The sequence below is a fragment of the Musa acuminata genome, chromosome BXJ3-11 (genome assembly GCF_036884655.1).
Source record: "Musa acuminata AAA Group cultivar baxijiao chromosome BXJ3-11, Cavendish_Baxijiao_AAA, whole genome shotgun sequence".
Classification (NCBI taxonomy): domain Eukaryota; kingdom Viridiplantae; phylum Streptophyta; class Magnoliopsida; order Zingiberales; family Musaceae; genus Musa; species Musa acuminata.
The window spans coordinates 22235607-22307246 of record NC_088359.1 but is presented as its reverse complement, the minus strand read 5'-3'; the positions used below and the strand labels follow the sequence as shown (position 1 = coordinate 22307246).

Sequence of the window (71640 nt, the reverse complement as noted above, 5' to 3'; positions counted from 1 at the left end):
TCCTCAATTCTCTCAAGTTTTTGGTGGAAATTACGTCGAGAAACCGCTGTTTCTTCGACGACAATTCTGCTCTTACAAGACAGCACATACTTGCTGCAACTTCCACTGATTTCTCTCAAACCTTTGCTGCCACCTACCACAGATCCAAAACTTTCATCCACAGCCCTAAAACTCCACCAAACCACACCCTCAAACTGCACCCAAAACAGCCACAAAACATGCCTAAATTGTAGCCTACATCCACCGATCCACCAACCCTTTCGACCATCACTTCTCTCAACCTATACATGCCTTTAACCTGACAACAAAAGAGATATCTTAACATCATAGATTTGGAGGCATATACTATGGCATCTAAAGAGGCAATCGATGCTAAATTCAAAGCCTTGGAGGCACAAATGGAGGATAAGATTCGGACGCTCTTTACCAAACTCAGATTGGGCCGACTACTAAGCCCGAAAAAATCATATCATGGAGAGAGCTTTGCCCAATCGCACCAGGCCCGAAGAGATGAGTTCAAAGGGAGGGGAGGCTCTATGATCGATCCCAACTATCCACGCATAAGGGTGGACTTCCCTAGATGGGAAGGAGACCCGATTGGTTGGATCTTGCACGCGGAGCGATATTTTCGGTACCACAAAACCGCGGATGCATCTATGGTGAAAATTACAGCTATACATCTTGAAGGGGATACTATACAGTGGTTTGACTGGTTTGAACATACTTATGGTGTCCTTTCATGGCAACAATTCAAAGAAGGACTGCTGATCCGCTTCAAACCAACCGATTACGAGAATATTGACGGACAACTAGCAAAGATCCGACAAACCTCCACCATTCAGGAGTACTAAACCAGGTTTGAAAGGTTATCTAATCAAACTCTTGATTGGTCTCAAAAACAGCTATTGAGGACCTTTATTGAGGGCTTGAAGCCGGAGATCCGAGGAGAAGTTAAAGCGCGACAACCGTACACGCTTATGGCAGCCATCTCTTTCGCACGACATCAAGAGGAGCAATTGAACCATGAAGCTCGAAGGACTAGGGTCACTCCTCAACCAGTAATATTGAAGCCCTTAGCCCCCCCTACTATTGACCGAGTCCCTGCACCAAAAAGGTTGACAAGAGAAGAGCTTCAGGAGCGATCTGCGAAGGGGTTATGTTGGCATTGCGACGAGCCGTGGAGCCATGAGCATCGCTGTAGTAAAGGGAGACTTTTTATCATTGAACCAGTAGAAGAAGAGGTCATTGAATATCCAGAAGAGAGCATTGAACATAAAGAAGAAGATGCAGAAGAAGAGCCACAACCGACCGAAGTTACGGTACATGCACTAGCCGGCTACTCAAACCCGCAAATGATGAAAGTTGGAGGCCTTCTCAAACAACAACTGATCACTGTTTTCATCGACACGGGCAGCACTAATAATATCTTAAATAGTAAGGTTGCTATCCGACTGGTATTACCTATCGAGAATCATTGCAGGTTTGATGTTAAGGTCACCGACAGACGGATTTTGAAGTGTGATCGTAGGCGCCCGCAGGAGAAACTATTGCCGCAGGACCAAGAGATAATTGCATATTTCTTCCTTCTCCCTCTTGATGATCATGAGGCCATGCTCAGAATTAAATTGTTGACAATATTAGGTGATTTTTCTTGGAATTTTATGAAACTAATTATGAAATTTTACAGTAAGGAGAAACAGGTGATAATGCACGGGAAACGTGGGGGCGACGTAACGATGATTTGCACACAACAAATGAAGAAGGTTTTGCATAAAGCATGCAGTGGCTTTTTGGTACAACTTGAGCAGCAAACTAAGGGAGAGCTAACAAAATTGGAAGATCCAAATCAACTTCCTTTGCTTGCTGAATTTTCAGACATATTTGACGAATTACGCAACCTACCTCTTACCCGTCGGCATGATCATTGTATAACTCCAGGCCAATCTCCAGCAAATGCTTAGCCATATCAGTATCCACATCTCCAGAAGGATGAAATATAAAGGATTGTAAAAGAGATGCTCAAAACAGGAGTTATTCGGTCATGTTGTAGCCCCTACTCTTCACCGATGCTCCTCATACGAAAGAAGGATGGAATATGGCGATTATGTGTTGATTACCGAACTCTCAATGGCATAACCATCAAGGATAAATACCCTATTCCAGTAGTAGATGAGTTGCAAGATGAAAGGGAGCATAAATCTTCACAAAGCTGGACCTTCGATCCGGGTATCATCAAATACGAGTATGCGAAGAAGACATACCGAAAACCATCTTTTGAACACACAATAACCACTATGAATTTTTGCTTTCTTCAAAAGAAGGTGGAATATCTTGGGCATATCATATCAGAGGAAGGTGTGGCAGTAGACCCCTTCAAAATTAGAGCAATGCAAAACTGGCTGACCCCGAGGAACATAAAATTGCTACATGGCTTTCTGGGTTTAACAGGCTACTACTGCAAGTTCGTGAAAAACTATGGAGAGATTAGTGCACCACTTACTTCCTTACTGAAAAAAGATGTCTTCCAATGGTCGGACAGAGCCTCCGCTGCCTTCGACAAACTTAAGGCAGCCATGACGACGACGCCGGTGCTAACACTACCAGATTTCAATCGACCCTTCATTATTGAGGCCGACACATCTGGAGTCGGAATTGGAGCCATTCTCATGCAAGATGGTCGACCACTCATATACACTAGCAAGGCATTATCTCCCTCCCATCAAAATAAGTCAACATATGATAAGGAGATGCTCGCCATTGTGCGCGCAGCAACGAGGTGGAGACCCTACTTGATTGGCCGACGATTTCAAATTAAAACCGACCATAAAAGCCTCAAGTACTTTTTAGTGCGAAAAATATCATCCCCTGAGCAGCAAAAAAGGGTAATAAAACTTCTCGGATTTGATTATGAAATAACTTACAAAAAGGGGAAAGAGAATGCTCTTGCAGATGCGCTTTCGTAGCTACTCGAGCAAGTTGAAGTTTCGGCCGTTTCACTTTCGACCAGCGACTTTCTTAAGGATACTAAGATGGAATGACAAGAAGATTCAGAGACTAGTAAGATTATAAAAAAATTGGAGGAAGCACCAAGCTCCGTAGCTCATTACAATTGGGACTCAAAAGAATTACACTATAAGAGTACTAAATTGAAAAGGAGTATGGCATATCACTCACAAACCGACGACCAGACAGAAGTTGTAAATAGGTGCTTGGAGATAGCCCAAAGCCACCCACCAAATATGATTACCCAAGGAGGACTTCAGACTCAGCCAAGTGACATTATTGATCGACGGATTATGACTCGACGACGACGATCTACTACTGAATTGCTAATACAGTGGGCAAACCTACTAACATAAGATGCCACTTTGGAGAACTATGATGACTTGAAGATCAAATTTCCAAAATTCATGAATCGTCAGCCTCGAGGACAAGGCTGATTTGAAGAGGGAGGGTTTGTTAGGACTCTAGCTAGGAGAGTCCTAATTGAGAGGGACATTCATGTAAAACTGTTAGGACTTTAGATAGGAGAGTCCTAATCGAGAGGGACATTCTGTTAGGACTCTAGTTAGGAGAGTCCTAATTGAGAGGGACATTCATGTAGGAGGTTTTTTCTTAGAGAAGAATTAAGAGTTGTAAGGGAATAGGAGTCTTGAGTAGGAGTCCTATTAGGAGATGGTTAGAAGTAAGAGTCTTAAGTAGGAGTCCTATTAGGAGTTAGGGTTTAGAAGCCCTATAAATAGCCATGTATTCCTCCTCTTTTCTTAAGCAATAGATGAATCTTTTCTGCAGCCTTTGAGCAGCAACTTGGAGGGAGGAACCCCTATAGAGTTCCAAGGAGGCCGATCCCCTAAAGAGATCAACCCCAAGTTTAGAATCTGCAAGGGTTCTAACACTATCCTTCTGATTCGATTTTCATCGAACGTACGAAATATTTTATATGAAAATCAAAGAATTTTCCGCTACACTGATTCATCCCCCCTCTTAATGCCGCTCTTGATCCTAACAAGTATAAACTTGCAAAATTTACAATCTTGTACATCTTTAAAATTAATGATGATTTGGTAATTAGGCATGTTGTAAAGTGATAAAAAACTTGTTAGCTTCTATGTTACAAAACTTACATATCTCTAAAACTTGCTAAATGTACTTCTCCTTTTTGTTGATGACAAAGAGGGAGAAGTTATGTTGATCATCATGCATGAAATAATGTATTAAAAATTTGATTATACATGATATTATGTTGCACATATTTATGATGAAATATTACTTTCACTTGAATTCAATTTGAATTCAAGGTTCTATCAATATGGCAAATTGATAGAGGGAGTTAAAGTTAACTCCGTCATCAATTGGTTATCATTATAAAAAAGGGGGAGATTATTGAATCTTGGATTTTGATAATGAAACTAATTGATAGTATTTATCTGATGTGTATTTAAGTGACGTAGGACTAACTTCGATCAGAAGAGGCAAATCGATTGAAGTATGAGGAATCATTGTTGAATCTCGGATTTTGATGATGAAATCAATTGATGGGTTAATTGATCTAATCCATATTATTGAGTTAAGTGTGCAGGATTAACTACGATAACCAGAAAACACAAAGCAAGAATACTGGAGTCAAGATCGATGGACGTTTAAGAGTCCGAAGAATCGTCGGAGATGCTGCCGGAACCAACCGAGAAGAAATCGGGAACCTATCGGAATTTTCGGAAGTTCGCCGAAGAGATCGTCGGAGGTTCACGGAGATCACCGAGAAGGCTCGGCTACTCGTTAAAGTCATCACAAGATCGGGAGCTTGATGGGAGTCCGTCGGAAGAAGCTCGTCGGAAAGCTCGCCGAAACAAGACTCGACGTTCGTGGTTGAAAGCTTGCTTAGGATGTGTTTTTGTTATGTAGTTCACTTGTAATTAGGATTAGGATTAAGAGATAATCCTATATCCTGGTTAGGGGCCAACTGGGCCCAAAGTCAGATATGGTATGGGCTTAAATTAAGCTAAACCAGTGAAATCGGAGTGCCAGGCGGTGGCACCGCCCAGCACCCGAGAGCTGGGCGGTGACACCTCCTTGGCTGGGCGGTTGCACCGTCCAGCACCCGAGCGCTGGGCGGTGGCACCGCCTGGCTGGGCGGTGGCACCTCCAGCACCGGGAACCCTAAGAAAATTCAAATTTTGGAGCCCAAAATTTGAATCCTCTTGAGGCCTATAAATACCCCTCAAATCTCAGCTGAGGTTACAACTTTTGAGAAGCATTTTGATTGAGAGAAAAGTCTTAGAAAGTCTTAGCAAGTCTTGTTTTCAATTTGCTAGAGAGTTCTCCTCCTCCTTTCTTATTGAAAATTTGTAAGAGGTTGAGCTGCTTGTAAAAGGTTGTAAGAGGGGTGTTTACCCTTCCATTTCAAGAGATTTGCTAGTGGAAGGTGGGAGCCTCATCGAAGAGGGGCATCGCAAGTGGAGTAGGTCATTTGACCGAACCACTCTAAAAATTGGCGTAATCTCTGGTTTGCATTTTATTATTGTCATTTACATTACTGCAAATCTTCTTACTGCTTTAGTTCCTTATTACCCTTGCTGCGCAATTTTAAGAATACGCTTTCAAGTTAAACTTTTCAAGTTCCATTCTTATCGTACGAAAGATTTTGTTAAAATCGAAGTTTTAATCCGCTGCACTAATTCACCCCCCCCTCTTAGTACCGCTCCGATCCTAACAAGTGGTATCAGAGCAAGGTTATCTCTCATATTTGGTTTAATACCCAAGAGAGATGGCTTACTCCGGCATGCAAGAGGACCATTCTATTGCACGACCACCTTTGTTTAATGGGTCGGATTACACATATTGGAAGACTCGCACGAGAATCTTCCTCATTTCTATGGACTTTGAACTTTGGTCTATTGTCGAGAATGGATTTCAAAAATCTTCTCTTCCGATGAGCGAATGGAATGAATCGGAGAAGAAGGTTTTTGCTTTAAATGCAAAGGCTATGAATGCCTTGTTTTGTGCATTAGACAAAAACGAATTTAGTCGTGTTTCAATGTGTGATTCGGCTTTTGATATTTGGAGAACTCTTGAGGTCACTCATGAAGGCACTAGCCGAGTGAAAGAGTCCAAAATCAACATCCTTGTGCACTCTTACGAACTTTTCCGAATGAAACCAAGTGAGTCCATCGGAGACATGTACACCCGGTTTACGGATGTCATCAATGGACTCAAAGCTCTTGGTAAAGATTTTACTAACTTTGAACTAGTAACTAAAATCTTAAGATCCCTCCCTAAAAGTTGGGATCCAAAAGTTACGGCCATTCAAGAGGCCAAAGACCTTAAAGCATTCCCTCTTGAAGAACTCATTGGGTCTCTAATGACCTACGAAATGACATGTCAAGCTCATGACGAGCTCGAGAACCCCCTTCCAAAGAACAGGAAGGATATGGCACTCAAATCACAAGAAGACCACTTGAAAGGAACATCAAGTGATGAGGACAGTGACAATGACATTGCACTTTTGACTCAAAAATTTAAAAAATATTTAAGAAAGAACAAACTTAAAAATAATGTAAAAAATAAATTTGAACAAAAGAAGGACCAAGTGATTTGCTATGAATGCAAAAAATCGGGACACTACAAGAACGATTGTCCTCAAGCCAAAAAGAGGACATCAAAGAAGAAAGCGCTCAAGGCAACATGGGATGATTCAAGCGCGTCCGAAGAAGAGGAGTCCAACACCGAGCAAGTTGCTCATTACGCGCTAATGGCTTTAGGAGAAGAGGTATGTGATTTATTTAATGAAGATTTATCTCTTGAAGAACTCTCTATCGCTTTTCATGAATTATTTGATGAATGTAGAACTGTTAGCAAGAAGTTAAGTATCTTAAAGAAAGAGCATGCTTTGCTACAAGATAAGTTTGATAGTCTTCAAACTCCTCCATGCTCTAAGTGTGAGCATTTAGAAGTAATAAAAAATAAAAATTTGCTTCTTAAGGAAACCTTAAACAAGTTTAAGGTTGGTAGCAAAAGATTAGATATGATCCTTGCACACAAGGGTCACATCGCAAATAGAAATGGAATTGGATTTGTAAAAGGATTACATCAAAATCCAACCACTTTCATAAAAGGACCTACATTACATGTTTCCTCTTATATGAAATGCAACTTCTGTTGCAAATCCGGACATATTGCCTACAAATGTCCATTTAGGAAAATTAGTTCACAAAAATTAATATGGGTTCCTAAAGGAACTATAAAGGATTCAAAAATAAATAACAAGGTTAGTGGGTCAATTTTTGAGGCACCCAAAATCAAATGGGTACCTAAAAATCATCCTCTTTTGTAGACAAACCCACAAGCTAGGAGCAAGAGATGGTATCTCGATAGTGGATGCTCAAGACATATGATTGGAGATCCATCTCATTTCTCTATGCTCACTAGCAAAGAAGAAGGGTACGTCACCTTCGGAGACAACAACAAAGGCAAAATCATTGGCAAGGGAACTATTGGTAACAAATTTAGTTTTTCCATTGATGATGTTTTACTAGTTGATAGATTGAAACATAATCTCTTGAGTATTAGTCAACTATGCGATAAAGGTTATATCGTTAGATTTGAATCAAATATGTGCATTATTGAAAAACCAAATCATAACATGACTATGATTGCTTTAAAGCAAAATAATGTCTATACCATCAATCTTGATGAACTAAGTAATGAAATGTGTTTCTCCGCCATAAATAATGATGCTTGGCTTTGGCATAGGAGATTAGGTCACGCAAGCATGAAAACAATATCTAAAATCTCATCTCAAGAATTAGTACGAGGGATTCCGAATATGAAGTTTATTAAGGATAAGGTATGCGATGCATGTCAACTAGGCAAACAAATAAAAACAAGCTTCAAACCAAAAAATCAAATTAGCACCACTAGACCATTACAATTGATCCATTTGGACTTATTTGGACCAATTGATACAACAAGTCTAGGTGGAAGCAAATATGCTTTTGTGATTGTGGATGACTACTCTAGATACACTTGGACCTATTTCTTAGCTCACAAAAGTGATTGCTTCAAGTGTTTCTCTAAGTTTTGTAAACTCACTCAAAACGAAAAAGGCTTCATGATTTCATCAATTCGGAGTGATCACGGTGGTGAATTCCAAAATCGTGACTTTCAAAGTTTTTACGAAGTTAATGGGTACAATCATAACTTCTCAACTCCAAGAAATCCTCAACAAAATGGAGTAGTTGAAAGGAAAAATAGAAACCTACAAGAAATGGCAAGAACTATGTTAAATGAACATAGTTTACCCAAATATTTTTGGGCCGAAGCCGTAAATACGGCTTGTTACATCATGAATAGGGTCCTTATAAGACCATCTCTATCAAAAACTCCCTATGAATTATGGAATAATAAAAAACCAAATATTTCTTATTTTAAAGTTTTTGGTTGTAAATGCTTCATTTTAAATGAAAAGGATACCCTAGGTAAATTTGATGCTAAATCCGATGAAAGCATTTTTCTTGGTTACTCCTCCGTTTTTAAGGCCTTTCGTGTCTTTAACAAAAGGACCTTAGTAATAGAAGAGTCTATTCATGTAGTTTTTAATGAAATTTCTGATTTAAAGAAAAATAATTTTGATAATGATCTTGGTTTTGATAATTTGAATTTAAACGAACCCCCTCCTCAAAATAGCCATTTGAATGCATCTTCTTCCGAAATTTCTTTACCCAAAGAATGGAAGTATGTAGATGCTCATCCAAAGGAGCTAATTATAGGAGATACAACAAAAGGGGTTCAAACTCGTTCTTCTTTCAAGAATTTTTGTGCTAACGCCGCTTTCCTTTCTCAAATTGAACCTAAATGCATTGATGAAGCTTTAAAAGATGATTTTTGGGTCATTGCAATGCAAGAAGAATTGAACCAATTTGAGAGGAATGAGGTATGGAAGCTTGTTCCTAGACCAAGTGACCACTTAGTCATAGGTACTAAGTGGGTCTTTAGAAACAAGCAAGACGAAAATGGTATCGTGGTTAGAAACAAGGCTAGATTAGTGGCCAAAGGTTTCAACCAAGAAGAAGGTATCGATTACGAAGAAACCTTCGCTCCCATGGCTCGATTAGAAGCCATAAGGATGCTCCTTGCCTATGCTAGTAGTAATAATTTTAAACTATTTCAAATGGATGTTAAAAGTGCTTTCTTGAATGGTTTTATTTCCGAAGAAGTATATGTCGAACAACCTCCCAGATTTGAAAATTCTCTTCTTCCTAATCATGTATTCAAATTGACTAAAGCTCTCTATGGCTTGAAACAAGCTCCTAGAGCTTGGTATGAAAGGCTTAGTTCCTTTCTTATTTTAAATAATTTTACCAAAGGCAAGGTTGATACTACATTGTTTATTAAATATTTTAAAAATAATTTTCTTATTGTGCAAATTTATGTTGACGATATTATTTTTGGCTCTTCGGATGAATCACTATGTGAATCATTTGCCAAATGTATGAGTCATGAATTTGAAATGAGTTTAATGGGTGAATTAATCTTCTTTTTAGGATTACAAATCAAACAACTTAGTGATGGTATATTTCTTAACCAATCCAAATATACATTAGAATTGTTAAAACGATTTAACATGGATAATTCAAAAGCAATAAACACCCCTATGAGTACTACGACTAAGTTAGATATGGATGAAAATAGTGAAAATTTCGATCAAAAAACATATAGGGGAATGATAGGTAGTCTACTCTACCTCACCGCGACTAGACCAGATATTATGTTTAGTGTAGGACTTTGCGCTAGGTTTCAATCTAATCCTAAATTATCTCATCTAAAGAGTGTTAAAAGAATATTTAGGTATCTTAAAGGAACTCTAAATTTAGGATTGTGGTATCCAAAATCTGAAAAATTCGATCTAATAGCTTATGCAGATGCCGATTTTGGCGGATGCAGGATAGATAGAAAAAGTACATCCGGAACATGCCAACTTTTAGGACATGCACTTGTTTCTTGGACTTCCAAGAAACAAAATTCAGTTGCACTATCTACGGCGGAAGCCGAATACATTGCTGCAAGTGCATGTTGTGCACAAGTCATTTGGATGAAAAATACATTAGAAGACTATGGAATTCACTTTAAAAATATTCCCATAAAATGTGATAATACTAGTGCCATATGTCTTACTAAAAATCCAATTCAGCACTCTAGAACTAAGCACATCGACGTTAGGCATCATTTCATACGCGATCATGTCCTTAACAATGATGTTGTTCTAGAATTCATTGACACAAAGCATCAATTAGCAGATATATTTACAAAAGCTTTGAATGAAGACCAATTTGAATTCATTAGAAGGGAATTAGGTATGTTAAATTGTCCCTAAGAATAAACTTGGTTGAATGGATTTTCCATAAAGTTTTTCATTCTTTCTCCGTTCCTCGGTGACTTGTTAAATTATCTTATCCTATCTTGAGTCAAACACCGCTTCCATCTGATCAAGATTAATGATTTTATGATATTTTGAATCTCGAAATTGATTTTGATGGCTTGATTATGAGTTTCAAGTTGACGAATTGAATTTGAATGGATTTGTATTCGAATTATGATCTTGACTTATTGGAGTTACTACTTAAAATTTTTTTCTTATCCCAATCTCTTCTTTGTACATCTACAATTTTTGTTATTTATAAAAAGAAGAGATTTGATAATATGGATGAATGCTGAATTTTCCTTTAAGATGAACTCTGCGTAAATATTTTAGCATACTTAATTTTGAATGATAAAATCTTTGTATGATCAATGATAATATAGATGAGTGATGTATGATCAATGATAAAATCTTTGTATGATCAATGATAATATAGATGAGTGATGTATGATCAATGATAAAATCTTTGTATGATAAATTATGTGCTTCAAGTCTCATTCCCTTTTTGTTGATGACAAAGGGGGAGAAAAGTGATGACTTGTATCATTTTAATAGCATGACTTATATGAATTGCAAAAACTTGTGTGATATGAATGTCTTATATGCCTTGCAAAATCCTTGAGAATATCACAAGATTGATTGATCATATTGAAAGCATGCCTTACATCGATATCATGAAATTCATGTTGAAAATCTTTATCTCCTATCGTAGTAAAAATTGTCCCATATCATTTGACTTATGATTTTCATCGAAGTTTCGCATTTACTATTGCTTAATGAGAATAACGATAAGCTCTACGGTTAGAACTTATCGGTTTATGCTTGAATTCAATGGATGAAATTCAAGTGTTTTCATCTTCTCATAATATGGCATATAGATAGGGGGAGTTATGTTTAACTCTGTCATCAATTGATTGTCATCATCAAAAAGGGGGAGATTGTTGAATCTCGGATTTTGATGATGAAATCAATTGATGGGTTAATTGATCTAATCCATATTATTGAGTGATGTGTGCAGGATTAACTACGATAACTAGAAAACACAAAGCAAGAATACCGGAGTCAAGATCGATGGACGTTTAAGAGTCCGAAGAATCGTCGGAGATGCTGCCGGAACCAACCGAGAAGAAATCGGGAACCTATCGGAATTTTTGGAAGTTCGCCGAAGAGATCGTCGGAGGTTCACGGAGATCACCGAGAAGGCTCGGCTACTCGTTAAAGTCATCACAAGATCGGGAGCTTGATGGGAGTCCGTCGGAAGAAGCTCGTCGGAAAGCTCGCCGAAACAAGACTTGACGTTCGCGGTTGAAAGCTTGCTTAGGATGTGTTTTTGTTATGTAGTTCACTTGTAATTAGGATTAGGATTAAGAGATAATCCTATATCCTGGTTAGGGGCCAACTAGGCCCAAAGTCAGATATGGTTTGGGCTTAAATTAAGCCAAACCAGTGAAATCGGAGTGCCAGGCGGTGGCACCGCCCAGCACCCGAGAGCTGGGCGGTGACACCTCCTTGGCTGGGCGGTTGCACCGTCCAGCACCCGAGCGCTGGGCGGTGGCACCGCCTGGCTGGGCGGTGGCACCTCCAGCACCGGGAACCCTAAGAAAATTCAAATTTTGGAGCCCAAAATTTGAATCCTCTTAAGGCCTATAAATACCCCTCAAATCTCAGCTGAGGTTACAACTTTTGAGAAGCATTTTGATTGAGAGAAAAGTCTTAGCAAGTCTTGTTTTCAATTTGCTAGAGAGTTCTCCTCCTCCTTTCTTATTGAAAATTTGTAAGAGGTTGAGCTGCTTGTAAAAGGTTGTAAGAGGGGTGTTTACCCTTCCATTTCAAGAGATTTTCTAGTGGAAGGTGGGAGCCTCATCGAAGAGGGGCATCGCAAGTGGAGTAGGTCATTTGACCGAACCACTCTAAAAATCGGCGTAATCTCTAGTTTGCATTTTATTATTGTCATTTACATTACTACAAATCTTCTTACTGCTTTAGTTCCTTATTACCCTTGCTGTGCAATTTTAAGAATACGCTTTCAAGTTAAACTTTTCAAGTTCTGTTCTTATCGTACGAAAGATTTTGTTAAAATCGAAGTTTTAATCCGCTGCACTAATTCACCCCCCCTTTTAGTACCGCTCCGATCCTAACAATCATACGTTAGGTCGGCGCAAACATGTTAGAAGATTGAATGTCGAGCTGGAGGATCGGTTGATGAGTCGGCAGAAGGCTTCCATCCATTAATTCAGGCATCGGGCCAAGAAGATCGGACATTGTGCTAAGGAGATCAGAAGTTGTGAGAAGACAACATGCTGATTGGGCAATACGCCGAAGGAGAGGATGATACGCCAAAGGATCGGATGAAGCATCGGAAGAACCAACGATATATCGGACAACATAGATTCACTTGTAATCGATTATGTCTAGATTGAGTTAATTTAGAGTTTAATTGAGTTAATTTAGAATGTAATTAGGCCAACTCAATTAGAGGCCAACTGGGCCCAAGTTTGGATTGTGTTGGGCTAAGTAAAAAGGCTCAAACAGTGATCCAAATGGTGAAACCGTCATGGCAAAGTCTCTAAGACTATATGTCAAGCGATGGTACCGTCAGTCTGGGTGATGATGCCGTTAGTCTGGGCTATGGTACTGCCTAGTGTTAGGCTGTAGGTGGTGGTACCACCTATCACAAACAGTTATCACACACTCACAATAACTCCGTTCAACAAATCGTTCATCACTTTTGCATACTTGAACAGAGACATGGTAGCCTATTTTGTCTTAGTTTTGTATGTTTTTGCTTGTAAAAATACATGTTCGAATAGGTTGCTGCACACAGTGCGATCGCACACTACGTTGAGCCAAAAAGCCCTAAAATGGCTCCGTTTTCATATGTCGCAGGTTGTTTTCTGCAGCGTGTGAAATGTCAGCCATCTCAGCACTCTAGAACCCATCAGGTGGCACAGGGCTGGATGGGGCTTCAGTATATTGTCGGGCGTTGAAAAATCTTCACAAGTTCACACATTGACTTGACGGGAACTTGCCTTCGCGCTTGACACCTGATGAGCAGTTGTTTATGGACTTGCAACTGTTCATTCTACCTTCTAAAGTCCTTGTTTTCCTCCTTTCTCTCTTTTTTCCTGTGCACACAAGGTGCCTGCTGAATTACTTGTAAAGCTTTCTTCTTCGCAAGACGCCGGGACTTGTCCATCGCTCGTTTTCAATCTAATCAACTTTCTATTTTATAGGTCCTTCGGGACCTACACAAGGTTGCAACTAGGCTGAACCTTTGTGGACACATATATCACAAGGGTGCCTCATGACTTAGGCAATCCCAGCTAAGTCCGGAGAAGTTAGCGCAAGGGTGCGTCGCGACTTAGGCAACTCAAGCCAAGTTCGCATCTTTGCCGCAAGAGTGTCTCATGACTTAGGCAATTCTAGCTAAGTCTGTAATATTGTGGTATCAGAGCGGGCAAGCAATTCGAGCAAGTAGTGAAGGAACTTCATAATTTCGCCATAGCAAAGCATCGTGGCAAATCAAGCAAGGTGGGGCAAGCCAGACCTTTGCCCCAAACATCTGCAGGTGGGCTGCAAGTGCAAACTTGCTCTCATATCGTTGGAGCTGCTTTGGAGGATCATGGCTGTGAACATGACGAGCGAGAAATTGGTTACTCTCCGCGAGTGGAAGTGGCACAATCCGGAGTGCCAACCAGGAAGAGACTCACGGCGGTGGAAACCCGCTTGGATGTTCTTGAAGCGAGCTTGGAGGAACCCTACCAAGGCTAGCGAAGGCTTCTTAGGCAAGATAGCTCGCAAGAAGAAGCCGAATCCTGAATCAACAAGGTTGAGGCCCTAGTCGATCGTGTTGGGAAATCTTGGGGGCGACATCACATGCGCAGCGGAAGAACAAGAAAACAAAATCCCCGATTCCCAAAACGATGTTCGTCGTCGTGCGAAGATTGGCGCGCAAAATCTGCGAAACTCAAAACTGCGTATAGAGTATATTGTGTTACCTAAAGAGATCGTATATCCATGTTTCCTTGCAGATCCTTAGGAGAGGGTGAAGGAGGTCAAGCGTCCTCCTCTCTAGCGGTGATCCACACAGCAGGGTTGCGATGACGCTCCTCAAAACTCCAGGCCTGCTCTGAGGTGGAGAGGGAGATGAGAATAGGAAAGGCAAGCAAAGACTCTAGCCTATGAGGCTCTGAATCCCTCCTATTTATAGAGGTCCCCTATCAAACCCTAATGGGTCCTCCCCTAGTGGGTATTGGATCTGCATCCAATAAGACAAGGGCTCTGTCGGATATCTCATATTCGAACCTGTACTCATCGCAATGCCTACCATATGTGTGTGACCCTCTAAGCTCAATATCGAGCTGGCCGTGAGTCACACCTGTCAGAACTCCTTCTAACTCAGTGAATTATTATCTCTGTAATAATTCACTCGACTCATCGACTACGGACGTACTAGGCCACTACGCCGTAGTCCCCAAACGATACAGGGGAATCCAATCCATTGAACCTGTCTATCCTAAGTTACCGTGTACCTATAGTCTCTCATCCATCTAATATCCCAGAAACTGTATATCGAGCATGGTGTTGTCAGACCTATACGGTTTCTACTCGAGTCTCGCTCTAATCGGATTCTCCCGGAGAACTTTTTCTCTCTCAACCCGAATGACCCTGGCTAGGGATTTGTCTGAGCAAGAACACATGGGATATTCCTCTCATGACGCCGAGAGTGGATGATCCTCTATCGATACTCAATAGCCCTCGTAAGGTTGACTACCACTCCCAATGACCAGTTGTACTAGATCTGGGACAGCCAAACCTATAAGTCTGGTATCAAAGAGTGGAGCACTCATACAATATATCCTTGGTGTCTCAAGTCTAAGGACTAGATACACCACTAGGACTACGGAATCGCTGTCTGACAATAAGGCATCATCAACCATCCAACAATCCGTAAGCGGATCAATCAGTGAACTCATTCTCCAATGAGCACCTGTACTGTATCCCTAGTGTCCCTACACGAGTAGCTATGAGACCAGCTGCATCCATCATATAGACGGGTATACAGCACACCAATCTGTCCGGTTATCACGATGTCCCTCTCGAGTAACCTATGACCGGGATTATTTAGGATATGTGTTTAAAGGTGAATCGATCTCATTATCGTGATATCATCACGATCCGATTCCCATTGCACAAATCCAAGGACATCACAATATATATATGCATTTATGCAATAGTTATAAAGTGATATACGTCAAAATATAATAAGCAAAAAGATTCTGTATCAAGTCACACGTGTCATCACTCACGTGATTGGCTTGCTGGACACCTATGACTAGCAGATCGACTGTCGGACGACACCAAAGTCTATTGAATCTCGGATTTTGATGATGAAGTCAATTGTCATTTGTTGATCGAATCTATATGTTGAGAAAAGTGTGTAGGATTAACTACGATGGCAGTAAGACATGCAGCAGGTGTTATGCTGGAGTTAAGACCAAGATCATATTGGGAGTTCAAGAGTTCGTCGAAAGTCTAAACGTTCATCGAAAGTTCTATGGGAACCAGCCGAGAAGTCTAGGAGCTTGCCATAGAAGCTCATCGAAACTCGCCAAAAAGATCGTCGCAAAGTCCAAGAGCTTGCCGGGAGTCTGCCGGAGCATCGTCGAGGGTTCATTGGATGTTCGCCGAAAGTTCGCCGGAAGTTTGCCGGAAGAAGCGATTGATGCACCGAAACATGAATTACAGTAATGATGTCTTAATTGTCATAGTTAGACTATAAATTAAGTTAGGATTGGGAGGTAATCCCACTAATTTAATTAAGGGCCAACTAGGCCCTTAACAGACCCAAATTGGGCCGAATGGAATAGCTCATTCGGTCCCTGAAATCTTGGCCGACGATGGCACCGCCTGGGAGACTCGGTCTCCCAGGATTTCTGGGTGGTGGTAACGCCCTTGTTAGGTGGTGGTACCACCAGCAGTTATTGTTGCCAGCGGTGGTACCACCCCTGTCAGGCAGTAGTACCGTTAAAGCTGATCTTCGAGCGATGTTAGGCGGTAGTACCGTCCAGACTGAGCGGTAGTACCGCCTAGTGCCTGATGATAGGTGGCAATACTGCCCAGTAATGGTGGTGGTACCGTCAAGACCTTGGAAATCTAGGAATGGACACTTTTAGGCTTCATTTTTGAACTCATTGGGGTTTATAAATACCGCACTCTTTCCTGCATGAAAGGGCATCGAAATCTTGACATTATCTTAAGTCTTTGAGGCCTTAAAGTGTTGTAAAAGCTAGAGTTCTCCTCCTTCTTTCTAAGTGTTGAGATCATCCAAGAGAGGAGTGAAAACTTGTAAGGGTTGTCTCGTAAGCCCGTCAAAATAAGAAAAGCTGTAAAAGGGTGGTTAGCCTTCGCCTATTGAAGGAAGCCCTCTAGTGGATGCCGGTGACCTCGTCGAAGGAGGAAGCCGATAGTGGATGTAGGTCACGTTGACCGAACTACTCTAAAATCTCGGTTTGTATTTACTTTGAGCATCTTTCCTTTATAGTAAACTGCCTTCCCTCCTTACTGTGCTTTAAATACGTCTACATTTACTTTGACATAAAACATCTTCTGAGATCGGCTTTCTATGAAGACTTTATGAAATCTATATTTTTTTTCATTTGTGTGATTTATATTGCTGCAAATCACCTTAGTCTTCTCTTGTATTTTCACTTAAGACCTCAAGCTCAAATTCCTTCCGAAACGAATTGAGTTGAAATCATTCCTGATCGAAGCATCCTACATCACTCAAAATGCAGATTAAATCATAAACATATATCAAGTGGTTTCATCATCAAAATACGAGATTTAACAATCTTCCCCTTTTTTATAATGACAACTACTTGATGACGAAGTTAACCTTAACTCTCGGAGTTTAAACAAACTCCCCCTATCAATATGCCATATTGATAGAACCTTGAATTCAAACTGAATTCAAGTCATTGCAATATTCATCATGAATACTTGCAATACGTCATCATGAACTTATGCTTAAACTTATGCATAACATCATACTTCTCCCCCTTTGTCATCAACAAAAAGGATAAGTTCCAACTCTAATGTTTTTGTAGTATTAATTCAACTTATTGCATGAAAAATATAATATCAAGTTTTATCATCATGCAGTTTTGAAGCTAGAAAATTTAGCAAGTATTACATCATGCTTAGAACATTCAAGCTATCAAGTTTTAGATATGCAAGTTTTACAAGATAGCACTTTTGCTTCTTTTAAGATGGCAACTTCTACATCATGCAAGCTAGCAAATTAGAGATGTTCAAGAATGCAACTCTTGCTTCTTGAAATATGTAAATTTTGTCAACTTTGCTAGATATGCAAGTTAGCATGTTTTGCTTCTTGAGATAGGCAAGATAGCACTTTTGTAATTTTTGTTTCTTAAGATGTTCAAGATAGCAAGCTCTATATCTTGCAAGCTAGCAATGTTATAATATTTTAGAACATGCAAGCTAGCAATTTAGAGATGTTCAAGAAAGCAACTCTTGCTTCTTGAAATATGCAAGTTTGCTAGATGTGCACGTTAGCATGTTTTGCTTCTTCTTGAGATTTCAAACTAGCAATTATCGGTGATATTCAAGATAGCAATTTCTTCTCTTTTGAGAAGTGTAATTTTTGCTTTCGTCTTGAATTGTGCAAGCTAGCTAGTTTGCCTCTTTTCATGATGTCCATGCTAGAAATTCTTGCTCCCCCTTTGTCATTATCAAAAAGAAGGGAAGACCCTTATATCAATTTTCAGATTATGACAAAGGTAAGTATCAATCTTATTTGTGCATCATTATATATTTAAATTAAAACATACACAATTTCAAAAACCTTATTTTTCATGCACGATACAGAAAAATAAATCAATCATCATTAATGAGCATATCATACATGATACTCAAATATTAAAAGTTTTGCATTTATCAACATGTTGATCATGATACCAAACATTCATCATTTAAAGCATTCATGATACACATCATATGCAATACATCATGTACATCATTGTCATAAGTATTGCATGCATCATTTCAAATTCATGAATATTTCATCATTGCATGCATCATACCAAATCATAAAATATAAAATCATTATTAATGCATGATTCCAAATCATCATTTATTTCACATCATGATGGTACCAATTTTGTCAAATTACATCCTACCATACATGATCGAAACTTCTTATTTGTATACATCAAAATAAATTAATAAATATTTCATGTATTCATATCATCACATAAGGAATATCAAGAAGAATTATTAGGTGATGAGATGTATTTCATTCATTCAAAGAATTTTACATAACAAAATTCAAGTCATAAGCCTTAAAAGATGTCATGAGAGAACATATAAACAATCTTGATTTATAAAATGAATACTCAAGTTATAATTTCAAAAAATCAAAAGAAACCATGATTCATTTTAACAAATCTCCTCTTAAATAAATAACATAAAGAATTCTTAGAAGATCATGAGAAAGATAGAATTCATTCAATTTTGTAAGAGAACAAGATATTAATTCATGCATTCGGACATGGTTTTGTCATATATTTTTCAAATACACTCATGAAAATAACACATGCTTATCATCATGTATAACTTAAAATCTCATGCATAAAATTGTCAATCATGGTATCAAAATATTTAATATTACATCATTATGCATTTCTTCAAACATGATTTTATTTAATCAAAATCGAGAAATAACAATGGAAATCAACATGATACATATTATTACTTCTTAACCACATATAGCATAATATTAAACTTCTTAATACTTTCATTAAGACATCAAGCATGGTTTTAATCAAAATCGGAAATAATCAAGATATACATTTTTCTTCTTAAGAAAAACATACATATGATCATTAGATTTAAATCTAACATTTTATTCCATTAGCATAAAACATGTAATTTTTATTATTATTTTCAAAATTACGAGCATGATCATATTCTTACATTTTCAAAAAAAAAATTTAATATGTAATTTTCAAGAAAAATAATTATTCTAAAAAAAAAAGCATCATGGAAAACATCAAGTAATTTCAAAATAAATTAAGAGGGTTTTGATTACCTCATTGTTGAATGTCATTAAGGCGTAGTTTGCCACCTTGCCTTTCTTGATTTTCTCCTCGTCTTCGGAGGAGCTTGATTCATCCCAAGTTGTGTTCCTTTTCTTGCGTTCAAAGCAAGTAGTTCCGTTCTTTTTGCTTTTTAATTTTTGTTTTATGAACTTTTTAGATTTCATTTGTAATTTTTGTTCACCATCACTTGAGCTTATACTCGAGTAGTCTCTTCAAATATTTTATGTCCCAAATCCTTCCTATTCTTTGGAAGATTATTTTGTTCATCATGTGCATTATGCACCATTTCATATATCATCAACAAACCAATTAGTTCTTTAAGTGGAAAAATATTTAAATCTTTTGTTTCTTGTATTGTCGTTGCTTTTGATTCCCAAGCTTTAGAAAGTGATCATGAAACTTTACTAACAAGTTCAAAATTCGAGAAACATTTACCAAGAGCTTTTAAACCATTGACGACATCCATAAAATGGGTGTACATGTCAACAATGGTTTCGCTCGGCTTCATTCGAAAAAGCTCGAAATCATGCATTAAAAAATTTACTTTAGAATTTTTTACACTACTTGTGCCTTCATGTGTGATTTCAAGAGTGTGCCAAATATCAAAAGTCGTTTCGCACGTAGAAATCCAATTAAACTCATTTTTGAACAAAGTATAAAATAAGGCATTCATAGCCTTTCTGTTTAAAGAAAAATACTTCTTCTCCAAATCCGACCATTTGTTCATCGGTTTAGAGGGAGGTTGAAAACCGTTTTCAATAATATTCCATAAATCCAAATTCATAGAAATCAAGAAAACTCTCATTCGAGTTTTCCAATAAGTGTAGCCCAATCCATTAAACAATGGTGGACGAACAACCGATAAGCCCTCTTGAAAGCCATGAAGAGTCATTTCTCTCGAGTGTAAATCCGAAATGAGAAATACCGGGTGCTGATACCAATTGTTAGGATCAAGAGCACTAAGAGGGGGGGGGGGGGGGGGGGGGGTGAATTAGTGTAGCGGAAAATTTTTGACGATTAAAACTGCATTCGTACGATAAAAGCGATTTTGGTAAGAAAGCCGATTCGTAAATCACTTTAACTTGTGATCAAGCGAGATACAGTTAAAGCAAAGATATAAAGGCAGTTTGCAGTTATGATGGAAATCAGAATGTAAGCGCAAACTGAAATATGATGTTCGTACGATAAAACTGATTTCCATCTTAACGTCAATTCGGAAAATACTTAACTATGAAACACGCTCGTAAATGAGCAGAAGGCAGTAAGCTACTGAGGAGGTTTGCAGTAAAGATAAGATGCTCAAAGTAAATGCAAACCGAGATTTAGAGTGGTTCGGTCAATCTTGACCTACATCCACTTTTGGCTTCCTCCTCCGATGAGGTCACCGACGTCCACTAGAAGCCTTCCTTCAATAGACAAAGGCCAACCACCCTTTTACAGTTTCACTCCTTTTGATGGGCTTAGGAGACAACCCTTACATAATTTTCTCTCCTCTCTTAAAAGATCAAAACTTGGAAGAAAAGAGGGAGGAGAACTTCTAGCCTTGACAACACTTTTGAGCTCTAAAATCACAGAGTAAGATCAAGCTTTCGGTGCCCTTTCATGTAGGAAATGGTGGGGTATTTATAGGCCCCAAACCAGTTTGAATTCCGAGCTCAAAACTGTCATCTCCCGGAATTTCGGGGTCTGGCGATTGCACCACCTGACTAGGGCGGTTGCACCGCCTGGCAGAGCTCGGAGACTGAGCCTCTAGGCGGTGCCATCTCCTGTCAGGGGCGGTTGCACCGCTTGGCAGAGCTCGGAGACTGAGCCTTTGGGCAGTGCCACCTCCTATCAGGGGCAGTTGCACCGCTTGGCAAAGCTTAGAGACCGAGCTCAAGCGGTTCCACCGCCTGACAGGGGCAGTTGCACCGTCCAGTCTCGCTCGGAGACTGAGCCCAGGTGGTGCCACCGCCTGACTAGGGTGGTTGCACCGCCCAGCTTTCCTAGGAGACCATCTCCTGGGCGGTGCCACCACTGACCCTAGCGGTGCCACCGCTTGGCAGGAATTCTGGTCCGAATGGGTTGATTCATTCAGCCCAATTTGGGTCTATCAAGGGCCCAATTGCCCCCAGATTAAGTTAATGGGATCACCTCCTATTCCTAACTTAATCTATAGGCTAACTACGATATTTCTTAAGATATTTACTGCAACTTGCTTCGGTGCGTCAATCGCTTCTTCTGGCGAGCTTCCGGCGAACATCCGACGAACCTTCGACGATGCTCCGGTGGACTTCTGGCAAACTCCTGGACTTGCAATGATCCACTTGGCGAGTTCCGATGAGCTTCTTTGGCAAGCTCCTGGACTTCTCAGATTTGTCCCCGTAGAACCTCCGACGACCGTCCAGACTTCCGTCGAACTCTTGAACTCCCAATGTAATCATAGTCTTGACTCCGGAGCAACTCATGTTGTATGTCTTACTTCCATCGTAGTTAATCCTGCACATGTAAAATAAAACTCCGATCGAGACAATTAATCTTAAACAATTAACCAAGTTGTCCGGCATGTCATTGGTCCCTCGACGCTTCGTCCGATTCCTCGACGCTTCGTCCGATTCCTCGACGCTTCGTCCGATTCTTCGACGCATCGTCCTCTCCTGCGGCCTATTGCCCAATCGGCTAGTTGACTCCGCAACTCCAATATCCTTGGTGCAATACCCGCTCTTCTTGGCCCGATGCCCGGGTCCATGACCCGAAGCCTTCTATCAATACGTCGATCGATCCACCGACCAAACGTCCAATCTTCTGACATGTTCCTCCGGCACAACATGATTTTTTCTGCTTTAATTGTCTCATCTAGATCGAAGCATCCTACGTCACTCAAAATGCAGATTAAATCATAAACATATATCAAGTGGTTTCATCATCAAAATACGAGATTCAACATTCCACTGTACTAATTCACCCCCTCCCTCTTAGTGCGCTCTTGATCTTAACAATTGGTATAAGAGCGAGGCTCACTCTTAGTTGGATTAAAACCCAAGAGAGATGGCAATTGTCGGAAACCGAGAGGGTCGCTCAATTACACGTTCGCCCATGTTCCTATTAGACCTATTAGAAGAATAGAATGAGAATCTTCCTAATTTCTATGGATTTTGAGCTTTGGAATATTGTAGAAAATGGATTTCAAAAGTGTTCTCTTCCAATGATCGATTGGAATGAATTAGAGAAGAAGACTTTTACTTTAAATGTCAAGGCGATGAATGCCTTATTTTGTGCTCTAGATAAAAACGAGTTCAATCGAGTTTCGATTTGTGAAACGACTTTTGATATTTGGCACACACTCAAAGTGACTCACGAAGTCCCTAGTAGAGTGAAAGAGTTAAAAATCAACCTTTTAGTACATTCTTATGAATTATTTCAAATGAAACTGAGTGAGACCATTGGAGATATGTACACCCGTTTTACGGATGTCGTCAATGGTCTAAAAGGACTTGGTAAAAGTTTTTTGGATTTTGAGCTCATTAATAAAGTTTTAAGATCTCTTCCAATGAGTTGAGACCCTAAAGTCATGGTCATTCAAGAGGCTAAAGATTTAAATAACTTTCCTCTTGAAGAATTAATTGGGTCATTAATGACCTATGAAATGACATGCAAAACTCATGAAGAGCTTGAGGACACCCTTCTAAAGAACAGGAAGGATATGACACTAAGAACACAATAAGACCACTTAAGAGAAAACTCAAGTGATAAGGACTTTGATGATGACTTGGCGCATTTAACAATGAAATTCAAAAAATTCATTAAAAGAAACAAAGCTAAAAATGACACTAAAAATAAATTTGAACCTAAGAAAGAACAAGTAATTTGCTATGAATGTAAGAAACCAGGACACTACAAGAGTGAATGTCCCTAAACTAAGAAGAGGATACCGAAGAAGAAGTCGCTCAAAGCAACATGGGATGACTCAAGCACATCCGAAGAAGAGGAGCCCAACACCGAGCAAGTTGCTCACTATGCACTAATGGCCCTTGGAGAGGAGGTATCAAGTTCAATTGATGCGAATTTATCATTTGATGAATTATTAAATGTTTTTTATGATTTATTTGATGAATACAAAATAATTAGTAAAAAATATAAATTGTTAAAAAAATAAGCATGATTCTCTTGTTAGTAATTTTGATAAATTAAAAATTGAGCATAATGATACTTTAGCTCCATGTACGAAATGTCATGATTTAGAAATACTTCAAAATGAGAACTTGCTACTCAAGGATACCTTGAAGAAATTTAAAGTTGGTAGCAAGTCATTTAACATAATCCTTACCAATAAGGGTCACGTTCATAAAAAAAAGTGGAATCGGATTTGTGAATAGCTCTCACCAAAATCCAACCACCTTCGTTAAAGGCCCTATCTTGCATATTTCGCCCCAAAACAAATACAACTTTTGTTGCAAATGTGGACATAAAGCTTATCATTGTCTGTTTAAAAAGTATAGTCCAAATAAATTGATTTGGGTTCCTAAAGGAATCGTAAAGAATTTCATGCAACATGATAAGTAATTTAGATCGATTTTTTAGGCACCTAAAGTCAAATGGGTACCTAAAAATCATCATCTTTTGTAGAAACATAAACCATCACAAGCTAGGAGCAAGAGATGGTAACTTGATAGTGGATGCTCAAGGCATATGACCGGAGATCTATCTCAATTCTCTGAGCTCACTAGCATAGACGAAGGATATGTCACCTTCAGAGACAACAACAGGGGTAAAATCATTGGCAAAGGAACTATAGGTAATAAATCCAACTTCTTTATTGAAGATGTTTTGTTAGTAGATGGTTTAAAACATAACCTAGCATTAGTCAATTATGTGATAAAGGATATATTGTTAAATTTGAATCTAATGCTTGCATTATTGAAAAACCATACAAAAATACATCTATGATTGCATTAAAACAAAATAACATATACACTATTGACATTAATGATCTTTGCAATGAAATGTGTTTTTCGGTTTTAAATGATAATGCTTGGCTTTGGCATAGGAGATTAGATCATGCTAGCATGAAACTAATTACCCAAATTTCGTCTAAAAAACTAATAAGAGGAATTCCTCATATCAAGTTCATCAAAGATAATGTGTGTGATGCTTGTCAATTAGGAAAACAAATAAAAGTAGCTTCAAACCTAAGAATCAAATAAGCACCTCTAGACCTTTGCAATTGATCCATATGGACTTGTTCGGACCAATTTCTACATCAAGCCTAGGAGATAGCAAATACGCTTTTATCATTGTAGATGATTATAGTAGAAACACATGGACTTATTTTTTGGCACACAAAAGTGAATGCTTTAGATATTTCTCTAAGTTTTGTAAACATGTTCAAAATGAAAAGGGTTTTATGATTTCGTCAATTCGAAGTGATCACGGTGGTGAATTTGAAAATCGTGATTTCCAAGAGTTTTGTGAATCTAATGGATACAACCACAACTTCTCTACTCTAAGAAATCCTCAATAAAATGGAGTAGTAGAAAGAAAAAATAGAAATTTAAAAGAAATAGCAAGAACCATATTGAATGAACATAGCCTACCCAAATATTTTTGGGTCGAAGCCATAAACACAGCATGCTATGTCATGAATAGAGTTCTAGTAAGACCCTTACTCACCAAAACTCCTTATGAGTTATAGAATGTTAGGATCCTTTTATTTTTCCTTTTATTTTTTATGCTTTCCTTTTATTTTCTGCGTATTTATTAAGTTTGTTTAGTTTAGCTAAAGTCGGAACTCTATAAATAGGGATGTAATTGCTTCTTTTCGATCATCTATGAAAAATACTATTTTTGTCTTTTGACAAACCCTAGGAGGCCGATCCCCTCGAAGCGATCAAGGAGGGTCGATCCCCTCGAAGTGATCAAGGAGGGCCGATCTCCTCGAAGTGATCAAGGAGGTCGATCCCCTCGAAGTGATCATCCCCTTTCTCTTCTTCTTTTTTACAATAAGACTTTAGGGTCTTATCATTTGGTATCAGAGCCTACGATAAGACTTTAGGGTCTTATCATTTGGTATCAGAGCGACGATCCTTGGCGTTCTCGCTGCAACGAAGCTATCAAAAATAAAAAATAAAAGAAACGAAAGAAAGAAAGAAAGAGAGAAGAAGAAGCAGCAACCACACCACGCACCCCTGCTTCCCCTGCTTCCGGCCAGCCCACCCGTCGCCCGTCGCTGCTTTCCGGCCAGCAACCGGCTCTGCCCCACTTCCGACCAGAGTCCACGTCCGCCTCCCACTCGAGCCACCACCGCTGCCAGGAGACGACGCTGCCAGCGTCCCACTCTGTCGTAGCCCTACTCGTCTTCTCTATCGCCGTTGCAGGGCAACTCCTTCTCCACCGCTGCCGCTGCTTCCCGGTCGATCGATCACCGTCGCCCACCTCCCAGCTACAACCCTAGCCATGCCCCACCCCTTGGGTCGCAACTGCAACTGCCGGTTGCCCCCCTCCTCACGGTGATCGAAACAGGGCAACTCATTGCTACTGCCCTTGTTTCCAGCCACGCCTCCTCCAGCACTCCTCTTCCCCTCGAGCGCTGTCGCCACCCAGCCAACCCATCACCGCTGTGGGCCACCGTGCGACGACCGCCGCTCGCCTCCCAACCGCCGCCGCACCACCTAGCTTTGCATCTAACCGAAACAGAGCACACTTGCTCTACCCTAGTTTTCAGCCATGCCACAACCGCGTGGGGTCGCTTGCTGCTGCCGGCTGTCGCCATCGTCGCTGCTACTGCCAGCTACTGTGCAGATGCCCTTGACTATACATCAGAAATAAGAACTGGGGATTACCGACTTGCAATCATACGCAATGGCTACCGATAACTCAGTGAAGGCACAAATGGAAGCGTTGGAAACCAGAATTGAAAATCGACTACAAGAAACTCTTCATGATGTCAAAAAGAGCTTGTTGGAGCACTTTAGCGGGTTTCAACAAGATGGGAGCTCAATTTCTACACTAAACATATCGGGAGATACAGGAAAAGGGCCCCGAGATGGTGACACACACTACCCACGTATTAGGGTAGAATTTCCACGATGGGAAGATGGGGATCCGACTAGTTGGATCTCTAGTGTGGAAAAAAATTTTCGTTTTCACAGAACCCCAGAAGAATCCAAGGTAGAAGTGGCCTCAATCCAGCTCAATAGAGATGCAATTCAGTGGTATGATTGGTACGAAACTTGCCATGGAATTCCGTCGTGGGAGTAGTTTAAAAGAGGACTTCTTGTTCGCTTTGGCCCATCCGAATATGAGAATATTGATGGCCAACTCGCCAAAATTCGTCAAACTTCTATAGTGTTGGAGTATCAGAGTATATTTGAAAGATTGTCCAACCAAGCTAGAGATTGGACAGAACGACAACTTCTGGGTACATTTATTGAAGGACTTATTCTCGAGATCCGGTGCGAGGTTAAGGCTCGTCAACCCCGCACTATGATGGCTGCAATTTCATTTGCATGCCTACATGAAGAAAAAATTAGTGTGGAATATCATCGAAACAGAGGCGCCAATAAACAGGTGATTAGCAGGCAACCTACTTCATCTACTCCTAGTCGAAACCACAACACTAGTAGACTAACCCAAGAGGAACTCAAAGAAAGGTTAGCGAAGAGTTTATGCTGGCATTGCGATGAAAAGTGGAGTAAGGAGCATCGATGCAAACAAGGAAGACTTTTGATGATTGAACCGATCGAGGATGAACCGGAAGTAGAAGTATCAGATTCCGATCATGAAGAAGTGGAAACTAATGATGATGTTGAAGCCATCACACATACAGTGCATGCATTGGCTGGCTACTCTAATCCACAAACTATGAAAATTGGGGGAACTCTGAAACACCAGTCTGTCACTGTTTTGATTGACACGGGTAGCACTAATAATTTTATGGATAGAAAAGTTGCAACCCGATTAGCTTACCACATCGAATGTTGTGACAAATTTGAAGTCAAGGTCGTCGATGGACGGATTTTAACCTGTGACAGCAAGTGCTCAAAGATAAAACTAAATTTGCAAGGTCAAGAATTATTTGTGGATTTCTTTTTATTACCCTTGGAAGACTATGAAGTGGTGCTCGGAATTGAATGGCTATCAACCCTAGGTCATGTCTCTTGGAATTTTTCTAAACTGACTATGAAGTTCTTTATTAATGGAAGACAGATGACTCTCAAAGGAAGACGTGGAGGTAAGGTTACAACTATCACTAGCCATCGGATGGAGCGGGTCCTTCGGAAGACACACGCCGGATTTTTGTTGCAATTGCATAACATTGAAAAGGAAATGACAATGAACATTCCCGTTAAAAATATTGAATCATTGCTAACAGAGTTTGCGGATATATTTGTAGAGCCACACGGACTTCCACCTCTTAGATGTCATGATCATCGGACCCCACTATTACTCGAGAAGGCACCAACCAATGTCCGACCCTATAGATATCCACATTTCCAAAAGGCAGAGATAGAGAGGATTGTCACAGAGATGCTCAAAACAGGAGTTATACGAGCTAGTGTTAGCCCATATTCTTCCCCAGTCTTACTAGTCAGAAAGAAGGATGGCTCATGGCGGATGTGTATCGACTATCGAGCACTTAACAACATTACAGTAAAAGATAAATATCTTATTCCAGTAGTGGATGAACTGTTGGATGAATTGGGAGGAGCTAAGGTCTTCACTTAATTGGACCTACGATCGGGCTATCATCAAATCAGAGTACATGAAAGGGATGTTCAGAAAACTGCCTTCAGGACGCATAACGGCCATTATGAGTTTCTAGTAATGCCTTTCGGGTTAACCAATGCGCCCTCTACCTTCCAGAGTTTAATTAATGACATATTTCGGGCTCATCTCCGTAAGTTTGTTTTGGTTTTCTTTGATGATATTTTAATATACAGTCATTCTCTAGAAAGTCATTTATTACATTTACGAATTATCTTTAATATTCTTCGTGAGCATGGTCTTTTTGTCAAGAAATCCAAGTGCAGTTTTGGGCAACCTGAGGTTGAGTACCTCGGCCATATCATATCTCAAAAGGGTGTTGCAGTTGATCCTTCAAAAATCCAAGTGATGACAGACTGGTCAATTCCAAAGTCAATCAAAGCTTTAAGGGGGTTCTTGGGACTAACAGGCTATTATCGAAAGTTTGTGAAGAATTATGGCAAAATTAGTGCCCCCTTGACGTCACTTCTAAAGAAAAATGCATTCAGATGGTCAGAAGAGGCAACTCAGGCATTTCAATTCTTGAAAACTACAATGACTACTACACCCGTGCTGGCTTTACTCGATTTTAATAAGATGTTTATGATTGAATCTGATGCTTCTGGAGCTGGAATAGGGGCTGTATTAATGCAGGAAGGTCGGCCTATCGCTTATGCAAGTAAGGCTCTTTCCCCTTCCCATTTGAGTTTATCTATTTATGACAAGGAGATGCTAGCTATAATATATGCAGCCACAAAATGGAGACCCTACCTAATTGGTCGACGGTTTCAAATACGCACTGATCACAAAAGCCTCAAATATTTTCTAGAGCAAAAGATTTCTTCTCCAGAGCAACAGAAATGGGTCACAAAGCTACTGGGATTCGATTATGAGATCATTTATAAAAAGGGAGTGAGAATTTAGTAGCAGATGCCCTCTCACGCCTTCCAGAACAAGCTGAACTAGTAGCTATTTCTATTCCTATTTGCGAGACTTTGGAAGTTATCAGAAGGGAATGGATAAATAATCCTGAGATCCAAAACATCATTAAAAGATTAGAAGAAGCCCCAGGTTCTGTCTCAAATTATAGTTGGGATTCGGTGGACTTATGCTATAAAGGCCGAATAGTGGTTGCCCCACATTCTTCTTGCCAGGCAATAATTCTGAAGGAGTTCCATTCATCACCAATTGCTGGTCACTCGGGATTTCTCCGCACTTATAAGCGAGTTCGACAACTTTTTTTACTAGAAAGGTATGAAAAATTTTATCAAGAAATTTGTTACTGAATGTGATGTTTGCCAACGTCACAAAAGTGAGATAGTAGCCACCCCAGGCTTACTACAGCCCCTCCCTATTCTTGATGCTACTTGGACCGACATATCTATGGATTTTATTGATAGTCTCCCATCATCTCAAGGAAAGAGTACTATACTTGTAGTCGTGGATAGACTTACAAAATATGCTCATTTCTGTGCTTTACGACATCCTTATACTGCTACAAGTGTTGCTTGTATTTTTGTGGAAAACATAGCTAAATTACATGGGAGTCCCCGTTCCATTGTTAGTGACAGAGACAAGATATTTACTAGCTCCTTCTGGATAGAACTTTTTCGTTTACAAGGTACTCAGCTGAATATGAGCACTGCTTATCATCCGCAAATAGATGGGCAAACTGAAGTGGTAAACAGGTGCCTAGAAAATTACCTCTGATGCTTTACTAGCGACAAGCCGAAGGAATGGGTCAAATGGCTTCCCTGGGCAGAGTGGTGGTATAATACCTCTTACCATTCTTCTATTAAAATGACTCCATTTGAAGCAGTTTATGGCCAACCCCCACCTACAATTACAAAATATGTACCCGGTTCTTCTAAAGTTGATCAAGTGGACAAGGAATTGATGGATAGAAATAAGATTATTCAGCTTTTAAAGGATAACCTCACAACCGCACAAGCAAGAATGAAACAATAAGCTGATAAACACCGAAGTGAACGAGAATTTACTGTGGGTGATTGGGTTTTCCTTCGTCTTCAACCCTACAAGCAAACTTCCATAAAGGTCCGATCTTCCATGAAGCTATCTCCTCGTTTTTTTGGGTCTTATAAGGTATTAGAATGCATTGGACCAGTGGCCTACCGCTTGGATTTGCCTGCTAGCTCTAAAATACATCTAGTCTTTCATGTTGCATGCCTTAAAAGGAAATTGGGTGAAGATACAATAGTGCAGTGCCATTTGCCGGACACTTCTACTACTGGGGAAGTTCAAGCTCAACCATAAGTCATACTTGATCGACGAGTTGCAATGTACTATAGACATCCTGTAATTGAAGTGCTAGTGCAATGGGCCAACTTACCAAAGGAAGATGCCACTTGGGAGTCCTACAGCATGCTAAATGAGAAGTTTCCAGAATTTGATGCTGCTCAGCCTTGAGGACAAGGCTGAATTAAAGGAGGCGGGATTATTAGGATCCTTTTATTTTTCCTTTTATTTTTTATGCATTCCTTTTATTTTCTGTGTATTTATTAAGTCTGTTTAGTTTAGTTAAAGTCGGAACTCTATAAATAGGGATGTAACTGCTTCTTTTCGATCATTTATGAAAAATACTATTTTTGCCTTTTGACAAACCCTAGGAGGCCGATCCCCTCGAAGAGATCAAGGAGGGCTGATCCCCTCGAAGCGATCAAGGAGGCCGATCCCCTCGAAGTGATCATCCCCTTTCTCTTCTTCTTTTTTACGATAAGACTTTAGGGTCTTATTATTTGGTATCAGAGCCTACGATAAGACTTTAGGGTCTTATCATAGAACAACAAAAAACCTAATGTTTCATATTTTAAAATTTTTGGGTGTAAGTGTTTTATCTTGAATGAAAAAGATGCCTTAGGAAAATTTGATGCTAAATCCGATGAAGGAATTTTTCTTGACTATTCTTTGATTTCTAAAGTATTTCATATATTTAATAAAAGAACCTTGATTATAGAAGAATCCATTCATGTTGTTTTTAATAAGATTTTCGAAATTAAGAAAAATGATTTTGATGATGATGTTAATTTTGATACTTTGAATTTAAATGAAACCCCTTCTCCAACTAGCAACTTGAATGTATCCACTTCCGAAATATCCTTACCCAAGGATTGGAAGTATATAGATGCTCATCTTAATGAGCTAATCTTAGGAGACACATCTAAAGGGGTTCAAACATGTTCTTCTCTTAAAAATGTTTGTGCCAACGTCGCTTTTTTCTCACAAATTGAACCTAAATATATTGACGAAGCCATGAAAGATGATTAATGGATTATCGTAATGCAAGATGAGTTAAATCAATTTGAGAGAAATGAGGTGTGGAAGCTTGTTCCTAGGCCAAATGACCATTTAGTTATTAGTACTAAATGGGTCTTTAGAAACAAGCAAGATGAATCTGGTATCGTGGTTAGAAACAAGGCTAGATTACTAGCCAAAGGTTTCAACCAAGAAGAAGGTATCGATTACGAAGAAACCTTCGCTCTTGTGGCTCGATTAGAAGCCATAAGGATGCTCCTTGCCTATGCTAGTAGTAATAATTTTAAGTTGTTTCAAATGGATGTTAAAAATGCTTTTCTTAATGGCTTTATTTTCGAAGAAGTTTATGTTGAACAACCTCCGGGATTTGAGAATGATAGTTTCCCTAATCATATGTTTAAACTGACTAAAGCTCTTTATGGTTTAAAACAAGCCCCAAGAGCTTGGTACGAGAGAATTAGTTCATTTCTTATTGAAAATAATTTCTTTAAAGACAATATCGATACTACATTGTTTATCAAAAATTTTGAAAATAATTTTTTTATTGTTCAAATTTATGTTGATGATATTATTTTTTGTTCCACGATTGAATCTCTTTGTGAATCATTTGTTAAAAGTATGAGTCTTGAATTTAAGATGAGTTTGATAGGAGAATTAACCTTCTTTTTGGGCTTACAAATCAAACAACTTAAGTAATAGCATTTGTCTTAGTCAAACAAAATACGCTTTAGAATTGCTAAAAATGTTTAATATAGATAGCTCAAAATCTATAAACACTCCTATGAGCACCTCTACTAAGTTAGAAATTGATGAAAGTGGAGAAAGCTTTGATCAAAAAACTTATAGGGGTATGATAGGAATTTTATTTTACCTCACTGCAACTAGACCGGATATCATGTTTAGTGTAGGACTATGTGCTAGGTTTCAATCTAATCCTAAGATATCTCATCTCAAAGCAATTAAAAGAATACTTAGATATCTAAAAGAAACCACAAATCTAGAACTATGGTATCCAAAATCCGAGAATTTTGAGTTAATTGCTTATGCTGATACGGATTTTGCTGGATGTAGACTAGATAGAAAAAGCACATCATGAACATGTCAATTTTTGGGACACACACTTATTTCTTGGTCATCCAAGAAATAAAACTCGGTTGCACTATCTACAACCGAAGCTGAGTACATTGCAGCTAATGCATGTTGTGCACAAGTTGTGTGGATAAAAAATATTTTAGAGGATTATAAGATTTATCTTAAAAATATTCTCATAAAATGTGATAACACAAGTGCAATATATTTAACAAAGAATCACATTCAACACTCTAGAATAAAACATATTGACATTAGATATCACTTTATACGAGATCATGTCACTAATCATGATGTAATCCTAGAGTTTATTGATATAAAACATCAATTGGCCGATATTTTTATAAAACCTTTAAGTGAAGAACAATTTGATTTTATTAAAAGAGAATTAAGAATGTTGATTTGTCCGAATGCATGAATTTGTTAAATTTCGGACTTTCTTGACCCTTTGATTATTCACTTAAATTCTGTGTTGAAAATTGTGTGCCTTGATGCTAAAAGTTTCTATGATCATGCAATATCATGTTTATCTTCATGATTGTGATTGAAAAGCTATGACAAAACATTGTCCAAATGCATGATTTTGTTGTATTTTTCTTCCGGACTCAATGTATTTCTTAAATGGAGCTTTCATGAGTCTATGCCATATCAAGTTTATTTCATATCCATGCTCCATCACTTAATAAGTTTTACATGGAATAAATTGATAAATGCATCTCTCATGGATTTCTCTTTTGTGAATTTTAATTAAGAAATGGATTTGACGTAATGATTCTCTCACATGAATTCCTTCTTGATGAAGGAAGATTTTTTTAGATGAATCCTTGCAAGGATTTAATTTCACATGTATATCTTGATCCTTGTGAAAAATGAAGCATAATGAAATTCTCTTATCGATCTTAACTCCATTTAAAGTTGGTTCTCAATGGCTTTACCTTCCTTACTTTCCTCCATGCAAAGCCTTGATGATAAATAAAAGGGGAGAAGTAATGAAAGTTATCTCCTTAATGTTGAGAACTTTTGAATGATACCATGTCATGAATGCTTGAAATATGATTGGTATGATTTTGTGACATGAATTTTTTTTTTAGCACACTTGCATTTATTGTTGAATCGTTCTCCTTTTTGTTGATGACAAAGGGGGAGAAATATATGATAAATTGATGATAAATATATGTAATTTTATACTTGAAATGTTTACATTATGATAAGATATCTAGAGCTTAATTTGAAATATTACAAATTGATATCTTATCATAGAATGAATTGTTATGATTGTTATCCTTCATATTTGAATTATAAGACTTGAAAATGGATGTCATGCCTTGACATCATTTTCAGAAAGTTACATCATGATAGGAATTATGATGGGTATATTGATAAGTTTAAATGAACTTAACTTATCAATATATCTCTTGAATTCAAAGGCTTTGAATTCAAGAATAACTTTTCTCAAGTATGGCATATAGATAGGGGGAGTTAAGGTTAACTCCGTCATCAATTGATTATCATCATCAAAAAGAGGAAGATTGTTGAACCTCGAATTTTGATGATGAAGTCAATTATCATTTGTTGATCTAATCTATATGTTGAGAAAAGTGTGTAGGATTAACTACGATGGCAGTAAGATATACAACAGGTGTTATGCCGGAGTCAAGACCAAGATCACATTGGGAGTTCGAGAGTTCGTCGGAATTCCGAACGTTCGTCGAAAGTTCTGCGAGAACCAGCCAAGAAGTTCAGAAGCTTGCCATAGAAGCTCATCGGAACTCACTAAGAAGATCGTCGCAAAGTCCAGGAGCTTGCTAGGAGTCCATCGGAGCATCTCCGAGGGTTCGTCGGATGTTCGCCGGAAGTTCATCAGAAGCTCGCCGAAAGAAGCGATTGACGCACCAGAACATGAATTGTAGTAATGATGTCTTAATTGTCGTAGTTAGAGTATATATTAAGTTAGGAATGAGAGGTAATCCCACTAACTTAATTAGGGGACAATTGGGCCCTTAACAGACCCAAATTGGGCCGAATGGAACAGCCCATTCGATCCCTGAAATCCTAGCCGGCAATGGCACCGCCTAGGAAACTCGGTCTCCCAGGATTTCTGGGTAGTGGTACCACCCCTGTCAGGTGGTGGTACCGCTGGCAGTTATTGCTGTCAACGGTGGTACCACCCCTGTTAGGCGGTGGTACCGCCAGAGCTCGGTCTTCGAGCGTTGTCAAGCGATAGTACCACCCAAACTGAGTGGTAGTACCGCCCAGTGCCCGATGACAGGTGGTAGTACTGCCCAGTAATGGCGGTGGTCCCGCCAGGACCCCGAAAATCTAGGAATGAACATTTTTAGGCTCCACTTTTGAACTCACTGGGGTCTATAAATACCCCACCTTTTCCTACATAAAAGGGCAATGAAATCTTGACATTATCTTGAGTCTTTGAGGCCTTAAAGTATTGTAAAAGCTAGAGTTCTCCTCCTTCTTTCTAAGTGTTGAGATCATCCAAGAGAGGAGTGTGTTAGGACTCTAGCTGGGAGAGTCCTAATTGAAAGGGACATTCATATAAAATCTACTTAAGCCAGTCTCTATTAAAGAGGTGAAGAGGTCGGCTAGGGTTAGGAGGTTGTTTCTTAGAGAAGAATTAGGAGTTGTAAAGGAATAGGAGTCTTGAGTAGGAGTCCTATTAGGAGTTGGTTAGAAGTAGGAGTCTTGAGTAGGAGTCCTATTAGGAGTTAGGGTTTAGAAGCCCTATAAATAGTCATGTATTCCTCCTCTTTTACTAAGCAATAGATAAATCTTTTCTGCAGCCTTTGAGCAGCAAATTGGAGGGAGGAACCCCTATAGAGTTCAATGGAGGCCGATCCCCTAAAGAGATCAACCCCAAGTTTAGAATCTGTAAGGGTTCCAACACTTAGTATCAGAGCAGCATTCTTGGCATCTCGCTGCCTTTCCACAGTAATCCATCAACCCTCCACAACCGTCCAAAGCAATTCCCACAATTGCTTAAAAAATCATCGCCAAATTCCACCGTCATCTCCACCACCACGGATCATCCTTTGATCTCCCCGTGAATTGCAACAGGTTCTGGTTTCCTACCTTACTGCTGCTACAATTTAGTTATCCTTATTTGAAAATCCTAAACAAATTATTCCTATATTGCTGCATAAACTTTTCGTCATAAAGTTTTCATCTCTACGACGAAAGATACATTGCAGAATTCCAACCGTATAGCACCGTCTGTTTGATCTTGCTACTATGTTTTTTCTATCCAAATCTCTACGAAATTTTTATGACATCTTTAACACTTCCTAACAGCAGATTTTCCTTTAGTTTTGTCAAAAAATTCTCAATATAAACCATTGATATTTTACGTCTAATCTGCTATACTAGAAAATCTGCATTGTAAAATTTCAGTCGCATAGCACTGCTTGTTTGGTCTTGATACTATGTTGTTTCTATCCAAATCTCTACAAAATTTTTATGATAGCTTTGACACTTCCTAACAGTAGATTTCCCTTTAGTTTCATCAAAAAATTCTCAATATAAACCACTGATCTTTTACGTCCAATCTGCTATACTTAAATATCTGTGCTGCAGAAAATTTCAGCCGCAAATAGCCTTAACCCTTCTATTTGCAATCTTTTTTGAATGAAATTTCTTATACACTTCATAGATCATCTTGGCTTCCATTTAAGATTGATCTATTGAGGAATTCAACTCTAAAAACGATTTTATGTTGCTGCAAATTTTTGTCATAAACCATTGAAATTTTTCGACGAGAATTCTGCTATCGCAACTTGCACCAATTTCCTTGCTATTATACTACCGAAATTTTCTTGATTAAATTGGACATCCTTACTGTCATATAAACTAAGATATTGTTGTCAATTCCCTCCTCAAATCTCTTAAGTTTTTGGTAAAAATTTCGTTGAGAAACCGCTATTTTTTCGACGACAATTATGCTCTTACAAGACAACACATATTTGCAGCAACTTCCACTGATTTCTATCAAACCTATGCTGCCATCTACTACTGATCCAAAATTTTCATCTATAGCTCTAAAAATCCATCAAACCACACCCTTAAACTGCACCCAAAACAGCCACAAAACGAGCCTAAACCGTAACCTACATCCACCAATCCACCAACCCTTTTGACCATCACTTCTCTCAACCTATACATGCCTTTAACCCAACAACAAAAGAGAGATCTTAACATCATAGATTTTGAGGCATATACTATAGCATCTAAAGAGGCAATTAATGCTAAATTCAAAGCCTTGGAGGCGCGAATGGAGGATAAGATTCAGACACTCTTTACCGAACTCAGATTGGGCCGACCACTAAGCCCAAAGAAATCATATCAAGGAGAGAGCTTTGCCCAATGGCATCAAGCCCGAAGAGATGACTTCCAAGGGAGGGAAGACTCTATGACTGACCCCAACTATCCACGCATGAGATTGAACTTCCCTAGATGGGAAGAAGGAGACCCGATTGGTTGGATTTCGCGTGCAGAGCGATATTTTTGGTACCACAAAACCGCGGACGCATCTATGATGAAAATTGTAGCTATACATCTTGAAGGGGATGCCATACAGTAGTTTGACTGGTTTGAACACACTTATGGAGTCCTTTCATGGCGACAATTCAAAGAAGGATTGCTGATCCACTTTAGACCAACCGATTACGATAATATTGACGAACAACTAGCAAAGATCTAACAAACCTCCACCATTCAGGAGTACCAAACCAGGTTTGAAAGGTTATCTAATCAAACTTGTGATTGGTCTCAAAAATAGCTATTGAGGACCTTCATTGAGGGCTTGAAGCCAGAGATCCAAGGAGAAGTTAAAGCGCGACAACCGTACACGCTTATGGCAGCCATCTCTTTCGCACGACATCAAGAGGAGTAATTGAACCATGAAGCTCGGAGGACTAGGGTCGCTCCTCAACCAGCAATATTGAAGCCCTTAGCCCCCCTACTGTCGATCGAGTCCCTACACCAAAGAGGTTAACAAGATAAGAGCTTCAGGAGCGATATGAGAAGGGGTTATGTTGGCATTATGATGAGCTGTGGAGCCGTGAGCATCGCTGTAGTAAAGGGAGACTTCTTATGATTGAACCAATAGAAGAAGAGGTCATTGAACATCCAGAAGAAAGCCTTGAATATGAGGAAGAAGATGCAAAATAAGAGCCACAACTGACCGAAGTTATGGTACATACACTAGCCGGCTACTCAAACCTGCAAACAATGAAAGTTGGAGGCCTTCTCAAACAATAACCGATCACTGTTTTCATCGACACGAGCAGTATTAATAACTTTCTAAATAGTAAGGTTATTGTTCAGATGGCCTTACCTATTGAGAATTGCAGTAGGTTTAACGTTAAGGTCGTCGATGGATGGATTTTGAAGTATGATCGTAGGCACCCGCAAGTGAAACTGTTGCTGATCATGAGGCCTTACTAAGAGATAATTGCATATTTCTTCCTTCTCCCTCTTGATGATCATGAGGCCATACTCAAAATTAAATGGTTGATGACATTAGGTGATATTTTTTGGAATTTTATGCAACTAATTATGAAATTTTACAGTAAGGAGAAACAGGTGATACTGAACAGGAAACGTGGGGGCGACGTAACGACGATTTGCACACAACAAATGGAGAAGGTTTTACACAAAGTATGCAGTGGATTTTTGGCACAACTTGAGCAGCAAACTAAGGGAGAGCCAATAGAATTTGATGATCCAAACCTACTTCCTTTGCTTGCTGAATTTTTAGATATATTTAACGAACCGCACAACCTAACTCTTACCCGTTGGCATGATCATTATATAACGATTCTTTCAGGCAAACCTCCAGCAAATACTTGACCATATTAGTATCTACATCTCCAGAAGGATGACATAGAAAGGATTATAAAAGAGATGCTCAAAACATGAGTTATTCGGCCAAGTTGCAACCTCTACTCTTCACCGGTGCTACTTGTATATAAGAAGGACGGAACATGGCGAACATGCATTGATTACTGAGCTCTCAATGGCATAACCATCAAGGATAAATACCCTATTCCAGTAGTAGATGAATTGCTAGATGAAAGGGAGCATAAATCTTCATAAAGCTGGACCTTCGATCCGGGTATCATCAAATACAAGTGTACAAAGAAGTCATACCGAAAATTGTCTTTCGAACACACAACGGCCACTACGAATTTTTACTTTCTTCAACAAAAGGTGGAATATCTTGGGCATATTATATCAGAGGAAGGTGTGACGGTGGACCCCTTCAAAATTGGAGCAATGCAAAACTGGTCTACCCCGAGGAACATAAAATTGCTACATGGCTTTCTGGGTTTAACAGACTACTACCGTAAATTCGTGAAAAACTATGGAAAGATCAGTGCACCCCTCACTTCTCTACTAAAAACTGATACCTTCCAATGGTCGGACAAAGCCTCCGCTGCCTTCGACAAACTTAAAGCAGCCATGACGACGATTCCGGTGCTAGCGCTACCAGATTTCAACCGACCCTTCATCATTGAGGCCGAAGCATCTGGAGATAGAATGGGAGACGTTCTCATACAAGATGGTCGACCACTCACATACATTAGCAAGGCATTGTCTCCCCCCTATCAAAACATATTAACATATGATAAGGAGATGCTTGCCATTGTGCACGCAACAATGAGGTGGAGATCGTACTTGATCAGGCGATGCTTTCAAATCAAGACCGACCATAAAAGCCTAAAATATCTCTTGGAGCATAAGATATCTTCCCCCGAGCAGCAAAAATGGGTAACAAAGGTTCTTGGATATGATTATGAAATAACTTACAAAAAGGGGAAAGAGAATGTTGTTGCAGATGCGCTTTTACGGCTACCTAAGCAAGCTGAATTTTTCGTCATTTCACTTTCGACTAGTGACTTCCTTAAGGATATTAAGATAGAATGGCAAGAAGATTCAGAGACTAGTAAGATCATAAAAAAATTGGAGGAAGCACCAAGCTCTATGGCTCATTACAATTGGGACTCAAAAGAATTACACTATAAAGGACGCATTGTGCTTATGACAAATTCTACTTGCATCTTCATGAACAGATTTTGAACAAAGTTATTCCATATACAGGGTACTAAATTAAAAAAGAGTACGGCATATCACCCACAAATCGACGGCCAGACGGAAGTTGTAAATAGGTGCTTGGAGACAGCCCAAAGTCACCCACCAAATATGACTACCCAAGGAGAACTCCAGACCCAGCCAAGTGCCATTATTGATCGATGGATCATGACTCAACGACGATGACCCACTACTGAAGTGCTAATACAGTGGGTGAACCTACCAACAGAAGATGCCACTTGGGAGAACTATGACGACTTGAAGATCAAATTCCTAGAAATCATGAATCGTCAGCCTCGAGGACAAGGCTGATTTGAAGAGGGTGGGTCTGTTAGGACTCTAGCTAGGAGAGTCCTAATTGAGAAGGATATTCATGTAAAACCTACTTAAGCCAACCCCTATTAAAGAGGTGAAGAGGCCGGCTAGGGTTAGGAGGTTGTTTCTTAGAGAAGAATTAGGAGTTGTAAAGGAATAGGAGTCTTGAGTAGGAGTCCTATTAGGAGTTGGTTAGAAGTAAGAGTCTTGAGTAGGAGTCCTATTAGGAGTTAGGGTTTAGAAGCCCTATAAATAACCATGTATTTCTCCTCTTTTACTAAGCAATAGATGAATCTTTTCTGCAGCCTTTGAGTAGCAACTTGGAGGGAGAAACCCCTATAGAGTTCCAAGGAGGCCGATCCCCTAAAGAGATCAACCCCAAGTTTAGAATCTGCAAGGGTTCTAACAGAGTGAAAACTTGTAAGAGTTGTCTCCTAAGCCCGTCAAAAGGAGAAAAGCTGTAAAAAGGTGGTTGGCCTTCGCCTATTGAAGGAAGGCCTCTAGTGGACGCTGGTGATCTCGTCGGAGGAGGAAGCCAATAGTGGATGTAGATCACGTTGACCGATCCACTCTAAAATCTTGGTTTGCATTTACTTGAGCATCTTTCCTTTATAGCAAACTGCCTCTCCTCTTTACTGTGCTTTAAATACGTCTACATTCACTTTGACATAAAACATCTTCCGAGATCGGTTTTATACGAAGATTTTACAAAATCTATGTTTTTTCATTTGTGTGATTTACATTGCTGCAAATCACCTTAGTCTTCTCTTGCATTTTCACTTAAGACCTCAAGCTCAAATTCCTTTCGAAACGAATTGAGTTGAAATCATTCTCGTTGAATCGGCTTTAATCGAAATAAGGTTTTTGAAATAGCAAAAGTTTTCCGCTGTACTAATTCAAACCCCCCCCCCCTTAGTGCGCTCTTGATCCTAACAAAGACTCCATTCAACATCTGCAGGAAGTCGTGGCAAAACTCACTTTAAGGGTGACCATGCTCACCTGGGCATTGAATGCAGGAGGAAGCAACACCCGCGTTGCGCCGCCACAAAACTTGAGAGCACCCGAGCCACATTATTATGGAGGTGCCCGAGATACTAAAGAGCTTGAGAATTTCCTGTTCGACATGGAACAATACTTTTGAGCTACGAGGCCTGATTCTGAAGAAACCAAAGTTTCGATTACAACCATGTATTTGAATAGAGATGCAAAACTTTGGTGGCGAACTCGTTGGGAGGAGATTCAATAAGGTCGGTGTCAGGTGGACATATGGGAGGACTTAAAGCGAGAGTTGAGAACTTAGTTTCTACCTGAGAACACATTATTTGTCGTAAAGAGAAAGTTGAGACAACTTCACCAAAGTACTTTCATTCAAGACTACGTGAAGCAATTTTCTGCGCTAATGCTGGACATACAAGATATGTTCGAGAAGAATAAGTTATTCAGCTTCCTCGATGGTTTAAAGTCATGGGCGCAACAAGAACTACATCGAAGGAATGTCACCAATTTGATCAGGGCAATTGCTGCTGCAGAAAGGCTCACCAACTTTGTTTCCTCTAAGGACCCGGGAAAAAGAAAACAATCTTTAGGAAATTGCCCCTCAAAATATTCTTGAGGGAAGGAGCCCGGGGGCGAACAAATGAAGAAGAGTTCCCACAAAGGCCAAGCTCAAAAGGCAAGGCCCCAAAACCTGGCGGATGCTTCTTGCGCGGAGGGCTGCACATAGTGAGAGAGTGCCCACAAAAGCAAGCACTCAATGCCTTAACAGCTTCTATCCATCCCCCCAAATCGAACAAGGGCAAGGTTGTCGCTCTTAGTTCAAGTAGTTCAGAATCCAACAGCGACGATGAGGAGTCGCAAGGACCCTGGATGGGGGCAATGCGTTTGTTGAATGCTATACGGGATCAAGTGGGGGAGAACATAAAGATAAGGCCACAAAAAGTAGAAAGTAGTGAGCTGATGTACATAGACATTAAGGTTAATGACCAAATGACTCATGCAATGGTGGACACGGGTGCTACCCACAACTTTATTACCGATCGAGAAACAAAGCGACTTAGGCTGATCTTGGAGAAGAACCCAAGTCGAATAAAGGTGGTGAACTCGGAGGCCAAGCGAATCTCCGGGTTGGCAAAGGGAGTTCCCATCAAGATCGGAACATGGAGCGAGAGCACAAACATGATAGCGGTGCCACTAGACGACTTCCAAGTGATTCTTGGAATGGAATTCATGCACGTGATGAAGTTGGTGCCAATGCCGTTCCTAAACTCCCTATGTATGATGGGAGGTGATGACCCTTGTGTGGTTCTCGTCTCTTAGAGAGGAACTAGGGAACCCTAACAGATATCAGCATTACAACTGAAGAATGGGGTACGAAAAGATGAATTAACATTCGTACTATAAAGCTAGAACCACTCGACGAGAAGGTTATTCATGAACCTATTGTGGTGGCAAACGTTCTATAGGAGTTCATAGATGTTATGCCACCTGAGTTGCCGAAGACTCTGCTGCCATGTAGAGACGTGGATTATCATATCGAGCTGGGGCCAAGAGTGAAGCCTCCAGCGAGACCACCCAACCGCATACCCCCTCCAAAGTTGGCAGAGCTCATAAAGCAGTTAGGTGAACTGGTAAGTGCTGTCTCATCCACAGTTTTAAAGCACCATTCAGAGCTCCAATTCACTTCCAAAAGAAACAAGATGGGAGCCTCCGACTATGCATCGATTATCAAGCCCTCAATAAAGTGACGGTGAAGAATAAGTATCCCATCCCGCTCATCATGGACTTGTTCGACCAATTGGGCAAAGTCAAGTATTTCTCCAAACTTAACCTCCGGTCGAGGTACTGACAGGTGTGCATTACTGAAGGCGATGAAGCGAAGACTACCTATGTGACCAGGTAGGAGCGTTTGAGTTCTTGGTGATGCCTTTTGGCTTAACCAACGCTCCGGTCACATTCTGCACTCTTATGAACCAACTATTCAAGGAGTATTTGGATAAGTTTGTGGTCGTCTACTTGGACGATATCGTCGTCTACAACTAAACACTCGAGGAGCATATCGAGCATCTTCGGACAATTTTAGAGGTTCTCAAGGAGAACACTTTGTTTGTGAAAAGAGAGAAGTGCTACTTTGCTCAAACGAAGATCTTATTCTTGGGGCATCGAATCGGTAATGGCTCTATTCGGATGGATAAATCGAAGGTACAAGCTGTTGCGGAATGACGAACTCCAAAGAAAGTGCCAGAGCTGAGATCCTTCCTTGGTTTTATCAACTACTATCGAGGCTTCATAGCGGGGTATTCGAAGCGAGTGACTCCACTGATAGAGTTGCTGAAGAAGGAGCAGCCTTGGAGGTGGTCTGATAAATGGGAAGCTGCATTCCAAGATCTGAAGGCTACTATGTTGGAATAATCGGTGCTCAAATTATCGAAATATGGGGAGCCCTTCGAAGTCCATATAGATGCTTTAGACTTTGCTATTGGGGGAGTACTTATGCAGGGGGGTCATCCGGTGGCCTACGAGAGCCACAAACTCAATGAGACCGAGCGATAGTTTCCGATGCATGAGAAGGAGATGACAATAATGGCCCACTGTCTACAAGTTTGGCAACACTACCTTCTTGGATCGCGATTTGTGCTTAGGACAGGTAACATCGCTTTAAGCTATTTCCAAACTCAAAAGAAACTCTCCCCATAACAAGCACGATGGCAGCACTTCCTGGCTGAGTTTGATATGGCAATGGAGTACAAGCCCGGAAAGGCAAATGTCATGATCGATACATTGAGTCGGAAAGTGGAACGTGTGAATGTCATACAATTGGAGAGCAAAGGCCAAGCAAGTCGGTTGCACTCCAACTTCCTTTCCAAGATCAGGGATGGACTGTATAGTGATTCCCAAGCAGCAACGCTGATGCAGCTCATCAAAGAAGGTAAGGCATGATGATTTTGGGTCCAAGAGGGACTCCTTTATACAAAAGAGAATAGGGTTTATGTCCCTCGAGTGGACAATTTGAGACGTGAGCTCTTAAGAGAGTGTTATGATTCCCTTTGGGCCAGACATCCGTGCATTCACAGAACCTTGACTCTCGTGGAGATGGCCTTCTACTAGCCGAAGATGAGTACTGATGTGGAGGAATATATTTGAATGTGCCTCACTTGCCAACAAGATAAGGTGAAGCAGCGGAAGCCGGTAGGACTTTTGGAGTCGTTGCCCATACTAGAAAGGTCGTGGGAGAGCATTTCCTTGGATTTCATATTAAGCTTGCTGGCAGTAGGGGGACTTGGATCGATACTCATAGTAATCGATCGATTTTCAAAGTATGAAACTTTCATTACTACACCCTTACACTGTTCAGTTGAAGAGGTAGCCAAGCTGATGATGAAGAATGTGGTGAAGTATTAGGGAGTCCCACACAATATCATTAGTGATCGAGATGCTCGGTTCTTGGGACAATTCTAGATTGAGCTATTCAAATTATTGAGGTCTAAATTATACTTCTCCACAAGCCTCCACCCCCAGACGGATGGCCAAACCGAAAGGATAAACTCACTCTTGGAGCAATATCTTCGGCACTATATGAGTGCCAACCAATGAGATTGGGTGAAGCTATTGGACATAGTCCAATTCTCCTACAACTTGCAGCGGAGCTATGCATCCAACAAGAGCCCCTTCGAGATCATTACGGGATAACAACCATTGACTCCTCACACCTTGGCTATCGGATACACTAGGAGTAGTTCGTCAGCATATCACTTTGCAAAAGAATGGCACTGAAATACAGATATTGCATGGGCTTACTTGGAGAAGGCGGCCAAAAAGATGAAGAAGTGGGTCGACTTGGGAAGGCAACCGCAAGAGTTCAAAATCGACGATTTGATGTTGGTGAAGCGCCAACCAGCATCACTCCAATTCTTTAGAAACAAAGTATACAAAGGATTAGTGCATAAGTAAGTATAAAGGGCCCTTCCCAATTATCAATAGGGTGGGCAACGTCTCCTACAGGTTATAGCTACCAGCATGGCTTAAAATTCATAATGTTTTTCACACCAGCAACTTGAAAACCTACCGCTCAGATCTGCAAGATGCTTCTCGAAGTGTTCTAACTTGGCTACCCCCTACCAGAGTCTCTTACGAGAAGCGAGTTGAAACCATTCTAGTGGATCGCAAGATAAAGCTGCCCAATGGAGCTGAGCAGACCGAGTATTTAGTGAAGTGGTAAAAGCTTCCCTGAACTGAAGTCAGTTAGGAGCCCGAAGATGCCCTACGACATGAAAAAGTAATCATCAACAACTACCAACAAGCGTCGATGAGGGCGTCGACAATTTAAGTGGGGGAGAATGTCAAGAACGGTCATCGCGCACTCGCAACAACTTCGTTCAACGAATCATTCATCGCTTTTGCATGCTTGAACAAAGACATGGCAGCCTATTTTGCCTTGGTTTTGTATGTTTTTTCTTGTAAAAATACATGTTCAAATAGGTTGCAATACATAATACGACCGCTCACTGCGCCGGGCCAAAAAGCCCCCAAATGGCTTCGTTTTCGTATCCCACGGGCTATTTTCTGTAGCCGTTATAGCATATGAAATGTCAGCCATCTCAGTACCCTGGAACCCCCCGGATGGTATAGGGCTAGATGGGGCTTCGGTATATTGTAGGGCATTGAAAAATCTTCATAAGTTCGCACATTGACTTGACGAGAATTTGCCTTCGCGCTCGGCACCAAGTGAGCAGTTGTTTGTGGACTTGCAACTGTTCGTTCTACCTTCTAAAATCCTTGGTTTCCTCCTTTCTTTTTTTTCTCCTATACACACAAAGTGCTTGCTAAATTGCTTGTAAAGCTTCTCTCTTCGTGAGATACTAGGACTTGTTTGTTACTCATTTTTAATCTAATCAACTTTCTATTTTACAGGTCCTTCGGGACTTGTACGAGGTTGTAACTAGGTTGAACCTTTGTGGACGCATATGTCACAAGGGCGCCTCATGACTTAGACAATCTCAGCTATATTCGGAGAAGTTGGCACAAGGGTGTGTCATGACTTAAGCAACTCAAGCTAAGTTCATGTCTTTGCCGCAAGGGTGCCTTACGACGTAGGCAATTCTAGCTAAGTCCATAACTGCCTGCACCCCGAAATTTCGAAGATTTGAATTTTGGCTCCAAGTTTTGAAGCCATTTGGGGTCTATAAATACCCCAACGATTCCTGCATGGAGTAGGAAGAAAAGTGAACAAAAACTCTATGTTTCTAGAGTTGAAAACCCTTGTAAAGTATAGAGTCCCTCCTCCTAAAATTTAGAGACCATTCCAGGGAGAGTGTGAGGGAAGCTTTGTAAAAAGAGGGTGTAAAGGTTCTCTCCTAAATCTGTCAAAAGGATAATCAAGGTGTAAAAGGGTAGTTGATCTTCACTCATTGAAGGAAGATCAGTAGTGAAAGCTGATGGCCTCGAGTGAAGAGGAATCGGGAGTTGATGTAGGTCACGATGACCAAACCACTATAAAATCGATTTGTTGTCTTTTACTTTGTTGTTTATTTTTGCTGCAAATCATTTTACTTGCTCACTACTCTACTTCCTCATTACATGCTTACGAATGTGTTTTTAAGTTAACATCTTTCGAATCGATTTTCAACGAACGAATATTTTTCGAAATCTATGACTTTTATCCCCTGTACTAATTCACACCCCCTCTTAGTACCGACTCATTCCTAACGTAGCTTTCCATCCTACAATTTCCATCCTAGAATTTTCATCATACACATAGATGGGTATGATTATTCGTTGGATGTGATATATATTTTTTACATAAATTCATTTAGATTGTTACTGATCCCATACAACTGATGACAACTGAATATTTTTAGTGCTTAGAACCATCTAATTCTCTTGTAGTAGATATGGTAAACTGATTTTATTTTCTCTAGAAGTCTTTGGTTCAATTATGTTCTTAGTATTTTGGCTGATAAAGATTTTGATAATATAGTCCAAAATCTCATCTTTCTTATTTATCTAAAAATAAAAACCCATCTAATTCTCTTAAATTCAGGTTGGAGAACATTTTAGTCAAGTTTATGATTCATTCCAATAAAAAAGATAAATTTTTAAATTGAAATTTATTTGGATTTGAATATTTAAATGGCTTGATAGATTTAGATTTGAAACGTATTATTTATTTATTTATTTATTGGAACACCATATTAAATCTGTTCAAATTGCTACAATAACAAACAACAAACATAAATTGTCCCAACTGTTTGAGTTCGCTTATAGGAATTTTGATACTCTTTAACCAGAATAATATGTTTTACTACTGGAAAAATGTAAAAGCAGAGCTCTCACAGATTTCGTAACACAGCAGTAGATACTCAACCATCTTAACAATGTTGCAAATGCAAAAGCAGAACTCTCACAGATTTCATAAGACAATTGATGATACTGAACCATCTTGACAATGTTACAAATAAGATGGCAAACTTTTATGGATTGTGATCATAATGGGGTTTCCAGTAAATATATACATGATCCCCAATATTCTGTACATGGTTTGATGATCTTATTTTGCCAGCTGAACTCCACGAATTAGTCAAGCATTCCATATAGAAATTGTTTCAATCCTGCAAATACAGGAGTAGTAATTTTTCCATGATCAGAACATCTTATTGGCTTACCTACAAATATCAGATCTGCAGGGTTGCATATTCTTGGAGCATTAGAACTTGATGATCTTCATTGTAATGAACAAGAACATTTTCCGATAAGAATCTCCAGGTTTGCTTGCACGAATGTTAACAGATGGATGTTAGATTCTTCCTGATGCATCAAGAGGGAAAACATCCTCGTAGATCACAAAAGGCTGAACAGATGAGCCTTTCTCCACTACTACTCTTCCTCATTACTGAGCCCATTATCACTATAACTCGTCCTGCCTGCTCACCACAGTAACCTGGACTTCGTCAGATGCTGATACTATAATCCTATGAACAGACTAATCGAAATAAAATTGTTCAAAGCATGGTAAAGAACTTGATTGTGCTGGTCACAGATATGACTTACTTCCTGATCAAGTCACTGACGTTCTTTCTTTGGTTGACTACAACTGTTGAAAAAGAGAGATCATTTTGCTTTCCTGGAGCATTTAAGTGAAAATAGTTTTTTCTGATTTCATCCTTGGATTTGTCAGATATTGAACCAAGGATCTGGACAGCTAAGCTGCTACCTGATAATGAAGAAAAGATGGGTCAGCAGGATAAACATGGGAAGGCAGCAAAAAGCAAATCAAATACAGTCCAAGATAAAAAATGTAAAATAAGATCAGCAGCTTGACAAATCATTTTATTTATTTAAGACTGCTACCATCACAAAGTTTTCTTTCACAGAAACTTCACACAAGATAGCAGCTACCAGGTAAGTGTAAACATAATTAGAATAACCAAGGATGATGGTTCGAAGATAACAACAATAACAAAGTCACAATATTTCAACTATTTAAGATAGGTTATGTGGATCTCTTGTTTCAATGCCATCGAGTCATGTAAGAAACCAAATCCTAGTCAAATTAAGAGTTTTAATTTTTTTTTATGGTTTCTAGTAAAATGTTTTTAAGTCTTCCTCTATCTCACATACCAACAATCATAATAAATTCATTTTTTTCTAACAACAACATTTGTATGTATCCTTAGAACATGTTAATATCATTTTAAATGGTTTTTTATCATCATATCCCCTATCAAGACCACACCTAATAGTTGATGATTGAAATCTTTTCTTTTCCTATAACTCTTCACAGAGAAATTATTGTCTCAAATTTGTAATTTGAATCAGGATTCATTGGTCTGTAAAAATTGCAACCCTAAGTTCTTATCATAATTCTGTAATTTCATACTTACACAATACAAGAGTGGCTCCAATCCATTCATTTTTTCCCCACCTCTCGCCCAATAGAAACCATGCAAAAGCAGCACCCCACACTGGCTCCAACCCATAAATAATTGCAGTTTCAGTCGCCGATACATTGTTCATAGCATTCATCTGCAGAAAATAAAACATTGCTTCTTTCTCTCTTTCTCTAAATTACATTTTCAAAAATGTAAGCCTTTAGGAAAAGAGAATTGAAAAAAAAAAAGGGATAGACAGACCTCCGCCCATAAGCATAAACCAGTAGAGAACACCCCTGTGTACAATGCAGGTATCCAAGGGAATGAATTTATCCAATCCCACATCATGGACCATGTCCATGTACCTAGGTTCAAGTAATGCACATTGCCAAAAATATCTTTCAGTAGAAACCAGATGACCGATGATAAGGCCACAGTGAACACCTAAATCCAAAAGACTAATTTGAGAATGAAATTTGTATGAGAGATGTTGAGGAGACACAATGTGTAAGATGCTGCAAAATATAGAACTAGCATTAGCTGAACCAACCTCGTAGCCAAGGAGTGCCATAATTTTCTCCTTTTCTGTAGTTCGTGAAATGTGTTCAGTCCTAAGCATATGGATCCCAAAGAACACCGCACTTAATATGTTCAAGATATCACCGGCCTTTAAGGATAAGAAGTCCATTACACAAAACAATGTCAAACATATAATCCAGCATAGTCATGAATCTGTACGTAGACATGGCTCCAAATATGTTATTTTCATGTGAGTTTCCTACCTGAAGAATGCTATGTTAACATCCCAACTTAGTGATGTTATCAAGTGCATCAAAATGCATAACATAACATATTCATGGTTGGGTAACAAGGTAGTCCATCTTCATTAATGAACAAGTAAAACAGATGCAAATTGGTGACGACATGACTTAGCTAGATGAATTATTTCCTTTCTCATTACAGAGATATGCAGTACTTACACAAGGCGGAGAGCCACCACATTCTAGAAATCCAACCCCTATGAGAGATACAATTGCTCCAGACCATATGAGCGCAGGCACAGCTGCTCCAAGCATTCCGTCCACCAGTGGAACAACGATCACCTGTTGATTATCATGTAATTCTTCAGAACTTCCCTGTAGTTCATCATTGATCTTTCTTTCTTCTAATCCAGAAATGCCAATTGGGAAAAGCAAACAAGCTGAAAGAAGCAGAACTTACCGTAAAGGCAGAGATGAACGACGCATGTCCGGCTTCAGATGTTAGCAAACCAAGAGCTTGACTAAGATAGCCACAGCTCACCCAAAAACCTAATTCTATTCCAGTGGATCGAGTATGACTATCCCGTCGTTCTTGGAGGATAAATGGTAGGAAGGGAATCGCTGAAACAACAAAGCGCACCATATTAAAGGATGCAGGCTCCATAATGGCTTCAACTTCTTTGAGAACCGGAATATCACTGGCTGAAAAATAGAAAGGTTTGTAAAACATTTAAAATAGTTACTCATAACCAAAGACAAGAAAATAATTTATGCTAATGCTATTAAACAACCAACATAAAAGTACTTGTAGAAATTCACATATGGAAATCCAAAAAACTTGACTGCATCAAGAATTTAATTAAGCAAGGCTTCTGTTACACAGGCCATGCTCAAGCTTGGTGGAAACTTCAATTAAGACAATTTTTGAAGTAGTTTGATGAATTTCAAGATGAATTCAGTTGCTTAAAGCAATTAACAATTTGATGTGCTACAGCTTGAATTCATGCTTCTATTATTTCTTTTTTGTTTCAAAGAAATGGATGTAGTTTGATTTTTTTTTCCATCATTATATTCCAGCAGCTGATAGACTTTTTTTTTTTAAGTACCAAATTTGAGTGGATTCAGTACCACATCCAGAAAAGAACAATTTCCAACTTAGAAAGTCTTGAATTTTAGATTGTGAGCTTGAACAGCATCCCAGCTCTGGATCACAAAAGAAACAGCAGAAAAAACAGATAAAAGATGTGACCAATAAGTTAGGAGAATCAAACAAAAGTAAAGGGAGGATAACAAAAAGATTGCAGGTATCTACTTTAGATAAGACTAGTAGAGAATAATTGAGGGTATCAAAGAAAGAAGACCACTGGAGAATGAATCACTGAATCATTCATCTTTGTGCCAGTAAAACTAGGCCTAGTTAAAATCCTCATATCTAATCGGCTCCAAAATACATATCTTTGAGATAGCTATGTTCTTGTTTCACTCAATTTCTTCTAACCTCTCATCTTTTCTAAGATGATCTAAATTATAATACCTCCAATTTAGTCCTCCATTAGAAGTGCAAGAAGATTTAAGTCGGTTTGTAAGATTGGTATACTAACACTAACTTGAGCCTAAGTATTTTAGGAAGATTTAAGTTGGTTTGTAAGATTGGCATACTAACATTAACTTGAGCCTAAGTATTTTAGGTCAATGGTTGAACTGAATAGATCGGTTATCCTATTGGGTCGGATCGTGACAAATGGTATAACTAATCTAATATTGGACATGGTGAGAAGCTTGAGTATTAAAGAGTTCATCGTTAATGGAGTTCAAAATACATTAATGCTTGGAGCCACCACTTGGCCAGACCTCATAGGTACCATAGAGGAGACTTAAATTGGCTTATAAGATGGATGGAGTTAAGTATTTTGGTCTAATGATTCAACTCAACAAGTTAATTTGTTAGATATTTCACTTGGCTGGATCATGATACAAATTTTCATGAATTTTCTGAAGCGACAACCATGAAACCCTATCTCACCTATCTAATTGCAGCAAATCAACAACAACAAATCAAATTAGCAATTAACAAATACGATTTAGCTAGGAGTTAAACCAAACAATTAACAGACGAGGGGCCAAGGCCAATTAATGTACCATAGATGACAGTGAGGACGTTGAGCAGGATGATGCTCCTGACCTTCTTGGAAGCAAAGAAGATCCTCGCCCACAGCGGACGCCTCCGCACGGGCTTGGCCCGCAACCTGAACCGGGGCCTCCGGCTAAGAGGAGCGAACCTCTCGTCTCCCACGAACGAAAACATAGCCAGCCACTTCTGCCCTTTGTTCACCTCAACCCGCACAGGCTCATCGGCCGCAGAAGCGAACTCGGCTCGGTCGCTGGAATGAACCCGATGGGGCAAACGAGGAGCAGACTCGCCATTCAACGAGCACCTGGCGAGTCGATTGGTCCTCTTCACTCCTCTATTCGCGTCAGGAATCGAGAAAGAGGAGGCGGAGGAGGAGAGAGTGGAGACGGCGAGAGGGGAGCCGACGACGGCCTTCCAAACCCAAGCGGAGGAGGAAGGCATCGCCTCGCCCCACGAGTAGCACTGCTCGAGGGAGGCCTAACAGTCGTTCTTCGTCGTGTACGAAAGACCGATGAAGTGAATCGCTTACTGTGTTCATCGGAAATCCGCTGAGAGGTGGCTTCCGATAGCATTCGGATTGGTGGAGGTGGGCATTTTGACGTGGATGTAACAGCCTCAATTGACCCGTAAAAATTTGGTGTACAGAAAACAAAGAAGGAAAAAAAGAAAAAGAAAAGGGAAAGCACAAACAATAATATCATAGAATTATTTTTTATTATCTCAATCTTCGATGATAAAGAAGTAAAAAAAAAAAAGAGAACAAACAAAAAATACATAGAGAAAAAAAATAAAAGAATAAAAAGGAAATATGAGATAACAGAAAATTTACCTCTTCTTCAAATTTATTACTTAAATTTGATTGATGAACTAACTCCATTCTAACCCAATGACATAAAAATTGATGGGTCAGACAACTCTGTTATGATAATTATGCTTATGTATGATTCATACAGAACAGAGAAGGAATAAATAAATAAAATTAAATGAAAAAATATCGCTTTATGCAAACATATTACTTTTAATTTCGATCGATTGACTCACTAGTGAGATCAGTGACCCGATGGAGGGCTATGACCTATTGCTTTTAAAGGTATTTTCCACATCACCAATGCTGTTCTGGAATGTGTGGTACGGTGAGATAAGGCATTGATCAAATTTGATTGAGAGAGTTTGAAATGGAGGAAATCCATACTAAAATGCAACCTTTAAATTCCATCAAATGTAATTTCGATGGGATCCCAGTTCTCTTTTACGAGAATACAAGTCTTGAGGTTGCGCTCATCTTTTCATCAATCCAGACTAGCCTTCATTTGGTATTTGGTGAACAAGTCAGCCAAATCCATAATAATATACAAAAATATAAAAATAAGAAATAAAAATAAAAAGATCTGTTAGGTGAATTATAAAAGCATTAAAAAAATCAAAATTAGAAAATTATTCACCTGCTTCGTCGTCTCCTCCGGCGGTTTCATCTTCGGATACGCAATCGACATTTCTGGTGATCTTTGTGGGATGTTGAAGCTTCTTGTTGGTCTTGTTCAGCACTTCATCTGTTCCAATCGATACATATGTATGGGTTTTGAAGGTGGGGTGACGTCGATGGACTCGTTCCTGTCACGGTTTTTTCCGTCGGTGTCCCGGCAGCAGATGGCGAACTCGAGCACCAACCAGTACTGCAAGTTCGACAGCTAGCTGCTGACCCTCTTCACCTCCTCACTTTACGTGGCGGCGCTGCCTTTGTCCTTCCTTGCCTCCACTGTGATGACGGTGTCAGGGAGGAAATGGTCCATGTTCCTTGGCGGCGTCAATTTCCTCATCGGCTCCGCTGTCAACGGCGCTCCCATGAACGTCTTCGTGCTCATCCTCGGCCGTGTCCTTCTCGGTATCGGCATCGGCTTCGCTAACCAGGGAAGATTACATGTAATATTGTGCCATTTATGCTGGTAGAGACAGAGATGCTGAGAAGCGACTGTGTTGTAATGGTTTACCGACGAGTTCGTTTGAGATGGCGCGTCAACGCGTCAACCTGGGGCTGGCCGCAGTCCCGGCCGTCATCATCACCATCGGCGCGCTCGTCCTGCCCGACACCCCCCAACCCCCTCATCGAGCGCGGCTACGAGGAGGAGGCCAAGGCCATGCTCCGCAAGCTCCGTGGCACCGACGACATCCAGGCCGAGTACGACGACCTGGTGGTGGCCAGCGAGGAGGCCAAAAGCGTGGAGCACCCCCGGTCCAACATCCTGCAGAGGAAATACGGCCCCTAGCTCACGATGGTCATCCTCATCCCCTTCTTCCAGCAGCTCACCGGCATCAACGCCATCATGTTCTAGGCTCCCGTGCTTTTTAAGACCATCGGCTTCGGCGACGATGCCTCCCACGTGTCCGCTGTCATCAACGGCGTCGTCAACGTCTCTGTCACCTTCGTCTCCATCGCTACCGTCTACAAGCTCGGTCGCCGCGCGCTCTTCCTGCAGGACGGCATGCAGATGCTCGTATCTCAGGTACTAGATTAACTCGATCTTGACACTCTCGTGTTCACGAGCACAATCATCGGCGAAGACCGCGGACGATGTGCATGCAGGTGGTGCTAGGGACACTGATCGCCCTCAAGTTCGGGACCAGCGGCGTGGCGGCGGAGCTGACGCAGAGCTACGCCAGCATCCTGGTGTTCTTCATCAGCGTGTACGTGGCAGCCTTCGCATGGTCGTGGAGCCCTCAGGGGTGGCCGGTGCCCACTGAGATCTTCCCCCTAGAGATCCGGTCAGCGGGGCAGAGCACGACGGTCCCCGTCAACATGCTCTTCACCTTCCTCATCGCGCAGGTGTTCCTCACCGCCCTCGGCTCTGCTCCCTCAAGTTGGGCCTCTTCTTTTTCTTGGCCGGCTGGGTGGTGGTCATGACCGCCTTCATCGCCCTCTTCCTGCCGGACACCAAGAACGTGCCCATCGAGGAGATGAGATCCTGTTGTGGAGGCGCTACTGGTTCTGGGGCAAGTTCATCAGCGACGACGACATCCACGTCGGCAACTTGGAAGCAGCCGTGTGAGACAAAAGGAACGAGAGTTGAATGCTGAGAGTAGTAGGCTTCATCTTCTTATTTGTTGCCGTTGAGAAATCCCACACTTTTGATTAACTACGCAAACTTCATCGTGTTCAATTTCTTTCCCTATAACGTGCCTCTCCGTTACAGAGTCTCTTGTTGAAGCTCTTCGGCTTGCTTGGTGGATAAAGCACTCGGATCCCGATCAAATACCAATCTGACCAAACTGGTTTGTTGATTGGACTAGTGAATCAAACGACGCGGATTGACAAAATATATAAATAAAATAAATTATGCTTTATTAGTATGACGTAAACATACATGCAAACGACGTAAATCATATCTCGTTTTCTGTAATTTAAAATCATGCAAATGACTTTCAATGACCTAACTGGTTTCTATTTTGAGTCGATTAAACTGGTTAATCGAATGAGTTAATTCAAATAATATATCGGTTTAATACGAGTTTAAAAAGTGAGGGATAAACAGAAAAACAGTCAAAGAATAGTTGAGGATGCTTTTATTATATTTGGAGATTATGGGTACTATGCGGAAAAAAAAACTTCAAATATGAACATTTGACAAAAAGAAACGTAAAAACATAGCTTTTTCTAGGGAATTTGTTCCAAAAATAAATAAAACAAAAAAAATAATATTATATAATATTTTTGTTTTGTGAATCGAGGGTTTGTGATATAGTGTAATAAAGAACAAATGCAATGTTCGAGACTTAATCGTGATTAATATATTCGATCTGGAAATAGATAATTATATTTTCAAGATTCCAATCTTTAGGTTATTTCTCCTACGCCTATAAATTACTTCCGGTTTCGGTCGAACTAACGCCGAGCCAACACTAACCCATACAATTACTCATTAATCCCTCTTTTATCACCTTCTTCGCTCTCCCATTGGGTCAATAGTCCACAAGAAAGAGAAAGAGGAGGGAGGGCAAAACCCCAGCAGGACGCACAGCTAGTTCCCCCACCGCACCGCACCGCCCCCTGCCTCCTCCCACCCTTGGACTCCGCGGCGGCGATGGCCAGTGCTGGCGACGACCCACCGCCGCCCCGCCTTCTCTCCATCCCCAAGGAGGGCGAGCGGATCCTCGCGCCCACCCGGAGGCCCGACGGCACCCTCCGCAAGCCCATCCGCATCCGCGCCGGTTACGTCCCCCAGGACGAGGTCGCCATCTACCAGTCCAAGGGCGTGCTCGTGAGCCTCTCCTCGACTCTCTGGTTTGCTAAATTTTGGATCTTGTCTCGATTCTTGAGCTAATGGTGCCTTCTTTCTTGGCGCTCGTCTTGGGGCGTGGTGGAATGCAGTTGAGGAAAGCGAGCGAGCCCGAGGTGCCACCGGGGTACGATCCAGCGCTGGCTGAGAAACCGAAGACCAAATCGGCAAAGAGGAATGAGAGGAAGAAGGAGAAGCGGCATCAGGTTGTCTATTATTTCCCACCTTCCTCTTTGTTCTTGTGGCCCATAATTAGGCATTTAAAAAAGATATGATGCCAGAAATATTTAGAGGCAATTCCGTGTTGGTGAAAGTGATTCTTCTTTTGGAAATAGTTCTTGTTATTGGCATCTTGACAGATCTTATCAGGATCTTAAAATTCAAAATTGTGTCAAATGTTTACCTAAACATGAACACGATCAGGGATATCCTGTGCATCAAACTGATGTTGTTAGATTGCTGTGATGTCTTAGGTCAAACAGTGTTTTTGATTTGTTGCGGAACATACAAGTACAACGTTTTGTTTAATAATTTGTTAGAGATCTAGATAGCATCTTTGGACATCTTTCAATATTACTTGAGGCCCCCATGGCAGATCTGATTGTGTTGGTGCTTTTGACTGTCTGATGATTGTGAAAACTGTTGGATGTGTCTTGTGATTCAAGGAGATCTGTGTAATATACATGCCATCCATGATATGCGCTTGTCTCTTTTTATTATTGGCAGATTATGGGTTCTCATGTTTATCAACCAATTTAAAGATGTCCATTGTACCTAGCCTATGCTCCCCATTGTGGTCATATTTTGAGAAATATCATATGTTTTCTTGAGGCGAAGGAATATGATATATCAGCAGCCATTGGTAAAAGATAATTACATTAAGAACATAAGATTTGTGTTAAAGCTTATGATTGGCTTGAAGAGGAGATTGATGGAGAATAATTTCTTGGATATGATTGCTAAGCTTATGTTGTCTCAGATCTTGTTAAATGATTTCAGCCAGTAGCAGCCATGTTTTAGTGTTTGTGCATGATTAAGTTAAGAACTTTCTGATTGTTATACTCAAGAAGATGGAAAATTGGATGATTCTTGATTGGATTAGGTGTTTTTGACTGTGGCTGGTAGAGTTGTTTCCGAGTGGTATATTCTTGATTGGATCAGAGGTAATTTAGCATTACTGTTCTCAGAATTTATTGAGTCAGAGCGTCAGACAAATGCCAAGATCTACTCTGGCAGTTCAAATGTTTAATGTGGTTATTGTCCGTAATTGCTCAATTTTCTTGATAGTAGATTTCGGATATCTTTGCATATCTTTTAGATGGTACATTTTAACATGCTTAATGGAATGTTACACAGTTGCTTTCTGTTTCCATGATTTTCTGCACTGTTGATGAGGGTCCTGGCACTGGACGTTGCCATGTGGAATTCCAGAGTCTCATAGTTGAGATACAACATGTGAAGCTAATATTTTTCAAAATTTGTTCCTTGTATAACTTGTTAGTTAGGATCAGCATACAAGGCCTAAGGTCATTACTTATACATTCTAGGTACAAGAATTTACAGTGGCAAAGTTTTTATGAGTTAAAAGCTGCATTTGCATTGATGGTAGTTAAATATTCTATATGCAAGGTCCATCAACTAGCCACTTCAATCCCTGAAGCCATCAAAATATTGTCTCTAGTTTATACCAATATTATGACCTATCCAAAGAAATGAGCATGCCATTCATAAGGTAATTGTCTCGATCTTTGATGATCCAATATGAACTCTGTCTCCTTCCATATTTGGAGTCATGTGTAGATTTCTTTTTAGTAAACAAAAATAGATTTTTCATTATTTTGTTTTCCTTTGAGTATATCAGTGTCTCTTTTACTTCATTTTTTATTGTTACTTATCAAGACTGAAAAAGAAGGGCTCACTGGACTAACAACAATGATCCATTCCTAAGTTTCTTTCAAACATGTGAGCTGTTATTAGTTTATTTTGAATCAGAACTATCCTTGTTCATAATTGTCTTGTTTTACCTTTCCTAGTAACTTCACCTAATTTCATAAAATTATATCTATCTTTAACTAGTAGAGTTTGTATATTTAGCTTATTGAATGACATTTATACTAAATAGTTGCATTCTGAACACTTTAGAGTATATGATGATCTTTCATACATTTCATTTTTATTATATACATATTTTTAATTTGATCTTTTGATTTTTCACTTTTTTGGAAGCTAGTGAAGTTAGCTTTTGGTTTATGCTATTATTGAATAATGATATTGACATATATGTTAGGCCCACTCCAGAAAGATAGATTTTAATTTTTTTTTCTGATGAACTAGACATTAATGGCAATTTAGTTTATCTAAAATGTCTATTTTACAGAACTGGAGCCTTTTATAAACCAACTTATAAGAGGATCCAATCTTAATAAATTATTTTTATTTGATAAAGTGGGTGATAGTTCAGCAGCTCAGTCAATCTAGCTTACACCCTTGAGCCAAATGCAACCTTCAGTTGGCTGAAGCCATAATGAAGCTATAAATTGGTTGAATTGATTATCATATAGATATCAAGTTAAAATTTGAAATTGCTATTGCAACTTGATGATCGATATCAAATGTGATTTGTGAAAGTGTACATCTTCTGTGGGTCTCAAGAATACACCTCAAGTTAATATATGTTGTAATTTATTAAAAAGATGTTTCCGGGTCTAAGAATATGCTGTCGATTATGTTTCCCAATTATTTCTGATCAGACTCCTCTCTTATTTTTACATGCTTCCCGTGCTGACACCTCCAAGTACAAAGCATTTTCTACCTTGTATAGCAGACCTCCTCGTAATGTCTTTCATTTGACTGAGACTTGTAGCAATCTTGAGCCATGGGCTGACTGTTTCATACCATGATGCATCATTACCATTCACCAACTCCTGCTCCAGTGCCATATATTCAAATTTATTTATTATGATTCTACAAGAGATTACTTTTTTTAGCTTGATTTTTGTTACCTAGATTGTTTTATGCACTGGCTAGATTTCTATATTGGTTATTTTATCACAGCATATGTCTCTATACCTTTTTTGTTTGTGGTTTATTTTAGTAGATTAGACTTATTACATTCTGGAAGTATGACCAGCTAGCTAAATGCAGGCTGCTCTTGAAAAGGAAAAGACCTTGGATACAGAACAAGCCGAGGTAATAAAAACTGAACCGGTTCCTTCTGCCGAAAGTATTGCTCAAGGAGAGGAATCCGTGGAATTAGTTACAGATCAGATAAGTAGGATATCTGTCTCTGCAACACCAGTGGTGGTCAGCCCTTCCACTGATACAGTGGAGATTCCCAAAGCCGAGTCTTCTGGTGTGGATTTAGATAAAAGAATTCGAGCACTAAAAAAGAAGGTATCTCTGATATGCCTCTTTATGTTCTGAAAATATTTGCCTGGACAGACACTCTTTCTGTATGTTTCAAGATGTGCAAATATCTGGTAATTGGTCGGGCAACCTTTTATTGATCAGATATCATTAGAGTTTGTGCAGCAATTTCCTGATTAGAACCTTATCACTGATCAAAATTTGAACTTTATGGAATTTAGAAATTCTGTGCCTCATGGAAATAATGTTAGTATACACCACCTAGTTTGTGATAGCTATTGGACATTTTAGTCTGAATTTTTCTGATAAATTAAAGAATTAGCAGCATGAGTATTCTGTATTTTGCGAAAAAGTTGTTTCAAGATCTGCATCTGAACTGTCTGAGGATTCCCAAAACGCAGATACGACTCGCAGAAGCACAGCTACAGGGTGACCAGCAAAGCATGAAGCCTGAGCAAGTGGAGAAGATGAGAAAAATGGATGGGTGGCGTGAGGAACTTAAACTCTTGGAGGACCGAAAGGTGAATTTAGTGTAATGAGTGGCGATTGCCTGATGAAGTACCAAGTAAGATCTAATTTCCACTGGTTGTGCTTGTTCAGTGTTCTTGGGTGTTCTCTTATGTGGGCTGCACAATCTTCTCTAATTGTGGGTGTGCTGAACCGACACCAAAACCTGTAGCATTTGGGTAGGCAATTTACGTTGTTCGTGTGTGCCCTCGAGCTTTGTAGTTATCATGTTTTATGTATCGGTGAATCCTTCATCTGGAAGTACTGATACCGCCATGGAGTTTCTCCTTTCAGTGTCAATGGTTATCATCATCATTGTTGGAAACTTCTTTTTCTACTTTTGGGATATTAAGAATCCCTTGTTTGATGAATGATCATAGAAATTCAAGTGGAATATAATTTTGCAAAATGTTGTTATAATATATATATATATATATATATATATATATATATATATATATATATATATATATATATATATATATATATAATTTAATGTTTTTTGGGTGCATATAGTAAATCGCTCAAAAATAAGAGCAACTAAAAATTACTTGATACAAAAAGGTGCAGTTGTACACATTATTTGTAGCCTGATGTATCTTCACCCAGATTATGTGTTTCAGGTTGCCTATTCCTAAGTCTCCCCTGAAAATGAATCGCAAATTTCGAAGAAATATCCAAAATCTAGTCACAGCTACTTTCATTCAATCAAGCTTATCAACACTGCTTTCCTCCATTAATTATCTATTGGCTGCTAAGGAATCTAATCAGGGAATACAAAAACAAATTGAGATTGTGAATGTTGAGTCGTTGGACGACGTTTTTGTTTCTTTTTTTTATTTATGAACCGGACAGAAGAGCATATCCCTTGGTCTTTCCATTCATCTTATATATTTTTAAAAATTAAATTTTAATTACTATATTAAATGAGGTACAAAATATTTTCATTAACAACTTGAGCAAAAATACCTATGAACTACGTAATAGCGGACTACTAACCATTAAGATGTTTCAATAGCCATCTCTCATTGATATTTTTATCATTTAATCTATTTTTTTAATGCTCCGATGATGTTTTCATTATTCATAATAATGTAATCGAATTTGCTTTCTTGCTTTGGAAAACACACTACCCGAAAAAAAAAAGAATAATAATAAAAAAATCTCAGCCGTGCAAACTGTTGTGATGTTTACGAGTTACTACGCCACCGACGAACACGATGGCGGGCTCCAAGCGGCCAATGACGGCACTTCCGAGACGCCAACTTCCCGGGATCCAACGGCGGCTGGGGCTGCTAACTGATGAATCGGACGGCCGAAATCAAGTCTTCCCCGCCGCGTTTACTCGCTCGGACAAGTCCTCCTCCGTACTCGCCCCTTTTCCGAAGCCGAAACATCCTGCGGAATCCCCAAGCATCTTTTCGAGTGCAATCGGAAACCCACCGGCCCCCGTACCCCCCCCCCCCTCCCCACCCCCCCCCCGATTTGCTCGCAATTTCTCGCCCATTCCTCTGCTTGGATTCAAAGTTTGCGGCTTTCTCAAATCCCCTTCTCTGCGTGAGAGCTCGTTCCATCGGAAATTTCTTGTGGATTTGGCGTTCTGGTTCCCAGGTTTGCGTCTTCTGGCTTCCTTGACCTCATGAGCTTGTCAAAATCTCGCCTTTGGGGCGCTTCTTTATGATGGGTCTTGCGTCACCTCCGACCCATGGTCTTCTCCAACCATAAGAACTACGGCTTTCGTGGCGCGATGGGCTCCCGGCACCGGCAGCAGCAGGGGACGGGGTCGCGGCCGAGGTTGGAGCGATGCAACGCGGTCAAGAACATCGATTACGAGGCGCCGGCAGCGCAGGCGTCGTGGTCCGCGTGCTCCACCGCCTCCGAGGAACCCCGCGACCTACGCGGCACCCGGTCGCTGGACCTCTGGCCGTCCACGTGCGCTCATCAGACGAGCTTCCGGATCGACGGCAGTATCGAGGGCGAGGTCGAAATCTTGTGCCATAGCCTCGGCCTCAGTGGCCCCGAGGATTTCGCCATTTCTGTCGACGACTGGGAGAGGCGCAAGGTGCGATCGTCCTTCGACATCCTCCCCAGGTCCAGAATCCTGCAGATGGACACCCCGACCCACGAAGATCCCAGTTTGGCGTCCAATTCTGTGCCTTCTCGGCCCTCGTTGGTATCTGGAGAAGAGCACATAAGCCAAAAGATCGCGGAGGAGGAAGATTGCCTGCTCCTTGATGGCTCGAACCCTGGAATAAGGGTTACAGACTCTGAACCTGTCGAGCTTCCATGTACTCTTCCGAGGTCCAGAGGAGGAGATGAAGGAATTCGAGGTGTCCGGCCACCGGTCCTTCTTCCTCCACCGCCTTTGTCAAACTTTGAACCTCCTCCGTCGAGACCTACAAATGACAATCCACTACGAACTCTTAAGCCGCCTCCATCGATGTCAGTTCCAGCCATTGACAAGATGAGCTCGACTTGGGATATTATCAAATCATTTGCTCCAGAGAGAGGTGTACTTGAGGCAGGTAGGAGGGAATCCGTGGATTCTGTGGAGAACGAAGACAAGGAGGGGGTCTTTGAGGCAGATGAAGTCACTGAGGAGGAGTTGAGGGAGCTGTGGTTGGGGGACACTGCTGAGGACTTCAATGGAATATCTTCTTACTCAACGATGAACGATGATGATTCATCCAGTACGACTACTGAACCGATGTTCATGATTTCACCAAATGGTAGGTTCAAGAGGAGGATAAAATCATGGATGCGTGGTGTGCTCCTGGGGAGTGGTTCATATGGAATGGTGTATGAAGGAATCAGTGAGTAAGTGATGATGCAAAATCAGTATTCCAAGAACTTCGTTTTGATTTATGCGTATGGCTTAGATTCTCAACGTTGCAATATCTAGACTATTCTTCTTTTGAATTTTAAGATACCTTGTGAATACTCCCATAGTTCATAAAGAAGGCTAATTTATTTTTGTATAGACTCCTTGACTCAAAGAAATTGGTCTATTATAGTTTTCAAATATCTTTCGGTTCTTGAATTTATGAGATATGCAAACTAAAAGTAATGTACTTGCGATGGTAATAACTCATAGCTTTAACTGTGAGGAGAGCTACACTTGGTTGTACTTTATCCATTACAACTTTGTACATAGGTGCACAAACAATATGTTATGAAATTTTTAAGGAGAAAGAAATAAAGAATAAGTTGTGAGATGAGTATAACTATAATTTGGTTGGATTCATGTTAGAATGCAATGTAAAGAAGTTTTTTATGACAAAGTAACTATTTACTTAGACAAGTTATGGGGAAATAAATACTGAGAGAAACTTGCACATATAATGTTTTTCACAATGACAGTGTGTATACTTTGTGGAGATTTAATGTTGTGGGTCTCAAAATGCAAGCTATTTACTGCCTATCAAATATGCTGAAGCATTTAAAATAGTAGAGCTACTAATGATAAAGCGATATGCACCAGCTTACTTTACTGATTTCTCAATTTTAATATATTAGTCCAAGCGTCATTTTCTTTAGTCCTTAATTATTTGTTTAAGCTCTAAGTGGACTCAGAATGCATATTTTGGATGAAGTTCCCTGGTTTGCGACATTTGCTGATGAGATTGTTCTAATTTAGGAGAATAGAGAGAGGCTAAGTAAATAAAGTTATTTGTTTATTTGGCCAACAGTTGTTCATGAGTTGATCAACCCATTTGCATGAATCATCTCTTTATCCAAAAGTTTCTTTTTCTGTATGCAGTATTTCTATTTTATTCAGGTCTTTGTGCTTCAAATAGAACAGAGTTTTTTTAAATGAAAAATTAGAAGGTCTACAAATTTCAAGAATAAGTAGGTATTGGCTCAACTCTATTAAATTGAAGTATTTTAAGCTTTATAAAGTAGTTACTGAGTTTGGATATTATAAAAAGAAATGAGCAATTAATAATGTGTTTGTCATATTAGGGAGAAATGAACTTTATTTGCTTATACCTGAAAGCGTTCACAAATTTACATCTTCTTGGGTGTCCCTCTCATATATGTAAGGTTCAATAGGTTCTTGATAGTATTTAGTCAGTTTTTACTGTATTTTTAGCTTCCTGTAATCAGCCAAACTTTGCTTGTTGGTTGTATGTCTCGATCTTTACTTGGAGGTCTATTATCACATGAAACTTGATTTTTCGTGGATGATATTTCCATTATGTTCAGCATTATATAATTCCATATATCTGCTAATGAGGATAACCATCTGGAGGGTCTTGTGGCTTTGGAATGTTTTATTTTCTGTAGGTTAACATTGATATAAGTGTCATTGGATGGTCATATTATTCTTCAACTAAGATATTCTTTCTTCATGTGTACAGCGAGGGTGTATTTTTTGCTGTTAAAGAAGTATCTTTGCTTGATCAAGGGAGCAATGCTGAACAATGTATTCTTCAACTTGAGCAGGTAGGATGATGCCAATTTCTATAATGTGATGATTATTGAGTTGCACTAATTCTTAATGTTGCTTAATAATTTCTTTGCAAATTATTTTCTTTTCTTTCTGGTTATACATGTTATTGCATATACATAGTTCTAAAGGGTAATTTGAAGTTCAACTAAATTCAGTTCTGAGCATTATTTCTTGACTTTTCTGTTCCAGGAGATCGCACTTTTAAGTCAGTTCCAACACGAAAACATAGTTCAGTATTATGGGACAGACAAGGTATCTAGTTTTTCTAATCTCGATATTTCATCAAGTTTTTGAACTGTGTATAAAGTTCTCCTGATAAGTGATATTTATATAGTAAAGAAATTTGTAAATCAAGTCTCATCAACTATGCACGTTTCTTAGTTCTCGTCTTTAGTGGTTCCTTTCCAGAAACTAATTTTACAACACACCTTAAATTTGTTTTGCTAGCATGGCATTGGAAATGTCCTAAAAAACAAAGATTAGGTGTTGCAAATTTATCAATTTGTGAAATAACAAATTAGGGATATTTAAACCTTTTTAATTCTTGTTCTTAAGCTTTTGTTAGTTTTCTGTATTAGTTTAACTTATCTAATGAAAATTTATTTGTTTTGTAATCTTTACAGGAGGATTCAAAACTATATATCTTCCTTGAACTTATCACGCAAGGTTCCCTTGCATCTTTATATCACAAGTATCACTTACGAGATTCCCAAGTTTCTGCATACACCAGGCAAATTCTAAATGGCTTAAACTACCTTCATGAGCGAAATGTGGTACACAGGTGATGCAACTTTTTTAACTTTTACATCTATTCTGGTATTTGTAAATTTGATCTCTTCAAGATATGATGTTATAATTTTTGGATCTTGTGCTTTCCAAGCCAGTCTTAGTTGGGGCCATGTGCCATGGCTTTACAGTTTATCAATATGAGTAGTGTCCCTGCATAATGGTGCATGGCACTGTTGGCATTTGTTATACTTTATCTTGTGTTCCAGCAAACATGCACTGCTAAAAGTTTATATAGATTGAAACTATATAATAAATATGAAGGGCATGTGATGCTGTTCTGTGCCATTATCTTGGTGGCATGTGCCAGCTGGGCCACCCGTGCCTTCGTCTTTGATTCTTCAATTCTGTCAATAATCAGAAATAGCTTGGTGATGGGACCAGATTTTCATATAAGTTTGTATAGATGTTCTCATTAGCAGCATGGACTGAAGATAATACAATTCTTGTACTTAGGGTTTCCTTTGTCATTCCTTTCTGCTTTATAGAAATATAACCTTAAGGCAACTTCTTTTGCAGAGATATCAAATGTGCAAATATATTGGTTCATGCAAATGGCTCTGTAAAACTTGCGGATTTTGGATTGGCAAAGGAGGTTGGTCTGTTTCTCTCAAACTTTATGCTTCTGATTTTTAACATAGTATCTTTATATTGCTTCTGTGAAAATTTTCAGATGACCAAATTCAACATGCTGAAATCTTGCAAAGGAAGTGTATATTGGATGGCTCCAGAGGTTAGCTTTCTTTCTTTGGTTTTCAAAAAAGAATATCTGTATTTTTCCACTAGTAGACAGACCAAGAAGACCGGCTTTTTTCATAAATAGTGCCAAGTAGATTAGGTGATGTGAAGGTTTTCTGCTAAGAAATCTAGACAAACTTCATAAAAATGGTAGTATGTAAATATCAACCACAAGAATTGTTTTATTGGGGTGCACAATATCAACATATATAGTCAAGTAAAATAAAAGTTTAGATCTGTTATTTATGTTGTTTGAGGAAATTATGTCTTGATAGAACATATACCCACATCAATGTATATTTGACTTTCATCTTTGGCTGCAATCATGAAGTTGTGATATATAAGGATTTTTAGATGGTAATGTGGTAACCAGGACCATGTCTGCTTTTGGTTTAATCCATTGAAATAACACATTTTAGGAGTTTTCTACCCATTGGCACCTATCAAAACTAAAACTTCAGTATCATATTTTGCCTTTGTGGGTTTCTTTTCAGATCTTGTTGTATTTAAAGTTTTAAACTATAGATAATAAGCTGCAGCTCCTGCTTTTTATATTGGTTTTGAGCCTGCCAATTTTTAACTAATCTCTTGGATGAGAGCTAAGATTGTTGAGCCATTTTGTTTAATTATCTTGTAAACAAAAATTAATGAAATTTTTGGAAATTCTAGATTCATTTGAAAGCACCGGTATCACTATTATCATTTTCCCAGGTTGTTAATCCTAGAAGAACATACGGACCAGCTGCTGATATATGGAGCCTTGGGTGCACTGTTTTGGAGATGTTGACTCGCCAGATACCTTATCCTAACCTTGAGTGGGTGAGTGATATGCAATCTTCTCTCTCTCAAGTGCTTCAAATAAAACATTTTGTTGTCATTTTAGTCAAGGTCTGCAATTTCGTACTGTACCGGAGTTTCGATATTCGTTCGGTACGGTACGAAACTATATACCGAGCGGTATACCGCTCGGTATATATATATATAACTCGGCGACGTCACCGAAGCGACATCGCCTCTCTCTTCTCCCAAGCGGGGCGACGTCGTCGAAGCGACGTCACCTCATTTATATATATATATTTTTTATTTAAAAGGCGACGTCGCAACGCCTCGGCGATGTCACCTCGTTTATATATATATATATATATATATATATATATAATCCGAAAAAAACGACATCACCTTTTTCTAAAATATATATATATATATATATATTTATTTTTCTTTCCTTCCGGTAGCGGACAGTCCGCGTACCGGTATGTTGTCGGACCGGTACATACCGCCCGTACCGGACGATATCATTCAGCATTGCCTACCTTGATTTTAGTAACAAAATAGTAAATTTCATTACTTTCTTATAGTCCTTCAGACAAATATGTTATCTGGAGTTCATATATTACATTATTACTTCTATATGACCTGAAAGAATATCACTGCTGTCAAGCAGCCAGCCATATCAAATACCAGTGAGAACATTTATTTAGTTTAATTAAAGATTTAGACAAATCTAGATGACTTGGCCTTATTATTTGATAGCCAAGTAAAAGATCATGATATATTAAGCATTAAATTTTTAAGCTTGCAAAAGTAGAAAAGGAAGCACAAAGAACTTTACAAATGCATACTAAAAAGAGACCAAGAAAAATTCTGACATTTGATATTGCTTAGAACATATGACTAATACTCGACTTGATTGAAGATTAGAGATTAGATAGTAGAACATTTTTAAGATTATATGAGATTCAGAACAGTGCTAGACTTAAGAATGATGACACAACTACCATATATATTATAATATGATAACGGAACATTCTTGCCAAGTCACTTTCTCGTATATCATAATGTGATAATAGAACATGCATGTCACTAGAAAGTTTCTCTATTATACTTTTTGTGGTGGAGAATGGAATTATAAAAATTGCAAGATCTATAGAGATGAGTGACCTTTCTTTTGAAAGAGCTAACTATTCTGGCTTGCATTTGCCGATGTTGACTTGCTACTATGCTACTGCTGTTGCTACTTTTGCTGCTACAACTACTGCTACTACTAATGTTGTTGTTGCTGCTGCTACTACTATTACTACTAATTATTATAATTGCTTTTACTGCTAAGTAGTCTTGCTTGTCTTGAGTTTCAATTTTCAGTTGCTACTTGTATATGTTTGGGAAAGGCACGATATCAATGTCAACACATTTGGTGTCAATAGTACTTACTGGTTCATTCTAATTTGCAGACACAAGCTTTGTTTAAAATTGGCCGTGGCGAACAGCCTCCTATTCCAGACTACTTGTCTGGAGATGCACGTGATTTCATCAGCAAGTGTGTGAGAGTGAACCCCAACGATCGACCCACTGCTTCACAACTGCTTGAGCATTCATTTGTCAGGGGTTCGTTGAGAGCTTCTTCAGGATCTAATTTATCTTTGTTTAATAACAAGAGATGAACTCACTAACTCAGTAATGACGCTTCAAAAAACATATGGGTAAAGCACTCTGTCACCCTTTTTGTTAGTCTTGAAGTTTCAAGTGGTCAGTTTTGTCCTAGCAATCTTGTTGGTATATGCTTTCACAAGATGCTACTAGAATGGGATGCTTATTTAAGAACTCTGAATCGTGCCATCAGTTTATTTTTAATGAACTGGAAACCGTTTTAGATTGGATGTGTTTATTGTATAAATTCAATTCTTTTTGTGCAGATCTTCAGCGATATGCTGCTAATATGCTGACTAATTCAAGGCTGATATTATGATTCTTCACTAGCGGAGCCTCAGTGGATAGCATATAGTAATGTTGCTGGGTTGGTGCTCAACAGCTTGGACTTGCGGTGTTGGCTGTCTGTTCTTTCTCAAAAGCTGCTCATATCTGGTGATCGATATGTTCATGCATTAGGCTTGCACGAGACAGAAGTGGATCCGAAACCTTGTTGTGGAGCAAGATGAGTGCATGTCCTTGTGTATATGTATGCATGGTTTTTGAGTCCCAGTGTCCTCAAGGTTGCTGTTTATTGAGTAGATGATGTTGTCTATTTTGGTGTTTGTATTCTTTAGCTGTTGTTCAGATTGTATTGATCTTGAGGTAGAAGCCTAAAGCAAACTATCAACTAGGCAAGCTTTTATGCTTAGTTCCATAGTATGCGGAGTCCAACATATCATATTGTTTCATATCATTCCATAGTACTTCCAATATGATCCATTTTTATAATATAATAATATCATATCGAATTGTTGATTATTGTTGATATTAGATTGAGATCGTTCGTCTGTGGCGGATGACTAAAACCGAGCTTATTCGAAATTGGCTCTTTATTTTTTGTTAGAATTAGTTTATTTTTCCACATTAATTTTGAATTCATCTAAAATCAATCTAATAAATGACACAGGATCTATTCATCGTCAAACCAGCTTGTGAACGTTAAAATTTAATTGCAGATGCACAAAGTTGTCATTATAAATTCCTTTGATTGAATGGTGTGTAGGTCGGATTCGGATATCATGACAATTCAAGTCCGAATCCGAAAATTTCAAACGACTCTACTCCAATTATTAATCTAAAAGCATAAAGGTAATAAAAGCAAATACTGCTTAAAGCCGCACTAACAAACAGTTGACGCCTCCACCGTCACCCCACTAGCTCGCTTCGCCGCCCTTTCCCTCTTCGTCCTCCCTTTAGATGCACGCACAACTTATGGAGATATAGAGAGAAGAGGCTCCAAAATCCAAAGAGGGGGAGGATCTCGGCGGCGATGACGACCCCAGGCGACCACCACCGGCGATATTCTCCGCTCGACGACCGCCGGCACCGCCGTTACATGGGCCCGCCCATATCCACCTCCTCCTCGGCCGCCTCCTTCAAGGGCTGCTGCTGCTGCCTGTTCCTCCTCCTTACTTTCCTCGCCCTCCTCGCCGTCGCCGTCGCCCTCGTCGTCGTCCTGGTCCTCAAGCCCAAGAAGCCTCAGTTCGATCTTCAGCAGGTGGCCGTGCAGTACCTCCTCATCGACTCCACCACCGCCGCCCTCGGCGGGGCCCAGCCACCGGCAGCGTATCTGTCGCTCAACATCACGCTGCTGTTCATAGCGAACAACCCGAACAGGGTGGGGATCCGGTACGAGGCGGCGGCGCTGGAGATGATGTACCGCGGGGTGCCTCTGGGGGTGGCGACAGTGCCGGGGTTTGGGCAGCCGGCGGAGAGTCGCCGCCTTGTCCAGACCCGCGTCGTTGTCGACCGCTTCAACGTGCTCCAGGCCGACGCCCTCGATCTCGTCCGCGACGTCGCCCTCAACGACCGCGTCGACCTCCGCCTCACCGGCGACGTCGCCGCCAAGATCCTCGTCCTCGGCCTCTCCTCCCCCAGAGTTCAGGTCACCTCCTTGCTAACCCTAATTCCTACTCCATCTTTTTTCCCTTCTATTTTACATAAAAAATCCCAATAATTGCAAAATAAAAACTTCAACTATATATATATATATATATATATATATATATATATATATATATATATATATATATATATATATTATGAATTAATTTTCTTTAAGACAAAGAAGTAAATTGATAATCCAGCTTAAATGTTCTCGTAAGAACGGAATAGAAGAGGTTTCATGTAGGACAATTTCTAATAATTTACGGAAAAATATTATAATATTCATATAATGCAGTTGTATGTATGTGGAGTCTATAATAAACCCCCTTTTTTTTTGTTAAAATTTTTTTCTTTAAAGCGTCATCAGAGATCAAATTCTAAATATCTTTGATTTCACATAAATAATCAACATTAATGAAACTATAGTTACTCTTATGGTTCCAACTGGGAATCTTTTTCCTTGTATGGACTATGATAGGTTGATCATTTCATACGGCATGTTCAATACCATCATGAGACCTACTTCTCGTTAGATAACATCGATTCGTTTTTACCCTTATTTGACGAAAATACAATGATCATTTTTGTCTGAATTAATATATAATATATATTCAATTAAATCCTTCTTATTCCTTTAAATTAATAGGTGTCGGTGGATTGTGCAATCGTGATCAGCCCCAGGAAGCAATCGCTCATCTACCAGCAATGTGGAGTCGACTGAGTACATCTCTAATGAGTCTCTTTTTCCATTTGTATGTACTTGGAAGCTCTAATTCTTTTAGTTTAGTTAGCTTCGGGGCAAAGTATCGGTGAAGGGATGCTTATCATGGCCAAGTTGGTGCCCGCAACACCATGGCGGTGCGCTCTCTCTCTCTCTCTCTCTCTCTCTCTCTCTCTCAGTAACCTTTTTGTTTCGTTGGGTTCTCTGCGGTCTTTGTGCTGGAAAAGGGTAGGCACGAAGAGGAGGACAGCCTCTCCTCAACCTTGGTTTGTCTTTTAGAGATTTTTGGTGAAATGTTGTTGTGGGTGGCATGTTCTTCTCGGCTTTTCTGACTGATGAGGATTGGGTGATACCACCTGTCATGCATTTGGTCGCGATTTCCTATTTAATGATTACATAGTATTTCTTATAATTAATTATTTGTATTATTTCAATCTTTATACTTTAAAAAATTATATAGTAAAACATTTATTCATCGATTTTATAAATAAAAATATAAAAATAAATGATAAAATTATAATTTTAATATTTTAATTAATGATGATAGACGATATCGATAATAACAAACGATAACATGGGGTCATGGGTAGTTATTGTAAATGAAGATCATTTTGCATTTATATTGATGTCAATGCGACATTGCTCGAGAAC

General features: G+C 39.6%; 5 protein-coding genes across 6 annotated transcripts; 4 read left to right on the top strand and 1 right to left on the bottom strand.

The window, feature by feature from the left end:
• Positions 1–47415: 47415 nt before the first annotated feature.
• LOC135652505 (uncharacterized) lies at positions 47416–52392 on the bottom strand. 2 transcript variants are annotated; one of them, XM_065173473.1, is made up of 8 exons: positions 51800–52392; positions 50121–50362; positions 49880–50002; positions 49450–49566; positions 49161–49343; positions 48912–49053; positions 48079–48241; positions 47416–47951 (listed from the first exon to the last, which is right to left on the bottom strand). In XM_065173473.1, exons 1-8 carry the CDS (start codon positions 52230–52232, stop codon positions 47936–47938), a joined length of 1419 nt encoding a protein of 472 aa, XP_065029545.1. In that variant the 5' UTR covers positions 52233–52392; the 3' UTR covers positions 47416–47935. The 2 variants fall into 2 exon arrangements, with proteins under 2 accessions (XP_065029545.1, XP_065029546.1); XM_065173474.1 differs by lacking the exon at positions 47416–47951 and having other exon boundaries at positions 48097–48241; positions 48912–48992; positions 51800–52370.
• Positions 52393–53552: 1160 nt separating this feature from the next.
• Positions 53553–54690, top strand: LOC135586309 (sugar transport protein MST6-like). The gene is made up of 4 exons (XM_065174389.1): positions 53553–53673; positions 53739–54007; positions 54122–54292; positions 54373–54690. Exons 1-4 carry the CDS (start codon positions 53553–53555, stop codon positions 54688–54690), a joined length of 879 nt encoding a protein of 292 aa, XP_065030461.1.
• Positions 54691–55695: 1005 nt separating this feature from the next.
• On the top strand, positions 55696–60306 carry LOC103971355 (partner of Y14 and mago). The gene is made up of 5 exons (XM_009385353.3): positions 55696–56044; positions 56155–56268; positions 59207–59455; positions 59830–59949; positions 60029–60306. The coding sequence occupies exons 1-5, from the start codon at positions 55868–55870 to the stop codon at positions 60116–60118; spliced, it is 750 nt and encodes a 249-aa protein (XP_009383628.1). The 5' UTR covers positions 55696–55867; the 3' UTR covers positions 60119–60306.
• A 1018-nt stretch (positions 60307–61324) lies between these two features.
• LOC103971354 (mitogen-activated protein kinase kinase kinase 1) lies at positions 61325–69140 on the top strand. The gene is made up of 9 exons (XM_009385352.3): positions 61325–62752; positions 64297–64381; positions 64578–64640; positions 65012–65169; positions 65694–65769; positions 65848–65907; positions 66624–66731; positions 68144–68392; positions 68606–69140. Exons 1-8 carry the CDS (start codon positions 61641–61643, stop codon positions 68351–68353), a joined length of 1872 nt encoding a protein of 623 aa, XP_009383627.1. The 5' UTR covers positions 61325–61640; the 3' UTR covers positions 68354–68392; positions 68606–69140.
• Positions 69141–69507: 367 nt separating this feature from the next.
• On the top strand, positions 69508–71304 carry LOC135652704 (uncharacterized). The gene is made up of 2 exons (XM_065173876.1): positions 69508–70266; positions 70915–71304. Exons 1-2 carry the CDS (start codon positions 69652–69654, stop codon positions 70987–70989), a joined length of 690 nt encoding a protein of 229 aa, XP_065029948.1. The 5' UTR covers positions 69508–69651; the 3' UTR covers positions 70990–71304.
• Positions 71305–71640: the final 336 nt, after the last annotated feature.

Bases quoted from the DNA above. Each gene is read 5' to 3' on its own strand.
- LOC135652505 (XM_065173473.1), bottom strand. From the start codon at position 52,232: ATGCCTTCCTCCTCCGCTTGGGTTTGGAAGGCCGTCGTCGGCTCCCCT. The intron at 49,567-49,879 runs GTAAGTACTGCA...TTATCCTTAAAG, and splicing joins GTGGTGGCTCTCCGCCTTGT to GCCGGTGATATCTTGAACAT. The intron at 49,344-49,449 runs GTTGGTTCAGCT...TTTTGGATTTAG, and splicing joins TGGCACTCCTTGGCTACGAG to GTGTTCACTGTGGCCTTATC.
- LOC135586309 (XM_065174389.1), top strand. From the start codon at position 53,553: ATGACGGTGTCAGGGAGGAAATGGTCCATGTTCCTTGGCGGCGTCAAT. The intron at 53,674-53,738 runs GTATCGGCATCG...TTATGCTGGTAG, and splicing joins CCTCGGCCGTGTCCTTCTCG to AGACAGAGATGCTGAGAAGC. The intron at 54,293-54,372 runs GTACTAGATTAA...ATGTGCATGCAG, and splicing joins TGCAGATGCTCGTATCTCAG to GTGGTGCTAGGGACACTGAT.
- LOC103971355 (XM_009385353.3), top strand. From the start codon at position 55,868: ATGGCCAGTGCTGGCGACGACCCACCGCCGCCCCGCCTTCTCTCCATC. The intron at 56,269-59,206 runs GTTGTCTATTAT...AGCTAAATGCAG, and splicing joins AGAAGGAGAAGCGGCATCAG to GCTGCTCTTGAAAAGGAAAA. The intron at 59,456-59,829 runs GTATCTCTGATA...CCCAAAACGCAG, and splicing joins TTCGAGCACTAAAAAAGAAG to ATACGACTCGCAGAAGCACA.
- LOC103971354 (XM_009385352.3), top strand. From the start codon at position 61,641: ATGGTCTTCTCCAACCATAAGAACTACGGCTTTCGTGGCGCGATGGGC. The intron at 64,382-64,577 runs GTAGGATGATGC...TTTCTGTTCCAG, and splicing joins GTATTCTTCAACTTGAGCAG to GAGATCGCACTTTTAAGTCA. The intron at 65,170-65,693 runs GTGATGCAACTT...CTTCTTTTGCAG, and splicing joins GAGCGAAATGTGGTACACAG to AGATATCAAATGTGCAAATA.
- LOC135652704 (XM_065173876.1), top strand. From the start codon at position 69,652: ATGACGACCCCAGGCGACCACCACCGGCGATATTCTCCGCTCGACGAC. The intron at 70,267-70,914 runs GTCACCTCCTTG...TTAAATTAATAG, and splicing joins TCTCCTCCCCCAGAGTTCAG to GTGTCGGTGGATTGTGCAAT.